The following is a 72,089-nucleotide window of genomic DNA, read 5'->3' as shown; positions in this document are numbered from 1 at the left end:
TCTATCATTCCATGCACTTCATTATTATTTATATCCATTTCTTTCTTTCTTTCTTTGTTTATTTATTTAAGTAATTGGTCATGAAATAGACTTGCATGCTGAATACTGAAATGTGGTGTTTGACACTTGTAAATTATTCCAGATTATATATGAGACTATAATAGATAAAAGTGATTTAGATAATAAAGTGATCTGTAATTGAAGTAAATGAGAGCTGGGTGCTGTGGCTAATGCCTTGTACTCCCAGCACTTTGGAAGGCTGAGGCAGTAGGATCGCTTGGGTCCAGGAGTTTGAGACTAGCGTGGCAACATAGCTAGACCCTGTCTCTACAAAAAGTAAAAAATTAACCAAGTGTGGTGATGCGCACCTGTAGTCTCAGCTACACAGGAGGCTGAGGTGGGAGGATCACTTGAGCTCCAGATGTTGAGGCTGAAGTGAGCCATAATCATCCTACTGCACTCCAGCCTGGGTGACAGAGGAAGACCATGTCTCAAAAAAAAAAAAAAAAAAAAGAGAAGTAAATGAAAACTTAGAGAAATAGTAGTTGCAACTTCCAAACCAAAGCTTGTAATTCTGGTCACTATGACTTGGAAATATTTTCCAGAACAACTGTGACTCTTGCCGTTGCTCTATAAAATACTGGCAAGGTCCAAAAGGGAATTTTCCCCCACTGTGTATAATATTATTAGACAGATGGTATTGTATAGATGTTCATAATGATAATTTTTTAAAATTAGCACAGCAAATATTAACTGAACATGATCTTCATGTCCTGTTCCACACAGGTTGTATTTGTTGATGTGGACTCTGATAAAACTGAAAGTTCTTTACTAATGAATGCAAAACCATCTCATTGCTTACATTCTTTCTAGAATTTGCATATGCAAAGATACAAATTCCAGAAATAGCACTCAAGAGAACAGTCTGTAGAAATCTTGTCTAACAACTCTAAATTTTCAATCAGCATTGAATCAGAATTATAGCCATAGTTCTCTGAATTATTCATGATAAATAGATGACTGGCTACCCATGGGACTCTGATACAGCGCTTTCAATGTGGTAAAATAATTAGAATTGTCATATCCACTCTTTGTAAAATTATGAGAACTGTTATTTATTAATAGCAAATGTCATAACATAATCCAACTGTTATTTTCCTATCTAATTAAAGAATATGTGTTCTGATTCTGAGGCTTAATTGTTTGTTTACCAGCTGGAAGCAAGCAATGTAAGGAATCTTTTTTGTGTGTGTTCTTAATTTCCAGATGATCCCCAATATGCCGTGGTTACAGAGGGCATGGTCACTTGGTAGGATATCTACCCTTGGAGATGAATTTCTCAGGGATTGCTTTTGAACCATCATTTATTTTCCTTAGGAGAAAAGTAGACAATACCATAAGTAAATACGCATTTTTTTTGTTTTCCCGAAACCTAGAAATGTCAGAGCTAATAAAGAGCAATTAGGAATGAAAATACAATCCATTGAATCAGATAAGAAACAAACTTAGCAGGCTGCTTCTTGTTGCTGTTATTCAATTCATAAAAAAATGTCATCCACTCAAAATCATTTGATTTTCTGCAGAAAATTCCTTGATAAAAAAAAGATCCTGGGGTTTATGTAGGGCATTACCCCATTTAGTGAAAAACTCACCCATTTCTTTCCTCCATAAATGTGTCATTTTTAGATCAACTAAGTACCAAGGAAGCTATTCTCTGATATAATGAAGAGAAAAGAATCTTGAACCTGGTAAGAGTGGTTTCAAGCCAAAACAGATAATTTCTACAGAATACAATAAATGCTCTTTGGCTCTGTGTAGTGATATTGCCTCCCAGACATTTTAAGACTTAAAACCTAAAGAATGGGTTTATTTTAAATTAATAAATGAATAGAAAAGAATAAAATCTTGTTTGTTAATGTCAAACTTCCCTAGCCTTTTTCTAATCATCTTATCAATACTTTGTATTTTTTTCCTATCCCTTTTCATTCTTTTGGCATTTACTCAAGGTCTCTCTTTTGGCCTTTTGTTGCTCTGTGTTCTCTCTCTAGGCCATCTCAACCACTCTCATCACTTCAACCATCTTGAATGATTTGGAAACCTGTATTGGGTTCCAACATTTTCTTGTGGTCCAAAGTGATAACAACAACAAGCTGGGCATGGTGGCTCATGCCTGTAATCCCAGCACTTTGGGAGGCCGAGGTGGGCGGATCACCTGAGGTCAGGAGTTTGAGACCAGCCTGGCCAACATGATGAAACCCCGTTTCTACTAAAAATACAAAAATTAGCTGGGTGTGATGGCTTGCACCTGTAGTCCCACCTACTTGGGAGGCTGAAGCAGGAGGATTGCTTGAACCTGGAAGGCAGAGGTCGCAGTGAGCTGAGATCATGCCACTGTGCTCCAGCCTGGGCAACAGAGTAAGACTCCAACTCAAAAAAAAAAAAAAAAACCCACAAAGTGATAACAACAATAATGGCAACATTCATTGTATACTTACTATGTGCTGGGCACTGGGTTAACAAGTGAACACGCATAATCTCATTTAATTCTTACAACCACCTGTGAGGTAGATGCCATCATCATCTTCATTTTGCAGGAGAAAAAACTAAAGTTGAGTGATATCACACAATTCTCCTAGAGTCATGCAGATAATAAACAACTAAGCTGGGTTTTAAACCCTGACAGTTTGACTCTAAAGTGAGTGCTTTTGTTTTCAACCACCTGCTAAGCATCTTCCCTTGAATCTCCTATAGGCCTCTTAAAGCCAATCTACATAAAACACATTTCCAATTATTCCTGCTTCCCTTTTGGCATTAATTCATGTATTCAACCAATAAGAATTAATCAAGCATCATGGAGAGTCACATGAAAGCCTATGCACTAAGGATAAAATTTTGAACAAAATAATAGTGGTTCCTGCGTGTATAGAGTTTACTTTTCAGAGAGCGAGGCTCTCATTAATTACATTATTTTGCAAATAGATAATTATTCCAAGCTGGAATAAGTGCTAAGACGGGAAAATAAAATATGCTGTGGGAGCATCTAATAGAAGACCTGCTTTCTTTGAGGGGAAGATACGGAGTGGGGAATGCAAGAAGGGCTTCCCCTATAAATTGCTAATTAAGTTGGGATCAAAAAGTTCAGTAGCAGTTAACTAGGCAAGGGATGACTTCCAAGTAGTGATTCCAACACCTGCAAAGGCCCTGAGATGAGAAGGAGCTTAGCATATTAGAGAGACTGAAAAAAAATTGGTATATCTGGGACAGTCATCAAAGTTACAAGGGTAGCAAGGACAAGACCATGTAGGCCCTTCTAAGATGTGTTAAGTATTTTCCTCTTATTCTAAGACCAGTGAAAAGCCCTTAGGAGCATTTAATTATTGTAGTAAAGGAATAAAATTTATGTTTTGAAGGTGCCATTCTGGCTGCTGTTGGGAGGCTGATTTGTAGGGGGAAGAGCAGATTCAGGGAAACCAGTGAGGAGGATATTTCAGTGTTCTAAGTGAGAGTTTATGGTCTTATCTCTCATTATTTCTGTTTAAAGAAGGATTGTAGTCTTGGAGATGGAGATGAAAGACATTCAAATATACCTTTCAATTCAAATCAGAAGTCTTGGAGTTATCTCAGCTTCATCCTTTTTCCTAATCATTTTATCTAATTATTCTCCTGATGATTTTACCTCAACGTGTCTTGTGTCTTTTCCCCTTTCTTCATTTTTATGGCTACTACCTGAGTTCTAAATTAGTTTATAAATTGTACTAATGCAATAGTCTGTTTAATTCATTCTCTGCTATTGCCAAACTGTTTATTTTAAAATATAAATACAATAATATTTCTTTTCTGTTTATAACCACACCATGGTTATAGGATAAAGTCTAAACTTTAAAGAACATAAGAATCCTATGTTAGCCATATTGAAATACTAGCATATTTATATGAAATAAATAAATATAAAGCATTTTCATTATACAAATCATTATACAAATCATTATAATATAATTGTTACCCATTAGGTGGAATGGCTGTCTATAATGCGAGAGGTAGAAGTACCAATGATTTTATATGAACAACTTATTTGCTCACTTATGTTTAAACTAAACTTTTAACTATATTAGATTCCTCTTGTGTCCAGCCTCATGACCTCTTCATTCACCTCAATCTCTGCAAGCTCTTGCTGCAGCAAAAGCTTACCCATGTGCACATGTATATATATTTTTTCTGCCATGAGGTGTCTCTGATGGCACAGGTGAAATGCTTTCGGAAACCTCTGCAGTAATTCTGTGCAAACTGGAAGTAGAAATTAATGCTAATGGGAAACCTGTGCCCAGTGAGAATTGGAATTGGTGGCTATATATCTCCTTTCCCATCTTTTGGAAGAACAATTCTGTACAGCTTCCATACATTCTACACAGCTTCTCAAAGGGTCCCAGTGGGATCAAGCTCCAGTTGTCAATTCAATAGATTCTTCAAATGGCCATCTCTCCTTCTCTCCTCTTCCCTGGAGTTTTCAGAATAAACCAATTGCGTATAAGCCCTTGTCATAAGCTCTGCTTTCGGTGGGAACACAGGCTAGGACATCCATGTTGACTCTGGTAGATGTAAGGGTGACTAAAGATTATGATGAAGTAGGTAATGACTTAATAAAAAAGGTGCTGTTGAATTATACTTAAACAACAGCAATAATAAATGGGTTCTGATTAATCATTCAGCAATTAATGATCACAGGAGAATAATTAACAAGCAGTATATATGTTGGCTCACTATTTTCAATGCATAAAAAAAGAGGCACTACCAAAAAAAATTGCAAAAAACTTTTGATAAGAAAAGTAAAAATGTTTTAGCATTGAATGATCACAAACTTGGGACTTGTAGTGCTAGGAAAAAATGATCAACTCTAACATAAACTAGAAAGAAAAAGGCACAAAAGAGCTTTTATAAGAAGCTGCACTCTGAAGAACACATAGCATACTGGCAAAAGGGTACAATATCTCGCCAAAATTCCAGTATGTGTGTGTCTTTTATAGCACTCTTGGTACATTAGCTTCCAAGATCTATTCCTTGAGCTCTAAGGATAGAAAACTGAAAAATGGCAACTCTTCAGTGAAGATCGAGAATCATTTGGAAAACGTACTTGATTTCATGTTAGTAATATTATTGCCAATAAGATGCTTCTCAACTTTATTTGTTAGAGGACAATCATGAGTCAGTACCCACTTTTTTCAGCTTATAAATAACAGATTGAAGTAATAAGGCACCCAAAGATGATGGAATTAATACAGAAACTTGTTTCATTGGTAAGGACCAGGGGTTCCTGGTCAACAATTTCATCTGGAGAATCCAAAGTGATGAACCAGTTCATGTTCCTGATACAGAGCTGTTTTAACTAAGGAGATAAACCCAACTGGGAGTAAACTCCCTTTTTTCCTGGCTACTGTTTCCAATAAGTATTTTAATTTCAGATTTCTGTGCACATTTGGGTTGGTCATCAATACCTTGCAGAATTTCTGAGCCTACAATTTCAGAAAGTCATCTTGTGGGAAATAACCATCACAGGAGACAAAATGAAAAGATCAGCTTCTGCATGCCCCTACTATTGCCTTGAATAGTGAGGGCAACAATAACTTTCTGCTCAAATATGTCTCATCATATGTAAGTGTGTCCATGGGTGTGATGTGTGTGTATGTACATGTGCATCAATGGTTTTTGAAGCTTCTCCAGATATTTAAATCCCCTGCTCTCTCCTTGTCTTGTGCTTGGTTACTCATTAAAAATTCCCTAGGAGAAACACCTCCCAGTAGGGGCTGACAGACACCTTAAACAGGCGGGTGCCCTTCTGGGATGAAGCTTCCAGAGGCAGGATCAGGAAGCAATATTTTCTGTTCTGTAGCCTCTGCTGGAGATACCCAGGCAAACAGGGTCTGGAGTGAACCTCCAGCAAACTCCAATAGACCTGCAGCTGAGGGATCTGACTGTTAGAAGGAAAACTAATAAACAGAAAGAAATAGCATCAACATCAACAAACAGGACATCCACACTAAAACCCCATCTGTAGGTTACCAACATCAAAGACCAAAGCTAGATAAAACCACAAAGATGGGTAGAAAACGAGCAGAAAAGCTGAAAATTCCAAAAACCAAAGCACCTCTTCTTCTCCAAAGGGTTGCAGCTCCTCCCCAGCAAGGGAACAAAACTGGACGGAGAATGAGTTTTACAAGTTGACAGAAGTAGGATTCAGAAGGTCAGTAAAAACAAACTTCTCTGAGCTAAAGGAGCGTGTTCTAACCCACTGCAAGGAAGCTAAAATCCTTGATAAAAGGTTAGATGAATGGATAAAGAGAATAAACAGTGTAGAGAAGACCTTAAATGTCCTGATGGAGCTGAAAACCAAAGCACAAGAACTTCTTGACACATGCACAAGCTTCAGTAGCCAATTCAATCAAGTGGAAGAAAGGGAATCAGTGACTGAAGATCAAATTAATAAAAAAAAGTGAGAAGACAAGATTAGAGAAAAAAGAGTGAAAAGAAATGAACAAAGCCTCCAAGAAATATGGGACTATGTGAAAAGACCAAATCTACGTTTGATTGGTGTACCCGAAAGTGATGGGGAGAATGGAACCAAGTTAGAAAACACTCTTCAGAATATTATCCAGGAGTACTTCTCCAACCTAGCAAGGCAGGCCAACATTCAAATTCAGAAACTAAAGAGACCAACACAAAGATACTCCTTGAGAAGAACAACCCCAAGACATATAATTGTCAGATTTACCAAGGTTCAAATGAAGGAAAAAATATTAAGGGCAGCCAGAGAAAGAGGTCGGGTTACCCACAAAGGGAAGCCCATCAGACCAACAGCGGATCTCTTGGTAGAAACCCTACAAGTCAGAAGAGAGTGGGGGCCTATATTCAACATTCTTAAAGAAAAGAATTTTCAACCCAGAATCTCACATCCAGCCAAACTAAGCTTTATAAGTGAAGGAGAAATAAAATACTTTACAGAGAAGCAAATGCTGAGAGATTTTCTCACCACCAGGCCTGCTGTAAAAGAGCTCCTGAAGGAAGCACTAAACATGGAAAGGAACAACCAGTACCAGCCACTGCAAAAACATGCCAAATGGTAAAGACCATCGATGCTATGAATAAACTGCATCAATTAATGGGCAGAATAACCAGATAACATCATAATGATAGGATCAAATTCACACATAACAATATTAACCTTAAATGTAAATGGGCTAAATGCCCCAATTAAAAGTCACAGACTGGCAAATTGGATAAAGAGTCAAGACCCATCAGTGTGCTGTATTCAGGAGACACATCTCATGTGCAGAGATGCACATAGGCTCAAAATAAAGGCATGGAGTAAGATCTACCAAGCAAATGGAAAGAAAAAAAAAAGCAGGAGTTGCAGTCCTAGTCTCTGATAAAACAGAATTTAAGTCAACAAAGATCAAAAGAGACAAAGAAGGCCATAATGGTAAAGGGATCAATTCAACAAGAAGAGCTAAATATCCTAAATATATATGCACACAATACAGGAGCACCCAGATTCATAAAGCAAGTCCTTAGAGACCTACGAAGTGACTTAGACTCCCACACAATAATAGTGGGAGACTTTACCTGCCCACTGTCAATATCAGACAGATCAATGAGACAGAAAGTTAACAAGGATATCCAGGACTTGAACTCAGCTGTGGACCAAGCAAACCTAATAGACATCTACGGAACTCTCCACCCCAAATCAATAGAATATACTTTCTTTTCAGAACCACATCGCACTTATTATAAAACTGACCACAAAATTGGTAGTAAAACACTCCTCAACAAATGTGAAATAAAAGAAATCACAACAAACTGTCTCTCAGACCACAGTGTAATGAAATTAGAACTCAGGAATAAGAAACTCAATCAAAACCACACATCTACATGGAAACTGAACAACCTGCTCCTGAATAACTACTGGGTAAATGACAAAATGAAGGAAGAAATAAAGGTGTTTTTTGAAAATAATGAGAACAAAGACACAATACACCAGAATCTCTGGGACACATTTAACGCAGTATGCAGAGGGAAATTTATAGCACTAAATGCCCACAAGAGAGAGCAGGAAAGATCTAAAATCGACACCCTAACATCACAATTAAAAGAACTTGAGAAGCAAGAGCAAACACATTCAAAAGCAAGCAGAAGGCAAGAAATAACTAAAATCAGAGCAGAACTGAAGGACATAGACACACACAAAACCCTTCAAAAAAATCGATGAATCCAAGAGCTGGTTTTTTGAAAAGATCAACAAATAGATAGACCACTAGTAAGACTAATAAAGAAGAAAAGACAGAAAAATCAAATAGACACAATAAAAAATGATAAAGGGGGTATCATCACCGATCCCACAGAAATACAAGCTATCAGAGAATACTATAAACAACTCTATGCAAATAAACTAGAAAATCTAGAAGAAATGGATAAATTCCTGGGCACATACACCCTCCCAAGACTAAACCAGGAGAAGTTGAATCTCTGAATAGACCAACAACAGGCTTTGAAATTAAGGAATAATTAATAGCCTACCAACCAAAAAAAGTCCAGGACCAGATGGATTCAAAGCTGAATTCTACCAGAGGTACAAAGGAGAGATGGCATCATTCCTTCTGAAACTATTTCAATCAATAGAAAAAGAGGGAATTCTCCCTAACTCATTTTATGAGGCTAGCATCATCCTGATAACCAAAGCCTGGTAGAGACAAAACAAAAACAGAGAATTTTAGGCCAATATCCCTGATGAACATCGATGCGAAAATCCTCAATAAAACGCGGGCAAACCAAATCCAGCAGCACATGAAAAAGCTTATCCACCACAATCAAGTTGGCTTCATCCCTGGGATGCAAGGCTGGTTCAACATATACAAATCAATAAACGTAATCCATCACATAAACAGAAACAATGACAAAAACCACATGATTGTCTCAAAAGATGCAGAAAAGGCCTTCGACAAAATTCAACAGTCCTTCATGCTAAAAACTCTCAATAAACTAGGTATTGAAGAAATGTATCTCAAAATAATAGGAGCTATTTATGACAAACCCACAACCAATATCATACTGAAAGGGCAAACCTGGAAGCATTCCCTTTGAAAACTGGCACAAGACAAGGATGCCCTCTCTCACCACTCCTATTCAACATAGTGTTGAAAGTTCTGGCTAGCGCAATCAGGGAAGAGAAAGAAATAAAGGGTATTCAGTTAGGAAAGGAGGAATTCAAATTATCTCTGTTTGCAGAGACATGATTGTATATTTAGAAAACTCCATCATCTCAGCCCCAAAACTCCTTAAGTTGATAAGCAACTTCAGCAAAGTCTCAGGATACAAAATCAATGTGCAAAAATCACAAGCATTCCTATACACCAATAACCGACAGAGAGCCAAATCATGAGTGAACTCCCATTCACAATTATTAAAGAGAATAAAATACCTAGGAATCCAGCTACAAGGGATGTGAAGGACATGTTCAAGGAGAACTACAAACCACTGCTCAATGAAATAAAAGAGGACAAAAACAAATGGAAGAACATTCCATGCTCATGGATAGGAAGAATCAATATTGTGAAAATGGCCATACTTCCCAAAGTAATTTACAGATTCAATGCTATCCCTATCAAGCTACCACTGACTTTCTTCACAGAATTGGAAAAAACTACTTTAAAGTTCATATGGAAGCAAAAAAGAGCTGGCATAGCCAAGACAATCTGAAGCAAAAAGAACAAAGCTGGGGACATCATGCTACCTGACTTCAAACTATACTACAAGGCTACAGTAACCAAAACAGCATGGTACTGGTACCAAAACAGATATATAGACCAATGGAACAGAACATAAGCCTCAGAAATTACACCACACATCTACAGCCATCTGATCTTGGAAAAATCTGACAAAAGCAAGCAATGGGGAAATGATTCCCTATTTAATAAATGCTGCTGGGAAAACTGACTAGCCATATGTAGAAATCTGAAACTGGATCCCTTCCTTACACCTTATACAAAAATTAACGAAGATGTATTAAAGACTTAAATGTAAGACCATAAAAACCCTAGAAGGAAACCAAGGCCATACTATCCAGGACATAGGCATGGGCGAAGACTTCATGACTAAAACACTAAAAACAATGGCAACAAAAGCCAAAATAGACACATGGGATCTAATTAAACTAAAGAGCTTATGCACAGCAAGAAAACAAACAAACAAACAAACAAAAAACTATTATCAGAGTGAACAGGCAACCTACAGAATGGGAGAAAATTTTTGCAATCTACCTATCTGACAAAGGGTAATATCAAGAATCTACAAAGAACTTAAACAAATTTACAAGAAGAAAACAAACAATCCCATCAAAAAGTGGACGAAGGATATGAACAGACACTTCTCAAAAGAAGACATTTATGCAGCCAACAGACATGTGCAAAAATGCTCATCATCACTGGTCATCAGAGAAATGCAAATCCAAACCACAATGAGATACCATCTCACACCAGTAAGAATGACGATTATTAAAAAGCCAGGAAACAACAGATGCTGGAGAGGATGTGGAGAAATAGGAATGCTTTTACACTGTTGGTGGGATTGTAAACTAGTTCAACCATTGTGGAAGACGGTGTGGCAATTCCTCAAGGATCTAAAACTAGAAATACCATTTGACCCAGTGATCCCATTACTGGGTATATACCCAAAGAATTATAAATCATGCTACTATAAAGACACATGCACACGTATGTTTATTGCAGCACTATTCACAATAGTAAAGACTTGAAACCAACCCAAATGTGCATCAGTGATAGACTGGATTAAGAAAATATGGCACATATACATCATGGAATACTATGCAGCCATAAAAAGGATGAGTTCATGTCCTTTGCAGGGGCATGGATGAAGCTGGAAACCATCATTCTAAGCAAACTATCACAAGGGCAGAAAACCAAACACCGCATGTTCTCACTCATAGGTGGGAGTTGAACAATGAGAACACATGAACACAGGGTGGGGAACATCACACACCGGGGCCTGTTGTGGTGTCCGGGGCTGGGGGAGGGATAACATTAGGAGAAATGCCCAATGTAAATGATGAGTTAATGGGTGCAGCAAACCAACTTGGCACATGTATACCTATGTAACAAACCTGTATGTAGTGTACATGTACCCTAGAACTTAAAGTATAATAATAATAAAAAAATTCCCTAGAAGATGATGAGGTTTCATGTGCATTTTTTTAATGAACCCATGTCTAAGGTACATGGACCTCTCTGCTAGGTCTCTGAAAGAGTATCACTACTAGAGGGAAGCTATTAACAGTGACTCCACTGAACACAAATAGTTTTTTCATGAAACAGGAGATGGAAGCAACTTGATCAATGTCACCTTGAATTGCATTAGGAAGGCAAAACTGAAGCTCCGTTGACTCTGTTTGTGTCATTTGGTGTAATTATCTCTAAGACCCTTTTCAGGGTATTGCAATATGAGCCTATTAATCCTTCCTGGAAATGTTCAGAAACAGATAACTGGGAAAATGGACAATAACTATTTCTATTTCTCTATTATATTTAGTTCAAAGAAGACCAAGCACAGAGTCAGTTTTATTTTCCCAGGAATAATATACAAAACAACTCTAGTAGTACATGAAAATACATACAGTCAACTACACACAGAACTTTGGTTTTCTTATCAATACATTCTGTGCATGCTTTGCTTCGCATATGTTTTTAATATTCTTTGTAATTGAGACAGTTTACCTACAAAACAAGAGGTTTTCATATGAAAACAAATGGAATTGGTTAGAGCATTTGGTAAGATAGATGAAGAAAAGAAAACCATGCAATATCAATAGTCTTTATTTTCTATTTAAGCAATAAGCCATTAGAACTGGAATGGGAAAAATGGTCTATCCACAATAGCAACAAAATCTCATAAAAGTCTTAGAAACAAATTTCATTGGGATGGCATGGGAAATTATAAAACTTGTTAGCATTCATAAAATGATATATACCAAATGAAAAGAAATATGTCTTCAAATTGAAAGATTTTATTAAGTTGAACTCCATGAATATCCCATATACAGATGACTTAGAGATTTGAGTATAAATAACTTAAAATTATAAAGCTATAAGTAAAAATCTGGGAAGTTTCATTTTAAATTAATTTTAGGTTTCTAGTAACAAGTACTAGAAACTCAGAGTTTGTAGGGAATAAAATAACATAAATATTTGATTTTTTAAAAAAACCTGTATTCAAAGCTACTCTAAGTAAAGTGAATTGACTGAAAAGAAACTGGGCAAAAATATTAGTACCACAGATGAAAAAAATGTTAATATCTATTTTATAAAAGAGTTTTTTTCAAATTGGCAAGATAAAACTAAGCAATCCAATATAAAATTAAGCAAAGAATGTGGATAAAGAGAAAACGAAAGAACAAATTAGAAAGATCCAGAAACATAAGAAGAAATGTTATTATTTTCCAATGATCAGGGAAATTCAAGTTAAATAGTTATAACTTTATATACTAAAATTTATTCAAATAATGGAATCCTTAACACTGTTAGGAACATTAAAAGTGCCTTCTCATACATTGTTGGTAAACGTGTGTATCACTGCAATTGTTTTGTGAAACAATTTGGTAGTATCTGCTAAAATTTAAAACACATACATCTTTTAAACCAGCGATCACAGATTTCAGAATACATTCATTAGAAAAAAAGCACCACTACATAAGGTATTTATTTAAGGCCACAACAGCCTTATTCTTAATGATAAAACAAACTAAAAGCCAATTTTTCAAACTAAAGATAATGTCCACGAATAGAAGAAACAGTAGGAAAAAAATGGCTATTCACAACATGGAATATTATGCAGCTATTACAAAGAATGAATTATTTCTCTTGGTTGACCTGAGATAGTGTTGAATGAGAAGAGTAAGATACAGAAAATCATGTGCTTATACAATTCCACTTTTTATATAATAAATAATATTTAAACATCCTACATGTGTGTGAACCCATATCTGATTTAGGTTACATGAGGCTGAAGTTGAAAAATATTAAAGGACAATACTAGGATGTTAATATGGCTTGTCAGACAGGTACAGGGCAGGGTGCCCTGACATGCATGTGAAAAATAAAGGTAGGAGGAAAAGAAAACAAGTAAAAAAGGGGGGAAAATAATGTTGAAAATATATATGTTAAAAATCACATTTACATATTTAATAAAAATTGTATATCTGTATAAATATAAAAATAATTTCCTTCAAAAAAGAATACTGTAAACTACATTTTTGCTTTGCAGATTTGAATATCTATAATCTTTATTTTGCTAGATTTCTGCATGTTCCTAGAACAGTTCAGCAGTCACGTGCTTCTCTTGACACTTCTCCGGAAAACTGTGTTCAATTAGGAAAATAAGCTCGTACTTCAAGAGAAGTTCTAACTTCTTTTTTTCCCACCCACATGAAGATTTTCATAAGTAGCCCATTTCAATTTTTCAAAAGGTTTCTTGCTAAATCTTGTATTGTGCCTAGATAGACTGAAAATGTCTTGGTCATCAGGTGTTCCAATAAAAATATAACTAATTTATTGACATTAAGCCAAATATATTGTTTGTTGTGGTGAGAAAAACAATTTTTCAAAAATGTTTAATCAGAAATAGACATGTTCTATGAACACAGCAACTAATCTTCATAGCCTGACAATTAAGGATTTATCTTTTTCTTCTTCGTATGTTAGTTTCCTGAACATTTACTATGGATATGACCTTTTGTCTCTTTTTAATCCTGGGTATACTCTAGTATCTTTCATACATGCTGAAACCATATGAAATAATTTGTTTCTAAATGATTTTATAATAAAAACTAACTTAGCAGAAGTTCTAATTAGTAGCTTCTTAGTGCCTTTGTTTTCTCGTCTATTAGAATGAGAAAAATAGGCCGGGCACGGTGGCTCATGCCTATAATCCCAGCACTTTGGGAGGCTGAGGCGGGCGGAACACCTGAGGTCAGGAGTTCAAGACTAGCCTGGCCAACATGGTGAAACCCTGTCTCTACTAAAAATACAAAAATTAGCCAGGCATAGTGGCAGGCGTCTGTAAACCCAGCTACTCGGGAGGCTAAGGCAGGAAAATCGCCTGAAACCGGGAGGCAGAGGTTGCAGTGAGCCGAGATCGCGCCATTGCACTCCAGCCTGGGTGACAAGAGCAAGACTTCATCTCAAAAGAAAAAAAAAAAAAAAAAAGGAATGAGAAAAATAGATTTGTTTTAAAGATTAAGTAAAATAACACAGAGAAAGTGTTCAGTGAAGCCTTCTTTCATTCACTCAACTCCTACTTCTTTTCATTTTTCTTTTTTGATGATTATTGTTTGAGAATGTTTCATAACAACATAAGTACATATGGCATAGATGGAACTATGTAGTATACACTAACATTGTATATGGTTTTTTGAAATGTTAAAAATAAATAATGTTCTCATTATTATTACATTGGGATTTGCAGGTCTCAAGTTGGGAATGATTTGCTTTAACATGAATCAAATCTCCTTTTAATCCTCATATACAAGTCCATGGTCCTTTCTGTCAACTGATTTTGGCTCCTTCTGCTGTCTCCTCTATCACTTGGTTTCCTAGGTGTCCTATAAGCCTAAACTCAAGTGCCACTTTCTTTATTGAATTCCTACATTGTTTTAATAAAAAATCAATGATCCATTCTTTTTCAACAAGTAGTTATCAAGTGCACACGTATACAATGAACAAGACAGTGTCCCAGAATTCATGGCATTGTGGGAAACATAAATAAATAATTAGCAACCAAAACAGAGTGAATGCTTTTCTATTACTTTTTTTAATGCTCTAATCTCACGTATCCAAATTCATCTTGAGGTCTGGAAGGCTTTCTAATCAAAGAACTAATTAGGAATTAGTCAGATGAAACAGGAATGAGGAAGGTGAACTTCAGAAACGAGAATGAGAGAAGACATAACTTTGGAAAACACTCAGAAATAACAAGCAGCAGAGTATGTAAAGAACTCAGCAACAAATTCAGGAAAGCCGAACCGAAAATGTGGAAAAGAGACAGAATGTATGGACCACACAGTAGGTGAGGTATTTGTTGTTCATTTCATCTCCCTATGTAGATTTACATTCCATGTGAGAAATAACCAAGTCTTCTGACTTTTATTTACTATTAATAAATATGGCATAAAACTGGGCTTCTAGTGGATGCTCAAAGAATACTTACTTTTGGCTTTTGACACAGCTTCTGTGTGAGTTTTGGCTAAAATTACTATTACATTTCCCATTTTAGCAAAAATTTCATGAGTATCATAATGATCTTAAGTGCCTCATTTGAATTCATAAATGTCTGTGATTCTGTCCTCTCTGAGTCTCTAGGGATGTATATTCCAAGCATAAATTTTTACTGAGATGTGTCACATGGCCTTGCTTGCTCTGGGATCAGTAAGGGCAAGCCCCTGCCAAAGTAGTAAAGCAGTGATGTTTGTTTTTGAGGCTGACCATCCTTCTTCCTGCACTTCCCTTCTCTTTCTTAATGTCATTATAGCCACTTTTCACCCCCAAGCCCTACCCACACCCCAAAACCCGCACCTGCTACTAGAACATCCATGCAACCCTCTGGTTCTCTGTGACATTAACTTCACAGTTAACGCTAAAGATCTGTAGAGAATTACCCTTACTTTGATTTTTTTTTGTCTACAATACTCAAATATAAACCACGAAGGGAAGAGAGGGTTTTGGCATTGGCCTAAGATGTACTTTAGCTTGTGATGGAAATGATAGTGACTAAGAGAGGGGTAATCAGATTTCTGAGAAACTTGATAAATTCAGCTTTACAATATGTTGCATCTGAAGTGTTTATAAAATACATATGGCAGACAATTGAAAATTTGTGTTTGGAGCTTGTTGAAAAGTCTAGGCAAAAGATAAGAATTAGCCACAGAAGTGGCTGTTGAAGTCATGAGTTTATATGCATTCACCCAAGAGACTGTAGAAATTGAAGAGAGGGCTGAGCATGGAGCCCACTGGAAGACCAACTTTTGAAAGAGGCATGGAATACGAGAGCCCTGGAAGGATATTGAGGAAAAGTTGCCAGAGAGGTAAGAGAAGATCAGGAGAGCATAGCGTCAAAGAAGCCACAGAAGGAAAGACTTTCAAGAAAGATAGACAGGTCACCATGTAGATGGTATTGATTGTGTTGTCTTTTCAGCAAGGCCTTTTCTAATTGGGAACCACCCCTCCATTATCCCTTGTAGCTATAATGGTAGTGCCATTCCCAGAGTTCTGCCTACACTCTGGCACAAGGGTAGATATAGAACTCATACCTGATGAGTCATAGCACAGGATTTCCCTCTTTGTAAAGATTGGTCCAAATAAGTAGGAATGTGATGAAAATAGAGCCCGAATTTTTTCATGTCAGAGTGGTTTCCAAATCATGTTGATACTGTTTCCTTAAAAAAGCCACAAAAGGCCAATGAGCACATACATCAACTGTGATGATTAATTTAACATCAACTTAAGTGGGCTATGAAATGTCCAGAAAGCTGATAAAACATTATTTCTGCGTGTGTGTCTGAGAGTGTTTCTGGAAGAGGTTAGCATTTGAATTGGTAGGCTGAGCGAAGAATTCTGATGGGCATCATCCTATCCATTTAAAGGCCTGAATAGAACAGAAAAGGCATAGGAAGGGAAAATGTGCTCTCTACTTGAGCTTGAACATTCATCACTTCCTGCTCTTGGACATCAGCACTCCTGGTTCTTGGGGCTTTGCACTCAGGTTGGGACTTACACAATCAGTTCTGTAGCTTGCAAATGGCAGACCATGGGACTTCCCAGTCCATGAACCAATTCCTAGGCTGGGTGTGGTGGTTCACATCTGTAATCCCAGCACTTTGGGAGGACAAGGTAGATGGATCAGTTGAGGCCAGGAGTTCAGGACCAGTTTGGCCAACATGGCGAAACCCCATCTCTACTAAAAATACAAATATTAGCTGGGCATGGTGGCACACACCTGTAGTCCCAGCTACTAGGGAGGCTGAGGCACGAGAATTGCTTGAATCTGGGAGGTGAAGGTTGCAGTGAGCCAAGACTGCACCACTGCACACTCCAGCCTGGGTGACAGAGTGAGACTCTGTCTCAAAAAACAAACAAAAAAAAAAACAAAACAAAAAACAAACAAAAAAAAGCCCCAAAATAAATAAATAAATACAGAAATACAGAAATAAATAAATGATCTCTTTTTATGTATATTTCTCTATATATATTCTATTGGTTCTATCTCTTTGGATAACCCTAATATACCAGCTATGAGTGTGTAAGAGTGATAGGTTACAGATCCTAGTGAAATTGTTCCCCAAAGAGTTAATAACTATTAATAAGAGTTAATAACAATAACTAACATAAATTCTTGAATTTACAGGACAGCAGATAAGAAAAGAAAGAACTTGCTGAAATTCTGAAATGTCCTCCACTTGTAAGATAATAAAATTGGCAGAAATTGGTTGGAATCAACACGGCCAACTGGAGTTCGCATAGAACGAACTTGCTGATGCCACAGCCTGAGTTTCCATTGCACGTTTTACACTAATTCCCCCAAATTTGCACACATGATCTAAGAGGTAGCATGATGGAATAACTGTGCATGGCCAAAGACTTCCCACACCTCCCCTTTCCTTCCACCAATCACTTACTAATCCTAGAATCCACACCTTAGACCTTTTCAGATAAAATTGCTGCCTTAAAGCCAGCACAGGGAGACAGATTTGAGCTGGACTCCTGTCTCCTTGTTAGCTGACTTGCAATAAAAAGCATTTCTTTTCTAAAAAACCCAGTGTTGCAGTATTGGCTTCTAGTGCATCAGTCAGTGAGCCCCTTTACTAAAATCTACTGTTTGAAAATCAACCTTATTTTCCTGGCTAGATCTTAGTATGAAACTTAGGAGGTAGTAAAACAAATCCAACATTTTAAAGATGTTCTTAAATATGAAGCTCGTGGATAACATTGATTTGGATGATTCTTTTGTTTGGGAAAACATTTGCAAGAGAGATATATCATAGCAATATTAACACTTTGAAATGAGGTCATTGTCATAGGAAAAAGAAAAAACTGGAAAATTTCAATTTGCAAGAAAAAAATCTCCAATCTAAAGAAAACCTAGGACTGGTCATCATGCAAAATTATGATATTAAGTCACAGGGTGTCTCTCAATTTAGGCTGCTAACTAATCTGAAAGGCAAAGAGGATCATAGACTTTTAGATTGGGAGGACCTTTAGAGATTATCTAATATTCAAACCCCATGCTTTTATAGAGAAGAAAATGAGGCTAATTTTCCACACCATTCAACTGGAGGCATATCAGAAACTTGCACCAATTCTCAGCTCAGTGATATTTCCCCCTTGCCACACTGGGCTGGGATTATCCTTTCTTAAATATTAACGGGAGCACAACCAGCCTCTGACTTAAAACAACTCAAATGTTTTTATTATGAAATGCTTCAAGCTATAAGGTTAAGTAGGGGTTCACATAAATAATGTGATTAATACTTTCTGTGACCATGTGCTTTGTCTTTTCATAATTGGGATGTGAACATAGTTCACAGTAGCTAAGAAGACCCTGTTCTTTATAAACGCTATGCAACAGCTGCGCAGTATCACCCTGGCTCTTGAAAGTTTATGAAGTAAAGCAAACTACTGAAATAGCATTAACTTTATTTGGTTTATGAGAGGTATTTTTGACTAATTACATATTCTGACCAAGATTAGTAACATTATTTCATAGTTTAGATTTCTGACCTGAGTCCACTTTTTTTTTATGACCACACTTAGGAATGGCGGTGCCCTGTCCTATCAGTGGCACATTAATAATAGGATTATGGAGAACTGTCTGATACATCCAGCTCAATTCCATGTACTCCCACAGTCTTCCTCAAGGAGGCACCAGCAGGAACCCTGGAGCATGCATTAAAGTGTGCTTTCAGATGCCTAATAGTTGCTTCCAGCTTGACAGACTTCATGAAAAAGTCCACAAGACTTTTTTTTTAAAGGAGCTTTAGCATGCTTGTTTCTGTAAACAGCATTCTTGTGTCTGTAAATACCACGACCAGAGTTGGCAGTGAACCTACAATATCATTACCTGATGTACTTGCAAGGGGTTATTATGTTCCAAATTTACATGATGTGAACTTAGGTGATGCACAGTCCAGATACCCCTTAATGAAGGACTTGTTGGTAATGCCGTCAGCAGATATCCTTCTGTTGTCAACACTCCAGGGCTTGCCTCTGTTGTGGATAGCCATCTTGCCCAAGGTCAAATCCTTTCCTAGATGACCCATGTCCAATGACAGATGGCAAATAAAAGTCTAACTATCTTGGTTTAACTTAGGACAATGCTAATGTTCAATTTTACCTCCAAGGGTCCTCATGGCATTGGCCAATGTTCTTTCGGGACAATCACTGCAGTTTGGCTTTTATTTTTTCCCATTTCTGCTTCCTTCCACTCCTCCCCCCAAATATTAATTCCAAGAACACTCCTTATGAAACATCTTTTATGTGAAACTTTATGTCAGGGTCTGATATACAGACCAAAGTTTGATTTATTACCTGGGGTCCAATATAATTATTTACCTGACGGTTGGGCAATGCTAGGCATTGAAAAATGCATTAAAAAGTCAACCTGGTTTTCAGCAGAGTGGAAAGCAGTGCGCATCATCAATATGACACCAAATTTTCTTCAATAATGATTAGAATATTCTTTTTTTGTGAAATGTGGGCCAACCTCAGACCTCACCTATGTACTCTTAAGCAGTTTCGACTGAGTCATGTCTAGGCAATCCTGCTGAGACAACTGGTCAGACACAATCATCAGATACGCGGCCCTGGGGAGGAGTCAGGACCCAAGTGAATGTGCTATGGTGTTGGGTGGGCTTGAAAGGAAGGTGGGTAATAGGTTTTTTGACTTATCCTCTTGCTATTGTCTCTGATCAAATGGTGAACACCTTGAAGCAGGGATAATTTTTTATTCATCTCTGTCATTTTAGTGCTTATCTATGTCTGGCACATTGTAGACAGTTTTCTTAACTTGAGATCATCCAGACTCTGAGACAAAGACTTGAGAAAAGTAGTTTGGAAGTTCAGGAAACACTGATGTGGAAGAGGGAAGGTGAAAAGGGAAGGGAGGCAGGACGACAAGGGGTGTGTTATCAAGAAAATGTGGCTATGGATATGCTGGGCTGTTGGAGATTAATCCCACAAAAATACCCTGGGAAACTTGAAGCACAGGTACCTCAAAGCTACCCCATCTGAGGGCCAAGGGAGGTGGGATATTTATGCCTCAATTCCTGTGGCTATCTGGTGCAGGCTGTTCCTGAGGAGTGATAAATTTCAGATTTTATAACTGCTCTGCTTGGGAAGAAAGGCCATTCTGGGTTTTGGAGAAAGTCCTCAGGTAAAGAGGGGCGGGTGTTGGCAGTTAGAAGTTAGGTCAGTGCATACGGAAGAGAGTTATCGACTGCATCTGCTGTGATGGCTAAAAATATATTTCTTAAATTCATTTAATAGCTATAAATGAACCTCAGTACTCATAAAAATATCACCCTCAATTGTGTAGGTATTTCAGGAATATTCAGAAAGACTAATTGGCCCCGTGTTCAAACATAAATTGCCAGGTATGAAAATGAGGACTATTCAAACTATCTCAAGAACAGAGTGAACAGATGTAGACTCAATTTACTGTTTGTTGGTAGATAAAATTCTGGATAAACCCCATATTTGCAATAAAATAGGAATAAAGAAAACTTCAGTATAAAGAAACTACCACAAAACAGAGGCAAAGCTCAGGGGAGAAATAGACTGAGCAACAGAAGAGACCAGAAGCAGGAAGGACAGAGAAAACAGGCGCCATGGTTCTGCATGTTTTTTAATGCCAGGTATCCCCACCACATAAGTTCTGGTTAGGGGAGCATCTTGGCCTGCCTGCAGCTGGTTACAGGCTCCCTGGAGGGTCAACGGACTCTAAATAGGTATGAATGGCAGTGATTTCTGCAATTTGTTCCAGCTTGCTATAGGGAAAGTCAGATGGCTGCAGGGAGTACAAGTATGGAAAGAGTTCTGTGGTCATGGTCTACCTGGTATTGCCACTTGAATGCTTTGATCAGTGGTTCTAAATTAAGGGGTAAAATTTACACTTTCTAAATTTCCAGTTCTCTTGCCCATTTAATGTTCCTAATCAATGGGCATATTTATCCTGGCTACTTTTGTTGGCATAAAGTGCTAGGTGTTTAGGAAAGGCTAAAGGTGTGGAGGAGAGAGAAGTCCCCAAGGGACACAGGATATGGACACTTTGGGAAGTCGTTTCATTTGAAATTAGCCCCCCCCACCCCGCATTAAGTACCTTGCTCACTGTGGGTACAGAATAAATGATGAACTAAAATTATTCTATGAACTATTTTGGATCCCTGAAGGTATTGGAATTTAACCCAAAGCTTCAACTAATCATGATAGTTTTCAGGTGTGACACTTTTCAAACGAAACGGAAAATAGTGGCAAAATTAGCTGTGAAATGTAGTCAGTTAAAAGCACCAATTTCTCACTTTATCTTAGAACCAGTCTATAAGGTGTCGAGTGTGATGACTTTGAAGAATTTGCTTCCACATGGTCAATGCTGTAAAATGAACTGAGTTTACAGTTGTTCCCCAACTTCTAAAATGTAAAAATCTCTATGTAAAATGACAGCCCTGAGTCAGATAAGAGTTTCATACAGTAAAGACTGATTTAACTATGTTTACAAGAGAGATCAGCTTATTAGAAACATGAATAGATGAATCAAAAAAATTCTGATGTATTCTCTTGTTAACTAGATGATTCAATGAACAAACAAAAGCCTGCTCCCTAAAGGGTCTTAAACTTTCATTAACTAGAGAGGTAAAGGGGTCTTTGAAAGAGCTCACTCCTTGGGAGCCACTTCTAAATTTAACAGAAAGTACTAAGCAAATCTCCTTCTTAGGGACAAAATTTTTTCTTCTTTGGATGAATGACTTAAGGAAAAGTTGGATATAAAAGTAGTGAAATATCAACTAGTGGCAGAGAAAAAGAGACAAGTGCTTTAAATATGAAGTAGACTTTTTGAAAATGATTGAGCCGAGTGTGAGGAAAGGCATTCAACTTTGGAACTAAATGGTTTATTATTTAGTGTTGGGAATTACATATGTATATATTGTCTCTCTAACATAGAAATCAGGTATGTTCCATTAATCTTACTTATACAGGACAGATAATATAACTACAATATTTAGCACATATTTTAAATAACTTTTAAAATGTGTATACATATTATTTAATTCTATGACTTCTCACAATTTTAGAATTATTATTTTCATTTTACAGATGACAAAACTAGAGGGCCCAAAAGCTAACATCTACCCAAGATCATATTTTTTAATTGGTGAAGGAGTTGTGGAATGTAGTCTTTGTTCTTCTGACCCCAAAGCTTTTTCCTGCCACCATACTTACAAGTGTGAATTGTTCTGGTAATTTGTAGCAAGCCCGAAGAGCTGAGGGCCAAGGTACCTTGCTATTGCTGTTTTTACCCTTCTGCAGATGTGGAATTGAGGAAGATAAATTCCTGGAATTGCTTCAGCTCACAGAGCAGTTCAGCAAAACAACTGGAATCAGGACAGACTGTCCTTGCATTCTCCCTTTCTCCTTTCTGAAGGGGAATGAATTTCTCACACATGTTCAGAGCTTGATTGGATTGGGCATGACAGAGGGTGGTTAAGCACACTTTTTCCCAGGTATGACGTATATCTGCAGCTACTCAATATTAATGTTCTTTCTGAGAATTTACTTCATGCTCTGTAATTTCAGGTCCAAGTAGTTAACATCTCTTTTTACCTTCTTGAGTTTTTCTTAGCACAGTCATAACAATTAAGCTCTTAAATAACAAGAAACTTTAGGAGATTGAAATACAGATTAAAGGTGTTTCCCGGAATTTCATGTGCCAATGGGCAAGAGGCTCCAAGTTCTTTAGTTACGGTGACTAGCAAAGGAGTATCCTGTGGACATAATTATTCAGCTTTCACAATTATGAGAACCATTTACTGTGGCTTCTTTAGCAGCATCTTTGCTATTGTTCTTATCCCCGATGTGTGACACATCATGGGGCATGGCATGGTCTAGCTGTGCCATGTGCTGGAGCGCTCTGCTAGGCATTCATTTTGGTTGGTAGCAACAGTTTATGAAATAATTGCAAGTAGTTTACCTGAATTTCCATTACTGTTTTTGAAATAATTTTTGCAGATATTTATGTTTATTATATGAATATCTTCAAATGTTGATACCCTGACACCTGACACTTAACTAACCCAAGCCTACACTAATTCCCACCCAAAAATCTGTTCTCATAAAACTGATAATTATGGTATAGCGTGTTTTCTTAGTCAGAGTGGCTAAAACTTAACATCATCTTTGAATTCTCTTCTTTCTCAGGCAATCAAATACTACGTTTTGTTGTTTCTGCCTTCTCAATATTTCTATAATGCTGTGTTTCCCAAATTCAGGTGCATGGAATACTAGTATCCAGTGAGACGTTAACAGGCTTTCCATGTGATCAAATGAATTTGGAAAATGGTGCATTAAAGAATGTTAAATATGCTTTTTATGGCAAGATTTCTCAGGTCTTCAATATGTTTGTATGCATTTCAAATGTTTAACAGGATAATGTAATAGATGACATTTCTAAAGTTTGATCAAACATAATCCCTCCAACTTGCCATAATATAAATATTAATAATAATGTTGACACTAATAAATATTTAAAGATGTTTATTGGTAAATAATAGTGTTCTGTTGAATATAGTTTGGGAAATACTGCTGAATCCACTCTTTATTTTCTTGACAATTTTCTACTTGAACCTAGTCATTTTGCTATAGGTTTCTGGAGTGGACACTTAACAGTTATCCTTATTTCTAACCTCTTGTCTCTAAATCTGGTGTTTTCGCTGGTAATACCTTTTCTCTTTCCAATAAATAGGTCAAATTATGTTTTCCTTTTCCTGAAAGCTATTTAATTTTTTCTAATGTCTCTAGAATAAATTATTTATATAATAAACTCTTTGGTACACATTCAAAGTCATTGCTGATCAAGCCATAGTACATTTTCTGTTTGATCTCTAAACAAATCTATATTCTTTGCTGATGGTACCCATTAATCTGAAGCAAACTTATATTCCTTTTTAAGATTCTTCTCATGCATCTGTAACCCAAGTATTATCTGGACTAAACTGTTCCAATATGACTTGCCTTCTCCACCTCTAAACATAGAAGATGATGGCACTAATTTTGAGCATTCTGCCTCACTAGATACACATTTCAAAGGAAATATAAAAATCAAGTGCAAGAAAATAGGAATCACACACAATCCTGTCACTTAGTAATAACTGTAGTTATAACTTGCCATATAGATTTATAGTAATATATATTTATATATCCATGTCTGTCTGTATATTTATATCTATACCTATGTTTATCTATAACCATCTTCACACACATGCACACACACTGACACACATACACACATGAAGGTCATGCTGTACTGTTTTTTCAATTAATGTACATATTAGATGACAAAATCAAAATCCCAAAGGGAGTTTGGAGCATTGTGTTGAATTTAAAAAAATGCATTTAAAAATTGGTATATATAAATGTGTGCAAGTGAATTAAAAATACACAAAACAGAGGGTGCTTTGTAACAATATGTGTAGAAAAGACTTAAAGGTTTTAGTTCAGAGGAGGTAATGTGTATCCAAACGGGTAAAGTGTTAAGTGACTATCAAAAAGTTGATGGGACTTTAGCATTACTGAAAATTTTGTATCAAATAAGAAAGAAATGTCAGTCTTACTCTAGTTTGCTTTGTCAAAATATACAGACAGCGATGTGTTTTATTCTGGGCCCCAACAGTTAAAGAGATATAAACCAAAAAAGAATTTGTTCATAGGAAAGTGATCAGGGTGGTGCAGAAAAACAGATGAAGGCACTACCAAGGGCAGAGAAGTCTCAAAAGGATGTGAAAACAAACTGTCTTTTAATTTCTGAGGAGCTGCCATGTGAAGGAGACATTAGATTTACTCCGAGTGTTCTAAAAACATAGCGTTTTGGTCAAGTACAGGAAATACTATTAAAATTTAACACACTTAATTTGCATTAATTCAAAGATTCTCATATTTTGCTCTATGTTGAATACCAAAATCAAATAACATATTTCTTCCCCTAACATATTGAATATGTGATATTTCATAGTATTGTTTTGTCTTATTATTGTTTTAATAATACCTTAACATTATATATATTTTTTCAAAATGATTATTACAAATTTACCCTTATAAACACATTCCTCTTGCTCCGTATGATTGCCAAACTTTGATATAGATACTCCTTTTGCTTTTGGCCATTCAGAAGGGTATCAACTGGTGTCTGAAAGTGGTTATAATTTGCATTTCTTTGAATATATTTTAATATGTTTACTGCCTATTTGAATTTCCTCTTTTTTGAAGGGCCCATTCAAATCTTGTCCATTTTTAAAAATAGGCTTTTTCTTATTAATTTGAAGGAGTCCTTTATATGTTCTCAATACAGACAAAAGGCAGATAACAACCTCAGAAAGTACCTAAGATTTGATTTTTCTAAAAGCAAGAGGCTTTCTATGGAAGAGTCTAATGGTTTGCTGGTACCTGGGAACCTCTGTACCACTGGGAGTGGCTTTTGTCTATGTGGCTGTCTGTGGCCCTCCTGGTACTTATGACTCTGTCTATGTAGCCAGTCGGGTGTCCTAGAGGAAGAGCTGGAGAGACTTCTTAGTGCCATTGCTCATTTCACTTGAGGGTCTGGGACCCTTGACCATGCCTCATCTCTCAGATCTAATCTCCCACCTAAGATTTTGGGATGTGAAAGGGAGAAGAGATGGGGCTAGGGTTCAACAAAACCAGTATTTCCCTCTGTTTTTGGCTGATGTGTATCTCTACCAAATTCACATGTTGAAGCCCTAATCCCCATTACCTCAGAATGTGAGTATATTTGGAGACAGGGCCTTTAAAGAGGTGATTACATTAACATGAGGTTATTAGGATGGGCCCTAATCCAGCCTAATCTGTGTCTTTATAAACACGGGAAATTTGGACACACAGAAAGACACTAGGAGTGTGTGAGTACAGAAGAAAGATCATGTGAGAAAAAAAAACAAGAAGGTGATCATCTGCAAGCCAAAGAGAGGGGCTTCAGGAGAAACCAATTCTGCTGACATCTTGATCTTGGACTTCCAGCCTCCAGAACTGTGGGAAAAAAAAATTTCTGTTGTTTAGCCACCCAGTTTGTGGCATTTTCTTATGTCAGCTCTGGCAAACTAATATATCCTCTGATCACTTTCCATGTATATTTTACTACTCTCCATTACCACCTTTTCCTCCATTTCTCCTCTCTCCCTTCCTTCCAGAGATGTTGGGAAAGCACCTTACTCTGTGCATGCCCTATCCTAGGCCCTGGGATCAGAGCAATCCTGCACATTCCTGATGGCTGCACTGTGGGAGGCTACACTGCAGCCATGATCAGCTATGTGCTATGGCCAGAGCCAGTCTAGACATTACTGTGAATGGCCGTTGCTTCCTCCTCATGTGAAACTCTGGTCTTGCCTCTCATCTGCTGGAGATTTACAACTCGGTTCTACCATTTTTTCTCACCTATTGCAGATGACAAAATTCACCCCAAGTGTACCAGCGGATGAGGGGTACTTAGAATGAAGATGCCAACGTCAAAGAATTTTCCTTTCCCACTATTGTGATTTTACTCCCGCTTTCTTCTTCAAAGACATCATGGGAAAATGCTAAGCCCACATCTATTCAGGTCTAAAGAAACCAACAGCAAGCTATCCTATTTTTCAGCTACTGAGAGAACTGGGTGAATTTGGGGGTACGGAGTGGTGGGTGGAGGGTGGGTGATCACTGCTTAGTGAGCAATTTTCAGTACCAGCCTACAACCTTCAAGTCACCAAGTTAGCTGGGAACCTGAAAAAAGTCCCATTTCTTTGACACCAGCAACCCAGGCCACAGTCCCAGTGTCGTAGGAGCCACTAAATCATGTCCTACAGCTCTCAGGCTCCCAACACTGAAAAACAGTCATAAATCACGTGAGTGGTTCTGGGTGGATGGAGATCACTCTTTGCCACGACTGATACAGAATATTATCTAAAGGCTTGTTTGACGTTTGTTTCTCTTTCTCTCAGGAGTTTACCTTAGGATCCAGGGTTCTTAGCATGGATTTTATAAATTGGCTTCACAAGTTCTTAAGCTTCCAGAATTCTGTGCATGTGTAGGTCTATTTTTTTTTCTCTAGAAGAAGATTCTGATTCTTAAAGGGGTTCAGAGACTACCACAATAGTAAGGGTTGTTAATTTTTGATACCCACATAGATTTGACTTAAGCAGAAAATTTTGTACCTGTTTCTCTCCTTTTTCTAGGAGCGTGGGGTAGAGAGTCTGTTTTTACAAAGTTATTCTTGGTAAAACACATGTGGAGTTGCCACATTTGAGTTAAATATTTTGATATTACCACATATGTTTCAAATCATTAACATAACAAATTAAGGACTATAATTTTTTTGGCATTTGTTATTTTAAAATAGTTCCCATAGATCTCCAAATTATCTTTTGATGAATTTTAGTTTCATAATATAAAAAAGATAGTGTTTTCTTAACTTATATTTTTTGATATGATTCCAGGCCCATTACCAAAAAGAAGAGCTTGTCTGAGTCATTCCAGGAGAGGCTGACCAATTTTTTTCATAAGAGTTTTTAGAGTATTTTTAAATTTTCAATTTTATATTTAGCTTTTCTGTTCATTCTCTGCTTATACAACAACTGACTCCAATTAGATTTTATAGAGATTTATAAAGCAGACATGTATTTTTCGTTTTTTGTCTTCTGATATGTATTATCCACTATATACTTCAAATTATTTTTTAACCAAACGAAACACTGACTGCAGAGTCCTGCCAATTATTTCATTTTCTCATAATGCTTCAGAGCACATACAGAATATTTAAATAAAATTAAAAGTAGCAATTTATTTATTTATTTGAGACAGAGTCTTGCTGTGTTGCCCAGGCTGGAGTACAGTGGCACCATCTTGGCTCGCTGCAACCTCTGCCTCCTGGGTTCAAGTGATTTTAGTGCCTTGGCCTCCCAAAATGCTGAGATTACAGGTGTGAGCCATTATACCCTGCCAGAAGTAGCAATTTAGTTGCAATAGGAGACATTGAAAAAATTTCAGATGGTTGTTAGGACTTTGTGTAGCTTTCATAAAACAAAAATTCTTCAAACTGTGTTAAAGGCAGCTTCAAATTAAACACTAGATTATTTAACCAATTTTTGTATTGAAACTACTAGCATCTTTTATGGACCTGCAGTAACCTTTTGACATATTATGCTAACTTTTGTTTTTTTTGGCTTGATTTCAACAGTACATAATTACATTAATGTGGGTAATAAATTATGTGAGAAATATAAAAGAGATTGGAATACATTTTTAACCTAAGTCATCTTTCAAATTTAGTTTTCTTCATTAAATACAACTTTTGCTCTCCTGTTCTTATGTAAAGGAGGAAAAAGTTGGGTTGTGTAAGGCAACTAGAGTGGAGAATTTAGTGTGGTTGGATGTTCATCGGGTTTTCTTAATAACTTCTTCTTTCCCAATTTACGAGTGTCCATTAGTTCAGGAATTGAGCAAACTCTCAGGGGAAGAAAGTCGGGGAAATTATTAAAAGTGATGATCCCTTCTCCTTCCCTTGGCATGACAGTCATTTCCTTTCCACACAGTGTGTTCAAATGACCAACTATGGAAAGTATGTTTAAATAGCCGACTGCTCCCTGTTGAGTCCTGTAAAAAGGGAGAAAGTGTTATCTAAATGGAGCGTTTCTTTATTTAACTGTCAATTATGGATGGGAAGTGGATAAGAGAGAGAGGCAGGGATAACAACTGTGGAGAAAGTGCTCTGCTAGGTTCTTCTAACCCAAACCAGCAGTGCTGCAGGTGTCCAGCATGCCTCCTTCCTCCCTCAGCCTGGATAGGCATAGCTCCTTCCCTGTTAACATCATTAGGCCTCTCCATTGCTCACTGGAATAGCAGAATCTAGGTACGTTTGCACCATCTCTTTGGTTTTCTCTTTTACCTGCCTATGCTTCACCCCTGTTTACTTCCAGAGTTCTCTTTTCCAGTCACTCATTCTAACTCTAAATTCTTGCCAATTTCCCCTCCTCACTGACTTGGGTTTTCCCTTTTTGCAGCATTCATCACTTTCTGGGGAAGTCTTGTAAAAGACTTTGGGGGAACATTTGAGGTTCAGGTAGCAAGAAGCCCAGCAAGGGGAGAGTGTGTCTGTCAACAGAGAGATGACAGATGAAAACCATCTCACTAGCTGTGGGGCATTAACACAGACCAAATAAAACAATGTGCTGTCTGGCTGAGCCTGGTCCATGAGCAGAGCCTGAGCTAAGCCAATTTAAATGACTTGATCTATATTCCTGAATACTTACCAAAGGTGGCAGATTGAAGGTGAGAATCAACAGCTATAGATTTGGCATAATGTAGGATGAATTTGCAAGATTACCTGTTCATTGAAAGTCATTGACTAGGAGACCCAGATTGCATTCTGGCTGGTTCCAGATAAATTTTCCCATTGTGGGCTTTAATTTCCTAACCATAAAACAAAGGCTATAGGGAGAGGTAAAAGCGCTGGTTTCTAAAGTTCTTTTTTTAAAATTTAATTTAATTTTAAATTTTCAAAAATTTTAGGCAAATTTCACTTGGATGGTTTCTAAAGTTCTGAGCTCTAAAATTTCATGATTTTAGGACAATTTTGTCAAAATTTTCTGTTTTGTTAGCTTGCCTCTGTATTTAAAATTCCACATTCAGAGGTGATTTTGTAAAACTTATGTTGGGGAGGGACAATAAATTATGGCAGTATTAGCAGAGGAATAATTTTTATCAGGAAGCTAGCTACAGAATGCAGCAACGTGTAGGTGAAGCTTGGAAAAAAATTGAGCTCATAAAGTACATTGGCAGGGGATGATTTCTCTATAATAACCTGAGCCTCAAGGTGCTGGGTGTTGAGAAATGAGTAGAAGGCTGAGAGATGGAAGTCCCCAAGGCCAAACCTATATTTATGTTTTTTCAAAAAGTAGTGTGATGCTGCAAGGAAATGGAACTTCCAGACAAAGTTGCTGTGGCTTAGATGACTCACTACAAAGGTACAACGATCAGTTTCCCCAGGATTTATGCTACTTCTCGGAAGAGAGAGAATTTGTAGAAAAAAAGCTGATGAAAATTTAGAGATCTGTTCTATAAACCTAAGAGAGGAAGGAAGCAAAAGATGCTTATGATTTCATACTACCTTCTGTAGGTTTCACAGATTTGAAATTTGAATCTACATCAAAGAAGCTGAAAAGAAAAAATTAGTCAAGGCAGATGAGCATATCATACCACACCTCTGCCAGCAACACCAGAAAATGAGGAACATTCAAAGTGATACTTGGGCCCAGGAAGAAATCACTTCAGTGGGGGTCAAAGAGGAGAGGCTGTACAGGCAAGGGGCCTGGGCCTGGTATCAGATAGATTGGAAATGAAACCTCGCTCTCCCCTCTTAACTGTGCATTTAGGCAAGGGGCTTCACTTCTGTAAGTTTCAGTTTTGTTCTCTGTAAGATAGGGGTTGCTATGTACTCCTTAAAGTTGGGAAGTGAAATGAAATAACTTGAGAAGAACGAGATATCACTTGTTTTCAAAGAGTTGTTACTCATATCATTAGCAGGAAGACCCTGTCCTTAGGTGGACACGTTACATTTAAAAAATGAAAAAGTTCTTCCCAATAATACTGGTTAGTGTGAGACTAACACCTCAAGATTGGCTTTGCTAGCTTCAGTTCCCTCTCACTGCCCTCTTGACAGAGGAAGAAGTGAGCCATGAGCAGGATTTGCCAGTGTCTAACGTTCAGGCATGGAGAATTCCACGTAAGGGCCCAGGATCTCTAAGTTTCCAGAAAGTTCTGGGAGATATTTCACAATCTCAACATGATCCCTTGGGCACAGGATTCTCTCTCCCTTTACATGCGTTAGTGAAGTCCAAATTGTGGTCTAATATCACATACATAGGAAATCCCATCATGTGAGTTTTTAAAATGTGAAGGGGCAGAATTCTGAAGAATTATATCTTAGACTATGCACACTTCAGTATGAGTGAGTCGCATGTGACAATGTGCTGACAGTGATGACCTTCCATTTGTGTGCTAAAGTGACTTCCTGTGCATTAGCAAGGTTGGAATTAGATTATTTGAGTTGCACTTTCTAAAGTTCTTTATGTCTTACACATGAATTGATTGTGCTTTCCTATACTTCTGAAGCCATTTACCCTACCCAAAAAATAATTTAAGCCAAGTGTTACTGTCTCTTATTGCAAACAGAACATACGATTTGCACAATGAGATTTTATTGCTTGGCGTGCATGACTTTAGCGTGCTTTAGTGTGAAGTAAGTTTCCCAAGCCTAGAGGATTTGGCATGTATAAGAGATTGAAGTTTTCATTTTAGGTACCCCCTCCCCCAGGTGTCTCCAAAGATGAGGGAGATGATTGATACACTAACAGATGTTTTGTTAACGTCACATTTCCAGAACTCTTCTTACTCAGGCTAATAGCATTGCATCTGGTTAGCTGTACTTACCCTTTTCAGCTTGTAATTTTCCTTTCGCTAAATTATTATTGACATCAACAAGAGGCAGACTTCCTCAGTGTTGTGTAGAACACTGAAGCATGCCTAAAACAACACAGGGCATAGAGATATCTTTTCTATTTATTTAAATTTCAATCTCTTTTGACACGAGGTCTCACCTTCAATCCAAAACACTTCAGCCTTCCTGGCTAAGAGGGCTAAATGTGCCCAAGGCAAAGAAGCTGCTGTTTTCTTCTCTTCCGTGTTTCTCACTTCCTTCCCCTCTTTGATTCTATAGTGGGCTTAATGGTAGCCACAGAAAGCTGTGTCTGTGTTTTATGTCTTAATTCCTGGAACCTGTGAATGTGACCTTATTTGGCAAAATGGTCTTTGCAGATGTCATTAAATTAAGGATCCTGGGAGAGGGAGCTTATCCTGGGCTATTCAATCACATGTATCTTTTAGGGTACAGGTGCATAGGAGACATACATGGAAGAGGAGGAGGCAATGGGACTGCAGAGGCAGAGAGGACAGTGATGAGGCCAGAAATCAAGGATTGTCAAGATCAATCAGAAACTTGAAGAAGCAAGGAGAGGATTCTGCCCTAGAGCTTTTGGAAGAAGCATAGCTTTGCTGACAGCTTGATGGTGGGCTTCTGCCTCCAGAACTGAGAGAGAATGCATTTCTGTTGTTTTAGGCTTCCCAGTTTGTGTAATGGGTTGCAAAGGATAGTAGTATAGCTCCTTTTCACTTTCTTTTCTGCCTCATTTCAGTTTTTCTATCCTTTTCTGCATTTGTCCATTTATCTGTCTCTCTCTCTCTCCCTCTGTCTTGTTGTATCATTGCCAAGACAAAGTACGTAACAATAATTAATGCATGTGGGTATGATTGGACTTTTTTGCAAAGTTGATTTTGACTGTTAAGCCAACTGACCATGTTTTCAATATTAATGAAAATACAAATTACTTGGCAGTTTTGTTAAAAATGCAGAATCCCAATGTCCACCCTAACACATTTCTGATTTTACTGGTCTGATATGTGACCTGTGAACCAGTATTTTTTAACAAGAATCTGGGGGATTCTTTTATAGATGGCCAACAATCCATACTTAGGAAAGATTAAAGTAAGGCATGGTTCCCTTTGTCTGCTCTCAAGAACTGATGTATATTTGTGGTATAGGGTTGTCAGTCTAAAATCCCATTACAATCCAGGAAGTAGTGCCTATAGAATACCAAATCCCAGGCCTCTGTAAAAATATAAGTAACCTGAAAAAGATTTGGTTAGACTCACATTTAACAATTCACAGTGGCTAATTCAAGGAAATGAGGGTGGTTCCTTAACCTTTGAGTAGAAAGCTTGGTTGGGGAGGGGTAGCATAACATTTCCCAGCATGTTCCTTACTGCCACTGCCTGGGAGTGGATTCTAGATAGGCCTGGCAGGCCCACGTTCCCACACACTGGGCCAATTTTTGTTCCTGGCTCAGGGCTGTGCTTACTTAGAGGGGTAATGGCTTTGTCTGTTTTGCTCCTCAGTGGGATACATCTCCCATCTATTTTGTTTAGGAACTCTAAACACAGTCCAAAGGGAAGTTCAGCTGTGGAACTCTGAATAGGATCTGGCTAGAAGCAGCCCCAACACACTTTTTTTTTTTCACTCTTCTCATAGTCGTTTTCAGACCTGGGAGGTTTTTCAGAAGACTTGGTGCTGCAGGCTGTTGCCTGAAACCACTCATCAAGGAGCATGTCCACCTCTTACTTCTTGGCTGGCTGTAAACTCTGGTACATTCAGCACAGAAAGTGGAGGCTGAAGAGGGTCATCAATTTGTGTCTAAAGGAGGCCATTGTTTACCCCTTATGAAAGCAATGGGAAGCAGAGTCTTTTTCTCCTACTTCCCAGAAACAGAGTAAGCATACCCTTATGAATGAGAAATGTTGGTGTGTTAGGCAAGTTTCTTATAAGAACCCCATTTCATCTTGTCTTTACTCTTTCTGGATGCCTTCAGCTTATACTGCCCTTATCTCTTCCCTACCTCCTGATAGCTCTCCTCAGATATTTGACATGGTTTCCTGATGATGGCCTGTCTTGACTCATTGTTTAATTGCTGTGCAGTGCTCAAACTTCTCCTTCAGGCAAACAGAGTAAACACACAGCACATTCTTTACAAATTGATTTAAAGTCTTGGTCTCTATAAACATGCGTGTGCAAGTATCTTTTTTGCATAATGACATATTTTTCTCTGGGTAGATACCCAGTAGTGGGATTGTTGGATCAAATGTTAGTTCTACTTTTAGTTCTTTAAGACGTCTCCACAATGTTTTTCATAGTGGTTGTAATTCACAATTGCAAAAATGTAGAACCAACCTGAATGCCCATCAATCAATGAGTGGATAAAGAAACTTTGGTGTATATATATGATATATATATCATATATATATATTACATAGGCTACCAATAAGTGTCTGCTGTCCCCCTAAATTATACAATTACCCTTTTAATTCCTACAAAATAAAGTTCATATACCTACTAGGATATATATATATATGATATATATATAACACATATATATGATATATATAACACATATATATGATATATATATATATATAACACATATATATGATATATATATCATATATATATGATGGAATATTACTCAGCCATAAAAAGGAATGAATTGTATTCACAGCAACCTGCATGGGATTGGAGACTATTATCCTAAGTGAAATAACTCAGGAATGAAAATGAAACATAGTATGTTCTCACTCATAAGTGGGAGCTAAGCTATGAGGTTGCAAAGGCATAAGAAGGGCACAATGGACTTTGGGGACTCAGTGGGAAAGAGTCGGAAGGGGGTGAGGGATAAAAGACTACAAATTGGGTTCAGTGTATACTTCTTGGGTGATAGGTGCACCAAGTTCTCACAAATCACCACTTACTCATGGAACCAAATACCACCCATTCCCCAAAAACCTATGGAAATAAAAAATTTAAAAATAAATAAAGTCTTTGGTCTCTTAAGAAGCTGAACTTTAAAGTATGGTGTTTCCTACCTATTCATTAAACAGTGTTTCTCAAACTTTATCGTAAAGATTTGTTATAACAGATATCACTGAGTCACACTCCCTGAGTTTCTGATTATGATTCTGCTAGAATTTGCATTTCTAACAAGTTCCCAGCAGCTGCTGCCAACCGTGGAACCACCCTTGGAAAATCACTGCTTTAGGGAATCTATCTTTTTTACTTTGCTTTATACTTTCTGATACAAAAGCTTGTATTTTATATCCTTTGAGAAATAAAGATGTCTTTGTTTGCAACTCAATTACCCAGAGTGCAAAATGGGTGATAAGCCAAGCAAATGTGATAAGTACTTCTCTAAGTGTAATGATGCTTTAAAAATAGCCAACCATGACTGAGTGCTCACTTGCAAATGGTGGTTCCTTTGCAACTCGGTAGGCTGCCTCAGGTGTCATGCTCAGCTTTCCATCTCCTGCTTTTTGGCCTACAACTATTTTCCTATGGGCAGCCCCTCAATCTCAAGTTACATGTTCTGACCACATTCCATTTTCTTTTACTCCAATCCTCAGGGAGCTATCTTCAGCATACCATACCTAAGGACTCTCACGGATTTGAGAAAATTTAAAAATCGTCTCTCTTCCTCCCAGTATCAACTTTAAAACACATGAGTATCATGTGCTTTAAAGTATAATGTATATATACTCATATAGTATAATGAGTGTCTTAATGTGTATTGTGCACTTTTAATTCCAGGCAAGACTCTTCAGGTTAACATTACCTTCTTATGCCTATCCTCATAAGTGTTTGTGAGCTAGATTGCAGAAAACTTGACATTCAAAAGCCCTTGCTCTTTGAAAGAGAAAACGTATTGTGAGAAAATATACATTCATTTTGATGAATGAAGCAGAATTGGATGAGATCAAAAGTTTTGGTTAATCCGTACTATTGTGGGACATAAGTACAACCCTCAAAGTTTCTACTATTTCAAAGTCTTTGTTCCTTGTTAGGCTTCTCAGGGCAAGTTTGATCCCTGGATGAACCTGTTCCCTCAACTTCAATGTTATCTGCTTAATAGATCAGACATTATAAAGTTTCTTCTGTTTCCTGAATTTCTATTGAATCTAATGCCTTTGTCACTCATTGTGCAATGTCTGGCTCTTCATTCTTTGCATGTGGAGACTGACTGGCCTACCTCTCTGCACATAGTAGGCTTCACAGGTATAAATTTGCAAATGTTTAGTTTTTTTTTCCCATCATAAGATTAAAATGATCAAATAATGAGACTAAAAGAAAACAGAGAACTAACAAAGAGAAAGACTAATATTGTAATTAGTAAGCAGGAAAGAAGCAAGAGTCTTTAAAAAAGACATCTTGCTTGGAATAGGTTGTGAAAACAGCTGCTCCAGAAACTACCACTCATATGTCCAGAACTAATAAAACTATTCTTCAGCTGTTTTTCATTGAAAAAAAAATGAGAAGAGGAGATTGCAAAACAAAAACAAAAACAAAAACAAAAAACTGTGCACAAGTAACTACTCCAGACGAAGCTCCGGGCATTCTAAATTCTTTGAAAGAAATACACCCTAAAAATGTCATAAACAAAATCTCAGCTCCTCTTCCTTCTCTCAAATCCTTTACACCTCAGGATAAAGTAATACAAATTTCAGACTTGGAGTGCAGATTTTATTTTTATTTCTAATCATTTGTAATTAGGGAGTTTTTTTTGTTTAGTACAATCTGTCCAGCCAGTAACTTCCATGTGCCAAGCATAGAGTGGCATCCTTGGGCCTGTGAAAGGGAGTAGTAATTAGAACTGGATGAATCCCATTTGGCAGAATGGTCCGATGTCAGGTCCACACCCTTGTTCTTGAAATTCAGAGAAAAATTAAATTGGTACAAAAATAAATTCTCTTGAAACATTTCCTCCCTGGGCTTGACATTTTGGTGCTCGGGTTCTTTTGATGTTTAGCACCAAACATTGAGGAGTAAATAACAATGGGAACCCTTCTGAGAACACCACATAAACATGGTAATTTATAAAGCAGATGCTGCTAAATGCCCAGCAGTCTGACATTTTAGACTGTTGTTGGAGGTTGGAGTGTTCTTTATGCTCTTGGGTTGCAACTGCAATGTTCATCACCTGCTCTGTTAACTGAGGGTCTGGAGTAGTAAAGGCATATCCCGTCAAATGTGAAGGCTATCTTACATTTGGCACTGGTTGCACAGTTCACTAACAGAGAGATTTAAACTGTATATGTTTGTGTGCCGCGTGTATATAGCTTAAAAATAACAATTACAAATATAATGTGCTTGAGGTCTTCAGAAAAAAAATATTTAAAAAGGAAAGAATGCCAGAGCTGGAAGGCTCTTAGAGTTCATGCTTTTTTTTTTTTTTTTCAGCCAGTCATTATAGGTTAAAAAAAACTGATGTCAAGAAAAGGAAATGATTTGTTCAGGGCCTCACAGTTTTCTGCCACTTTCTATTTAGAACCCCAATGAGATATCAGTGACTTTCATTCTCTGCTGTATCATTGCCAACACTTTTTAAAAATGAGGCAGAAAAGAGGGCCATGAATCAGGCTGAAGAGTCCAGATGAAGAGGATTAGTTGTTGCAGAAAGAGCTGCATGTATCAGAAAGAACGCCTGTAGTAGTGGCACAAGGGTGCCTGCCCCATCCTGCTCAGCTGGAGCCACCACCAGCGATTGCTGGTAGAAACAATCTGCACTGTGTCCAGGGAAGCATTTCTCCTTCATCTCAACCTTATGCTTGTTCCCATTTACCAAGATATCTAAAGTTGTTTTTCCCTCCCAAGGGTCAGAAATGCTCACTCCCATTTAAGATGATTTTTTAAAAGTTGACAACTCCATGTCCAAGACTAGATAACAAAACTCTTTCCCAAAGGTCAAAATCCAACAGAGCAAATCTTGCTCATGGCACAAGGTGGGATTCTGATTCCTTTTTCAAAGACAGTGAACCAAGAGTGAAATGGAGGGAGGAGTCGTGCAAACCAAATGCAGACACCCCAAAAAATAACCAGACTGTCAGAACCACAATGTGGACCTAGAGCTTCATTCAGCACTTTTCTCAGTCTCTCAAACCTTTGACATTTTTTTTTTCTGACCAAATGTAGGAAAATAAGTCTCCCAGAACAGAGAGCAGAATATCTTTTCCAAAACATTAGATTAGGCAGGCTGACTGGGGATCAAAGCAGCTCTTAATGGGATATGGGATTAATGATAAGGCTCTCTAGTAAAGAAAAAAAATTAGCTGAAGTTGAATTCAAGGTCAAGATAACCTAACATTATCCTAGAAAAAGTTAACTTCCTCAATCAGTCTTTGTCTGAAAGGTTTTGAATAAAAATAATAGCATGCAATTAGTAAATAGATATTTTAGGAATCCCCAAAGATTTGAAGACATGAAGTTTCTTTTTTTATATCAAAAACATTAGGGGAGAGTGCAAACTCAGGCCCCCACTACCATAAATTATGCACTCCAGCGTCTCACATTTGGGGGAATATCAGGAATCAGCACCTCGGAGGCAATGGTTAAGCCTCACTCTGGGAAAACCACCTTTGTGATCATGGGATCTCTCCTGCCAGGTAAATATTACACATGAGGTTCCTTGAAAAAAGAAAATTTAAGAAATGAATGGAATCAAGTACCTTATCTCGTAAAAAAACTATAATACTATTGAGCGGGAGGAGGACAAGAACTGTGTAGAAAAAACATTCTTAAGTTGGGAATATTTTAGTATGATGGCAAAATATGAATGAAACTTAACCTTGATAAAGAAAATGAAACTATGATAAAAGAAAATATTTTATTTTTCTAGGGTTAGAGTTCACAGAATATAGCAGGCATCTGGGAATATCTTCCAGTAAGAGAGTTCATGGGAAGTATGTATGCAAAGTGATGGAAGTTCCCATTTACTGGCACTTGCTGTGGGTCAGACTCTGGGTTACTAGTTTACAAATGATATCTAATTTAATCCTTAAAACAACCCAGTGAGTCAGGTGTTTTCACTTGTATTTTACAGGTAAAGAAAATAGAGGTTTAGAAAGGTGAAATAACATGTCTAAAATATTACAGCTAGCAAGTATAGGAGCTAGAATTCTAGTTCTTATCTGTCTAGCTCCAAACTTTTTACTTTAACTGCTGGGTTGCTGTGTCTGTATCCCTCGTCTTCTTTAACCATTTCTTCTTTAACCAAGTTCAATCCAAACACCTATCAGAAATATCTGTAAATCTGGAAAGTTAAACCAATTCTTTATTTTATTTTATTTTTGAGACAGAGTCTCACTCTGTTGCCCATGCTGGAGTGCAGTGATGGGCAACACTGCAGCCTTCACCTCCTGGGCTCAAGTGATTCTCCCACCTCTGTTTCCTGAGTCGTTGGGACTACAGGTACACCCCAATATGCCTGGGTATTTTTCAGAACTTTTTTTTTTTTTTTTGGAGAAACAGGATCTCACTATGTTGCCTAGGCTGGCCTTGAACTTTTCAGCCCAACTGATCCTCCAGCCTTGGCCATCCAAAGTACTGGGATTAGAGATGTGAGCCACCATACCCAGCTAAACCAATTCTTTTAAATTTCTCTGGGCTGGATTTGATAGTTACTAATCAAAACACTGAACCCTGAAATAGATTGAGATTTAAAATACATTTAAATTACACAATGTTTTGCATATATATGTAAAAATATGCATAGTTTACCATTTAAAAAATACAATCCATCTAAATTTTAAAATTTTCTAGCATAAGCATATCTATATGAGATTACTGTTTTTAAAACTATGTCATGCTTTTTTCATCCAGCTTTAGTGTTTGCTAGCATAAGCATATTCATATTAGATTAACATTCCATTGGGTTCAAACACTTGCTTCAGCTTCAGTAAATGCCTGTTAGTCACATTAGAAATCTGTTTTTGACATTTGCTATTTAACAAGCCCATTATTTGGCAAGTATTTTCTTAAAAGTGGCCAGTTAAAGAACGTCTGTGATTTGGGTAGCTTGTCTGAATAAATGAGGTTATGATATTGCCCATAATCAGCTCAAAACTAAGCTTATATTTTATTTACAAGTTGGCAGTTAACACCAGTCTGATGAGAAAAATGCTTCCATTGGAAAAATGTGGGCCAAATATTGAAGAGAAGCAGTTTTTTGTACATCTCATTTGGATACAGCTTGAACTAAAGGGCTCTCATTTGGCTCTGGTGATGGGGGTTCATGGTTCACCTTTAAAACTGATATGGTCCTTACCAACCTCATATTCTTTGCAAAATCTTTGATCAGTTTGCAATCCCACTGCATACTCAAACACATTGGTAAGCTGACTATCATGCAAGTACATCATAGTATTAGAAAGATGGGTGATGATTTGGTCCACAGCAGCGGGTAACTGTGTCCCCTGATAGGTACTGGGTAAAGGATTACAGAAAAGGTGCTATGTGCTCTGGGTTTGAAGGCTTTGGAACACGCATCAGGAGAGCAAAGCCATGCATCAGAATTTACTTTTGAGCAATTTTAATTACGGTTTTTGTTTACTTTTCCAGTAGAAATTAACTGTTATTTGTCCTTTCCACACAGAAAACATTTTATCCACTTTCCCCACTTATAGAATGTATGTTGGGCATCCCCGGGCCTTGTCTCTTAGGCTTTTCATTCTTCAGACATCCCAAGCTGCTGGAGACTTGACTGAGGACCAGGCAGGATGAATGATCTGTGCCAGGAGGCAACATCTTCTTTTCGCATGGCCTGATTTCAGGAGAAAAAGCAGATTCTGAAGAACTGGCCCTGGAAGTCAGCATACTGCAAGTGAGAATGATATTGTTAAATCCACTGACAACAACTTAGCTCTCTTTCCATTCCTCAAGTCACTTCTTATCCCTAATGAGCTCACCATAGCCATGAAGCTAGACTGTGGGTACTAGATTATCATGTTTAGCTTGATTAAGCCTCAGAGCCTAATGATGACTGCATACTTCTACCCCACCACTACTGGCAAGGGAGATCCTGTGGGCACATCCATACTCATTGTATTAGTCAGGGTTCTCTAGAGGGCAGGGCTAACAGTATAGATGTATATATAAAAGGTAGTTTATTAAGGTGTATTGACTCACACAATCACAAGTTGAAGTTCCACAATAGGCCATCTGCAAGCCGAGGAGCAGGGAAACCAGTCCGAGTCTCAAAACCTCAAAAGTAGGGAAATCGACAGTGCAACCTTCAGTCTGTGGCCAAAGGCCTGAGAGCCCCTGGCAAACCATTAGCATCGGTCCAAGAGTCCAAAAGCTGAAGGACTTTGAGTCCAATGTTCAATGGCAGGAAGCATCCAGCACGGGAGAAAGATGGAGGCCAGAAGTCTTAGCCAGTCTAGTCCTTCTACGTTCTTCTGCTTTTATTCCAGCTGAGCCGGCAGCTGATTAGATTGTGCCCACCCAGATTGAGGGTGGGTCTGCCTCTCCGAGTCCACTGACTCAAATGTTAATCTCCTTTGGCAACACCCCCACAGACACACCCAGGATCAACACTTTGCATCCTTCCATTCAATCAAGTTGACACTCAATATTAACCATCACACTCATCTTGTAGATTAGAAGGGCACACTAAGTTCTGGATTATGGTTTGAGAGAAAGATCACTGTTATCCTATTAGGTATATGAACTTTATTTTGTAAGAATTAAAAGGGTAATTGTATAATTTAGGGGGACAGCAGACACTTATTGGTAGCCTATGTAATAAGTTTACAATTTGATTTTGTGATGGAGGGAAAAACATTTTCCAGTTGGGCTTGCTTTTCCTGGCAGGACTACACTAAGAGATCTCAAAGCAGTTGAGATTTACCTAACAACTGTGGTTCTTTGCCTTTTTTCTACTGTAATACATATGCTCACATATGAAACCATTTCATAGGTGAATGTGGATTTAGACAGTTAAATTACTGTTGGAATAAAATAGATTTTGGATAATGCATAAATGACATCCCCTAGCTTCTAATTTTTTTTTTCCAAAATTCCTTTGTCACACACCTGTGTATCTCAACTTCCCAGATGAGGAGAGATAAATGTAAAACAGTAATGGTCTTTTTCTTTGCCCACATAGTGTTTCTGGCCTAGTCTGACACAAATTAAAAGATCAAGGACAGATGTCCAGTGACGTAAGTGGAGGAGATAGAGTGGGGAGGACACATTAGTCAGTATGTGTTTTCTTCTTGGGATGAAAGTTTTTGAGAAACTAAAATGTGAGTTGGAGGGTATATTGAATGATGCCTCTTGCTAGGTGTACCCATGGAATTCTTATTGTACATATTTACATATGAGGTGTAGCAGAATAAAAAAGGTGGAAAATTACTATTAAATGGATTTGCTTTACAATGACCATAATCTCAATTAAGAATGTAGTGATGTTACAGTTTTGACTTTCTGGATTTGTGACAATTTGGGCTTGTCTTTAGTAAACTATTGATGGGTCTGACTTGGTCTTGTGACTGGCATCTGGAGAACAACGTAATTTCAGACATTCATGAGAAAAGAAAAGATGTTGGAATTATACATAAAAGTAGCCTGAGAGTTTGACATTCTTTTTTCCTGTTAGTACATGGAAGCATAATTATTTGAAGAACAATATTTCAAATATATGGTCCTTTGAGTAGGAATGCTACTGTGTTACCCATAATTTTTGAGATTTTTTAAAGCTAAAATTAGCAAAGCTTTTTGGTTTTTGTTTTCAGCTACTCTGAAGACAAGCTAATTTTTCTCTTTCAACATATATTGCATGTTTACAAAGGCCTTACCTAGTATTGCATAAATATGATGAGAATTGGAGTTGAGAGTCATGAAACCTGAATTTTATCACTAATTTATTTATCAATTATTTATTAAGCCCCTATTATATGTTCTGTTTTGAGAAACAAGGATGGATTAGACTAGTTTCTGTCATCAAAAGTAGTAAAACCTTGTGGATTATAATTATCTATAATTGTGAGACATCTGCCCACCTCATATAATGAATAAATATGCATAGGTATGGGTTCATAAACGCAGTTTTGTTTTGTTTTAAGCTTATATAAATAGTATTCTGAATTTATCATTTTGAAATTTTGTTTTTGTACTTATTTTAAATTGCTGTTATTGTTTGTTGTTTAATTATTGTGAATTATCCCCTTATAAAAATATATAAAATATATTTATTTCTTTTTGGATTAGTCAGAATTTTGATTGTTCCAGTTTTTGCTGTTATCAACAAAGATGTCGTGAATATTCTTGTCCATGTCCCTTACGCCTATGTGTGTTAAAGTTTCCAGGAAGAAACTTACGTGTTCATAGGAAAAATGCATTTTCAACTTTATCAGCTAATGCCAAATCCAAATTGTTTACCAAAGAGCATGTACCAATTCACGCTAATCAGTAGCGTAAGAGAAGTAAAATAGCCTCTTATTGCCAGACTTCTAATTTTTTTGTCAGTTGAATGAAAATCAACTAGTGTCATATGATTGTTTTAGTGGTAATTGTCCTGAATTCTTTAAGTTTGAGTTGCGTTTAACATATTTATTAATACTTTTAGTTTCCTCCCCATGAATAATACTGACCTTTTGGTCATTTTATTTGCTTTAGATCACTCTTTTATTACTTATTGATTTGATCCTTATTCTTTATATAGTAATCTAAGTATTAATTCTTTGCAATTTGTGGATAAATATCTTTTCCTGGTTTATTATTTGTCTTTTATTTTTGTTTATAGTTCCCTATCCTACTCGATTCAGTAAATTTGAATTTATCAATCATTCTCCTTTGTTTTGTTCTTTTTTCTCATCCAAAAAATATGTTACTACTCCAATTCATAAATTATGTTCTCCTATATATGCTTCTGAAATCTTTAGAATTTTAGTTTATACATTTGTTAATAACTCACCTGTAATATGTTTAATGTTTGGTTTTTATGCTACTTTTTTCATATGTTTTACTTCCACACATATTACAAACTACATAATGGATTATTATTTTTGCTTTAAGTGGGTAATTATTTTTTAAAGAAATTATTAACTAAAGTCTTTCATACTTGCCATTTCTAATGCTCTTCAGTTCTTTCTGCAGACCTGTGTTTCTATCTGGTATCATAACTTAAAGCTGAAGTACTCTCTTCACCAATTTTTATAGTGCCAATCTGCTGGCAATGAAGTCTATCAGCTTTGTTAGTCTGAAAATGTTTTTACTTCACCTTCATATTTGAAGGCTATTCTACTGAATATAGACTTTTAGGTTAGCAGTGACTAAAAAAATTTTTTTTTAGCTCTTTAAAAATACTGTTTCATTGTCTTGTGGGATGCATTACTTCTCATATGAAGTCAGCATTCATTCTTATTTGTATTTTTCCCCTTTGGTGCATTCTCTCTCTCTCTCTCTCTCTCTGTCTCTCTCTCTCTCTGTCTCTCTGTCTCTCTGTCTCTCTCTCTCTCTCTATATATATATATGTTACAGACACACACACACACACACGGAAAAGCCAATGGTGTAGCTCTGGTATGAGTCTGAACATTTGACAATTAGTTGTGCTGATGGTGTAAGTCCCAGTCTAAGGGCAGGAGAAGACTGATGTAGTAGTTCAAGCAGTCAGGTGTAGAAAGAAAATTCTCTCTTCCTCTACCTTTGTGTGCTATCCAGGCTCTCAGTGGATTGGATGATGCCTATCCACCTGGAGAGGGATATCTGCTTTACTCAGCATACTGATTCAAACATGAATCTCTTCTAGAAATACTCTCACAGACACACCTGAAATACTATTTAACCAAATACCTGGGCATCTTGTGATCCAGTGAAGTTGACACATGAAATTAGCCATAACACATACCCATTCTCTTTTTCTTCTCTTTGGTTATATTTGAGGTTTTCCTCTTTCCCATATCCAATCTAAATCCCTTCCTTCCTTCCTTCCTTCCTTCCTTCCTTCCTTCCTTCCTTCCTTCTTCCCTCCCTCCCTTCTTCTCTCTCCTTCCTTCCTTCCCTCCTTCTTTCTCTCTCTCTCTTTCTTTTCTTTCTTTCCTTCCTTCTTTCTTTCTTTTCTTTCTTTTTCTTTCTTTTCCTACCTTCCTTCCTTCCTTCCCTCCTTCTTTCTTTCTTTTCTTTCTTTCTTTCTTTCTTTCTTTCTTTCTTTCTTTCTTTCTTTCTTCCTTTTCTTTCTTTTCTTTCTTTTTTCTTTCTTTCTTTCTTTTCTTTCTTTTCCTACTTTCCTTCCTTCCCTCCTTCTTTCTTTCTTTTACTTTCTTTCTTTCTTTTCTTCTTTTTTCTTTTGTTCTTTCTTTTGTTCTTTCTTTCTTTCCTTCTTTCTTTTCCCTCCTTCCTTCCTTCCTTCCTCTTCTTTCCCTCCCTCCCTCTCTCTCTCTTTCTTTCTTTCTCTATTTCTTTCTTTTTTCATCTTCTGTCTTTCAAAGGAATTTACCCTGTTGGTTATATTGCTTTTGAGAATTAACACTTTATTTATTTTATTTATAATTAATTAACACATAATAATTATATATATTTACTGGATACAATGTGATGTTTCAATGCAAATACACATAGTATAATGACCAAATTGGGGTAATTACCACATCCATCACTTTTAACATTTATTATTTATTTTTTGTGACAATATTCAAAATCTCTTCTAGCTATATGAAATAGGCACTGCATTGTTATAGTAACCCTGTTGTATTTCTTAATGATATTCTTACTGGCAGCAATTAAATATCCTCAGATCTATTCAACTCTTTAAAAAACACATTTTACCCCACCACCTCTTCCCTCTGTTATCTTAGTTTTCTCTCATATCCTAGCATATCTTTCAAGAGAGTTGTATCTACTTGCAGTTGCTATTTCCTCAACCCTCCACTCACTCCTTAACCTATTCCAAACTGACTGGCTAAAGTCACCAACCACCTCCATGCTACCAAATGCAATGGAGATTTAAAATTATTTATAAGTGTCTCAGCACAATATGACATCATCGAATACACCTCATTTATTTAAATGATCTCTTTATTGGTTACTGAAATAATATATCTTTCTGGTTTCCTTTCCTACCTCTTTGGCATTTAGTCTCTTGTCTTCACTGGGGGCACATTCTCTTCATATTGGCCATTAATTACTGGAATTATTTGAATTTCATTTGTAGATCTTTTTTCTTTTCATACTCTTTACTTTTATATTAGAAAATCTCATCTTTTGTTTGTTTGTTTTTTGAGAAGAATCTCGCTCTGTTGCCCAGGCTGGAGTGCAGTGGCACCATCTTGGCTCACTGCAACATCTGCCTCCGGGGTTCAAGCGATTCTTTTGCCTCTGCCACTGGAGTACCTGGGATTAAAGGCAGGCACCACCGGACCCAGCTAATTTTTGTATTTTTAGTAGAGATGGGGTTTCACCATGTTGGCTGGGCTTGTCTTGAACTTCTGACCTCAAGTGATTCGCCTGCCTCAGCCTCCCAATGTGGTGGGATTACAGGCGTGAGCCACTGCACCCAGCTGGGAAATTTTATCTTTAACCATAGCTTCAATTACCATGTACCTATTTTTTTATAGCTCTTGGATTTTTTTTCTCCAGTCCAGAATTCTTTTCTGAACTCCAGACACATATTGGACTATACACTCAATATTGTCCCTCAGATATCTGAAAATATTCTCAAACTTCAAAGGTACAATATCAGTCTCATGATTTTGTTACATCAAATATAATCCTTTTCAATTATTTTTTATATGATGAATGGGACCATTATTCATCCATTTTGTCACGTCCAAAATCTACTTTTATCTGCCCCCTACCCTTCAACATAAATCAAATTTATTACCTAGTTAATTTTAAAATAGATATTCAAACTATAATATCTTTCTGTCCAAGTCTATTTATATCAACAGAAGCTTAGTTCAAGTTGCCATTTTTCCTTGTCTGGACCACTGTAATTATTCCCTGACTGTTATCATCTATATGTTTAACAGTATGTACATTGAGACTTTTAATTGTTTCAGAGTTTTTGCCACAGCTCCAAAGCTGAGAACAGTAGGTAAAAGATATCCCTTAATTGTGATGTGCTGCTAGTCATCTTTGTAATTTATTAGATAAACAAATTTATGATTCCATATGGCTTATAAAAGAGAATTCTGGAGTTTACTGAGAAAATTTAGAGAAGAAGAGAATGTTTCCAAGGCCCTGGTACCTTCAATAAGGGGACATTTCCTATTGATTTTAGGGTTGACGAATTCTCAGTACATTTAATCTGGCAGGGATACTGCAGATTTTTAAATGACATTGTGGTTATTGTAGAGCTAGTTTTATTCGCTTACCTCTTTCCTGAGACTCTTGCCCTTTCCTTTGACGTTAGGCTTTATCTGACACTTAAAGTAGAGATTTTGCTGAGTTTCAGCTTCTGAATTGTCAGACATTTCTGTACAGAGATTAGCATAACTTTACAGGCAAAATTCTGTAGCCCTTTTTCACGCAAAAGTTCCCATATCTTCCAGAAATAATTTCAAGTATTCTCCCTCTAACTATAACAGATATGTACGGTTATGAAAGGAACTAAGGGAAGAAATCCCTTTCAATGTTTCAATTCCCTTGTACATGAGCTGTCTGGCACTTTGCCTATGGGAACTGCCAACGCAGCTTGTTTGCTGACAAAATATAACTTTGCAGAATTATCACACAGTTTCATGGTTTAAAAGTCAGATTGAAATACATCTCTTCTGTACCTAATTGCATTCTTGTTGTGGTTACTGATCGTTTGACAATATTAGCAAATTTTTCTGTCATCCATATTTCCAGCAGGGCCTCCAATGTGAAGCTAGATTCTTAATTCCACAAAACTCTCCCAGATAAAAAGGGTAATGGTCCAAAACCACAATTACTTTTGCACCAATCTAATATAATAGAATACAAAAGACCTACACTTTAGCAACCCCTACACTTTATGTTATAAATGAAATAATTAACATCTGTTTTATGTATATCTGTTAACAAATTTTGTATTTATAGTTATTCTTAATACTTTTGTCTTTTGCTTTTATACTAAAATTAAAAGCAATTTACATACCAACAACAACAACAAAAAGGGCAAAATGAGATACGCCAAGCAAGAACAAAAAGATAGAAAATTAATGCTGATTCTTTCAGATAGCCTGTTCTTTTTTTATCATCTCTACTAAGCCAAGTGATATTTTGTGTCAGAATTTTTCAGAAAGCGCTAGTATCAAAGACATCTACAGATGTGGGAGTCTGTAACATGATTGTATGTGTAACTTTTTCCATCCGTAGAATTGTTCATAAATTGTAATAAAATACCTCATGGAGTGTATTTTGCTGAAACATGTCACTTTTATAAGGGTCTGTTTTATATTTATTTATTTATTTATTATTATTATTTTTTTGAGACAGAGTCTTGCTCTGTAGCCCAGGCTGGAGTGCAATGGTGCGATCTCTGCTCACTGCAAGCTCTGCCTTCCGGGTTCATGCCATTCTCCTGCCACAGCCTCCCAAGTAGCTGGGACTACAGGCACCTGCCACCACACCCGACTAATTTTTTTTTGTATTTTTAGTGGAGACGGGGTTTCACCGTGTTAGCCAGGATGGTCCTGATCTCCTGACCTCATGATCCACCCGCCTCGGCCTCCCAAAGTGCTGGGATTACAGGCGTGAGCCACTGCGCCCTGCCTAAAAGGGTCTGCTTTATAAATTAGACCATGTCAAGTACTTTGTTAGAGACAGTGGAGAATGCATTTCAAGTGTTATTTTGGCTACCCAAAGGTATTGTTGAAAGCATACAAAACCAAAAACTCTTAAGAAATTATTTTTGTCTTCCAAGAAACTTATGTGATGTGTCAGAACAGAGCAAAAAGGCAAACAAAAGAATGTATGGATCCATTTCACTGCCACAAGAGGTGTTGCCTGAAGAAGATGAATCACATTACAAATTATCTAATTTAAAGCAATTCAGAGATACATCAGTGTGAAATTTAGTATATTTATAAATTTGACAAATGATTTATTATGAAGTCTCTCATTAATTAAAATAGTGCCAATTGAAATTAGAATATTGGATGTTTTTTGGGAAAAAGACATAATTTCATCAGCTAGGTTTTGCTTCTAATGAAGAAATAACTATGTAAATAATTTCTATTAATATTTTAAAATAGCCTTTATATTCTTGTTTTTGTAACTGCAAAGGAATCATACTTCATACTCAATTTCTATTAAGTCTTTAGCTCATGCTAGGTGCACAGTAAGCTATTAACTAGAGATTTTAGGCAGCATAATTAGAATAATAATTTGTATCTAGAAGGGGAGGGAAAAACACTTTTCTTATCAATCATCAAGGAAATTTAAATATTTTTTTAACCAAGAGAGTTGGGGAATTTAAAACTGATCATAGGACTTTAGTGAAAATAACAGATTAAAGATTTTTGAAAATTCTCTCTTCCATAAAAGCAAGGAGAAAATTGGCAAAAACTTGTTAAAATCAAAACTTCCAGAACTCTAAAAACTAACAAAAGGCTTGCAGCAACATGAAGTGCATTCCCCGCCCCACTACCCCACCCCAGGAAAAGTGACAGAATCTCAATAAGAACAGAAAGCTTTGCGACATTTTAATTTATCATAGTTCCACTTTCTAGCATCCAGCTCTGTGGTAGCCTTGAAAACTGACAGTCTGCATCAGAGTGAAAACTGGCAGCCTGGCTGCAACTGGAAGTAGAAAGGGTTTGGAGCTTCTTCAAAGACCCTTGCCAGAGCATTGCCATTACTTGTCCTGTTTGATGGTTTACTTAAGACCTCACTTGCAAGGCTGTCTTTATTTGACCTCAGTCAGAGCTACCAGTGCAAAAAGCCTCTTCTCTGAGGGTGTTTGTCAAAAACAATCACAGGAAATTGCTTAACTTCATGTCTGACTGAAGCCATGAATGACTGTTGAGGCAAACAGTAGACAAACCATGAAGCTAAAAGGAAAAATCAGGTAAACAAAAATTCAGTAGGAGTTTTGGAAAAGCCCTAAGATATTTCTGGGATTTTAAAACACTACAGGCATGCATGTGACTGTAAGCATACTCAGAAAAAAAGTGAAAAGTCCTTAAGCTCTTACTTCTCATTGATTTTGCGACTCTGTGCAAACAGAAAATGAAGACTAAGAAGGGGTGATCAACTATATGACCAAGTATTGAAAAATGTTATGGGAACCTAGTGAGAATTAGAGCCATAAAGAAGGTGCCACCTGAGGAGAGCTTTAACCTCCCTTTAGCCAAACCTAGCAGGAAGCCAGCTGGTAAGGGGACCTAGGATTGATGCAAAATCTAAGAAAGGAGAACCCAGAGAAGTGGGTCTAGCTCTTGCCTTGAGAGTAGTTATTTATCAAGAGAAAATAGTGGCAAAACTTCTACTGGAAGATTGTCAGGGCCCAGGGAAAAATAATAAACATTTCCAGAGAAATAAAATGATCAGTGGTTTCCAGGGGCTCGAGGGTAGGAGGGGAGAGGTATGATTAGTTACCAATAGATATAACGAACTTTTGCCATAAGGAAAATATTTCTTATCTGGATGTGATATTAGTTAAACAGGTGTATATTAAAACTAATTCAACTCGGCCGGGCGCGGTGGCTCACGCCTGTAATCCCAGCACTTTGGGAGGCCGAGGCGGGTGGATCATGAGGTCAGGAGATCAAGACCATCCTGGTTAACAAGGTGAAACCCCGTCTCTACTAAAAATACAAAAAATTAGCCGGGCGCGGTGGCGGGCGCCTGTAGTCCCAGCTACTCGGGAGGCTGAGGCAGGAGAATGGCGTGAACTCGGGAAGCGGAGCTTGCAGTGAGCCGAGATTGCGCCACTGCAGTCCGCAGTCCGGCCTGGGCGACAGAGCGAGACTCCGTCTCCAAAAAAAAAAAAAAAAAAAAAAACTAATTCAACTCTACACTTAAAACAGATATACTTTAGTGTATATAAACATAACTCAATAAGTTAGACTTAAGAAACAAATGCTTCCTGAATCATAAGACAAAGATAAACAGCCCAACTAAAAATAGGCAAAGAAAATTGAAAGGCAATTTACAGAAGAAAGAAATTTTGTGATCCTTCCTCGCCCACCAGAAATAAGGTGCTCAAACTCTGGAAAATTTAGTAAACTATAAATTTATGTAACACCAAGATAAATTTATACAACACCGATAAAATATAAATTTATACAACACCAATAATTTATACAACACTATCCTCCTGCAGAGATATAAAATGTTTCTACAGTGTATGTCTAGAAATGAAATTACTGGGCCATACGGAATGGACTTGTGTAACTTTCAAGACCTTCTTATATTGTTTTCTAAAGTTGTTGTTCCAGATTACATTCTTACCCTGAGGTCTCCATTTTTCCACATTTTACACAACAAGTGTTTAAAATTTTTGCCAATAGAAAAAATCTGTTTTATTATTTATTATTTTATTATTTAGAATTTTTTTCTAAATCTATTTTTTTCTATTGGCAAAAACTTTTTCCTCCTAAGGCACCATTATAAACATGCAGTCAAATAGCATGCAAGGCTACTAAGTTTGTTCCTTCCCTTTTGAAGGAATTGCAATCTTCCACCTCCTGTGAAGCCACAACGACACAGGGATAGTGTGGAGAATGCTTCTGTGGGCATCTGATGCTCTATCCTACGACTCAATCCCAGAGCCTAGTATAAATTTAAATAGACACAACTACACTCCCGTTGACTCTCATAAAAGGGGCTCTATAGTGATTATGCAATGATTTCCAACCTGCAGAAAAAACTTTATAAAATAAATTATAATGAAAGTATCAAGTTGTTATAGTTTGATCTGCGATTGTTTTAATGCTCTAAGGAACTGAATGCTCTACAGACATTGATGCTGAAATTAGAGTTGTGAATGAGTTTCGAGTCTTGTGTGTCTGTCATTAGCCAATTAACAGAAACTCTTTCGTATGTGCCTAAGCATACTGGATCATAGTTAAAGGACAATGAGTCTACTAAAAAGATTAGCTGTTCCAAAATAAGTTTTTCAAGAGGCTTTTGAGCCAAGCTAGAAAGACAGGACAATCTCACTTTATTGTGAAATAATATTCCATTAACTAAGGACTGAAGCAAAAATCCAACCATTTCCGAGCTAAACGTATTGAATGAATCAGTAGCCTAGATTATCCAAAATGCAACAATTATTTTTAAAAGATGTTACTTTTAAAACTTGTCAGGAAGTCAAGGCATGAACCCTGAGCAGAATGCAGTGGGCAAACGTCAGAAGGTTGGATTCTCAGTCCTAAGTCTGACCACAAGCTGACTGACTCTTGCAACCTGTTTGTCTCTAACAAGCTCTAGCTTCCAATAGGAGTTTGATTGCACCATATGTCTCTGAAGACCTCATCCAGCTCTCAAGTTCTATTAAGGCGTACCATATAAAATTGCAATATTTGATCAATTTTGTCTTCAGAAATGGTTAGGTCTGTGGTTAAACCTAAAAAATTCTAATCCGAGAGACTTTATGGATGCTTGTAAAAACCTATGAGATTTTTTTGACAAAGAATATTGAATATCCTGATTTCTGACTACAAGTAACTTCAAAATATCTGACTGGAATTTTGGCATATTCAGTCCAATAAGGTTATTTTTATTCGAGAGAAAAGCAATCAATTAAGCATGTTATTTAATTGATTCAACTGAGCAATTGAATCAAAAGCCACTCTACTGCATAGATTATGCAATTCAAACTATGTGGTCCCTCCCTCATTAGGTGCTAAAATACACATATCATATTAAATAGATTATTTATCCACATATTAAATCTCATTGGAAGTTTTATATTTTACTGCTATACCTAACAAAAGCAAAGAACCATTTTTAAGTGAATATGTATTTTTTCTAAATAGACTGAAATATTAATATGTACTAATGGAATTCTTATCAATCTCTTGTAAGTATAGCTATCCTCAGGGGTGCCTCATGAGCAGCAACGTGATTTGAATAGAGTTCATATTTTTTCCCATTTAAAATTGTCCTACTTCATCAGATTAAATATGTAGCTTTTTTCCTAGAAACTTGTTTTTAAAATGTACATTTTGAAGGAGTGGGGAAGATAATCCATTTAGTTCTAAACTCTTGGTTTGGTTTAGTTGTGGGAGCATGGAATTGGGAAGGTGTTACTGTGATCCAGCCTTCACCCTGAAACCAAAATCATCTGCCCTACATTGCTTGGACACTGAGAACCAAAACTACCTAAGTCCTCATCCCCTCCAAAACAAAACAAAACAAAATAAAGCAAAACAACTAAACCTTACTGTCTATCTTACTGGAAAGATCTTTGAATCTTTTGTGCCAACATCTTTACCTTGCTATTTCCAGCAGTCCAGAAAAGTTGTTAATTCTTATACAATCCTAATCAAGTCCTCCCTTTCACTTTTCCCCATCTTACACAAAATTTCCAATTCTTAATAAATTCTGTTCTTGCCCTATTCCCTTCATGACACTGCTGAAACTTTGTGGAGATAGATGGTGTTATATTAAGCAATAAACTAAATGTCTTAACAGGTGGTGTTAGTGATATTTGAAAGCTGGCACTCAACAGCCTACTTTACAAATTTACCTGCATGGTTAGGATTACATGCTGAACATTCCTGACCTCAATTTGAAAAGCCATAAAATTCAACCAGAGGATTGTAATCTTGCAATGCAATTATAAGTTATAATTTCACTAATTTGTCTTTATTTTGTAGGATTATTAAGAAAGTCTACTTAAGGACTTAGGTAGACTTTATGTTTATTCATTAAACATACAGTGTGTAACTAATTTGAGGCAAGCATTTTTCCAGGCTTTGGGGATTTAGTGGTAAACAAGGTGGTTATATTCTTAGTGTTCATGGTGTTTATATGCCAGGGGAAGGAGATAGATAATGATCATGTGAACAAGTGAATAAGCAAGATCACTACGTGCTGTACTACTATAGGAAGGAAATAAATAGTTGAGGACCTAGCAAGGACACCTAGGATCAGACAGACTGAACGAGAAAGACTTTGTTGGGTAGGAGACATTTAAGCTGAGGTCTGAGGGAGGGAGATTAGCCACCCATTGAAGGGCTAGAGGGAAATCTTTTCAAGTAGGGAGAATAATGGGAAAAAGGGGGCTTAGATTATTCAAGAATAAAGAATGGTCTCTTGGTTGAAGTGCCAAGAGAAAGAAGTAGAGAAAGATGTGCATTTATTGAGATATATTTTCAAGTCAACACTAGTAGGGTTAGGTGAGAAGAATGAGGAAGTAATTGGGATTCACGCCTGATGGTCCCTGCCTGTCACCAAGTGGACCTCTGGAGGAAATGGGAACTCATCATTACCTGAATCCGGCACATTTCCACCTGATTCTCTACTCATTCATACTCAAACTCAGCCTCACTTCCTCCAGGTTAGTTGCAATATTTTCTCCCTTGGGTCAGGTAAGATAGGAGTTATTTTATTTTTATTTATGGGCCTTCATTAAGAAATAATTTAGCTAGCAAAAAGTACAAAGCCAGAAGCATCACAGCACCCAACTTCAAACTGCACTACAAGGCAACAGTAAACAAAAAGCATGGTACTGGTACAAAAACAGACACAGACCAATGAAACAGGTTAAAGAACCCAGAAATAAAGCCACACACCCACAACCATCTGATCTTCGACAAGCTCAACAAAAACAAGCAATGGGGGAAAAGATTTCCTATTCAATAAATGGTGCTGGGATTACTAGCTAGCCATATGCAAAAGATGAAAACTGAGCCCCTTCCTTTCACCGTATGCAAAAATCAACTCAGGATGAACCAAAGACTTAAATGTAAAACCTAAAACTATAAAAAACCCTAGAAGAAAACATAGGAAATACCATTCTTGACACAGGTCCTGGCAAAGATTTCATGACGAAGACACCGAAAGCAATTGCAACAAAAACAAAAATTGACAAGTGGTACCTAATTAAACTAAAGAGCTTCTGCACAGCAAAAGAAACTACCAGCAGAGTCAACAGACAATCTACAGAACAGGAGAAAATATTTGCAAACTATGCATCTAACAAAGGTCTAATATCCAGAATCTATAAGAAACTTAAATCAACAAGCAAAAAATAAGCAACTCTATTGTCAGGCCTCTGAGCCCAAGCTAAGCCATCATATCCCCTGTGTCCTGCACGTACACATCCAGATGGCTGGTTCCTGCCTTTACTGATGACATTCCACCACAGAAGAAATGAAAATGGCCTGTTCCTGCCTTAACTGATGACATTATCTTGTGAAATTCCTTCTCCTGGCTCATCCTGGCTCAAAAGCTCCCCTACTGAGCACCTTGTGACCCCCACTCCTGCCTGCCAGAGAACAACCCCCCTTTTCCCTTTATCTACCCAAATCCTATAAAATGGCCCCACCCCTATCTCCCTTCACTGACTCTCTTTTCGGACTCAGTCCACCTGCACCCAGGTGAAATAAAAAGCCTTGTTGCTCACACAAAGCCTGTTTGGTGGTCTCTTCACACGGACGCGCATGAAATCTATTAAATAAATGAGCAAAGGACATGAACAGACACCTCACAAAAGAAGACATACACGTGAGACCAACACGTGAGAAAAAAAATGGTCAACATCACTAATCATTAGAGAAATGTAAATCAAAATTATGATAAGATACTATCTCATGCCAGTCAGAATAAACATGATTAAAAAGTCAAAACATAACAGATACTGGTGAGGTTGCAGAGAAGGGGGAATACTTACACACTGCTGGTGGAAATGTAAATTAGTTCAGCCATTGTGGAAAGCAGTTTGAAGATTTCTCAAAAAAACTCAGAACTGCCATTCGACCCAGCAATCCAATTAATGGGTATGCACCCAAAGGAATATAAACCGTTCTACCATAAAGACACATGCGTGCGTATGTTCATCACAGCACTATTCACAATAGCTAAGACATGGAATCTACCTAAATGATCACCAATGGTGTGCTGGATGTGAAAATGTGGTACATATACACCATGGAATACTATGTAGCCAACAAAAAAATGAAATCATGTCCTTTGTAGTAATGTGGATGGAACTGGGGGCCATTATCGTATTAATGCAGGACCAAAAAACCAAATACCATATATTCTCACTTATAAATGGGAGCTAAATACTAAGTACACATGGGAACAAAGAAGGGAAGAGTAGACACTGGAGCTTGCTTGAGGCTGGAGGGTGGGAGGAGGATGGGGATTGAAAAACTACCTATGGCATTTATGCTCATTACCTGGGTGATGAAATCATCTGTACACCAAAGCCCCATGACACACAATTTACCCATGCAACAAACCAGCACATGTACCCCCGAATCAAAAATAAAAGTTGGAAAGAGGAATCAAAAGAAACAATTTATCTTTTAAAACTGTATATGTGGGTGCCATTTGGAAAGAAGCCTACTTTTCCTGAGATGTTGCCACAAAAATACTTGTCCTCCCTGTACCTGTTGAAAATCCAGGCTGTCATAGCCAAAGGGGTACTTGGCTAACTTTCCCAAAGCATCTTCATTTATATTAATTTACACATTACTTAATATTCCATTTCACTAAGGACTTGCCTCCTTTGGCTTAATACTATTAAACCATCAAATAATGTAAGTAATGTTCTCCAGTTTCATCCTAACCAAGCCACTTTCAGAGTATTATTTGGTTTCCCATTTAGAATGAATACTGAGTATTTAGAAGACAACCAAATAGCCCTTAACATCATCATTTACTTTGTGTGAATTTTCCTACTTAGTAATTCTGTAATTTGCATGAAAGATGTGTAGGTATATATACATGTTTAGTTCTGGCTGCTATGACAGTCTTAGACTGGGCAGCTTATAAACAACAGAAATTTATTTCTCACAGTTCTGGAGACTGGAGTCTGAGATCAGGGTCCCAGCCTGGACTGGGTCTTGTGAGCATTCTCTTACAGGTTGCAGGCTGTGACTTCTCTTTCTTTGTATCCTCACTTACAGAAAGAGAATGTTACCTATCTGGCTTTTTCTGTTTTTAATTTATTTTAATTTTTGTGGGTACATAGTAAGTGTACATATTTAGATCCCATCATTTGCAATACCCTGGATGGAAATGGAGAGTGGACTATCTCATGAGTTATGTGAGATAGTTTGATACAGGCATGAAATGTGTGGTAATCACACCACAGTAAATGGGGTATACATCAACTTAAGCATTTATCCTTTGTGTTTCAAACAATTCAATTATACTTTTAGTTATTTTAAAATACACAATTAAATTATTTCATACTACAGTCACCCTGTTGTGCTAGCACATACTAGGTCTTATTCATTATTTCTGTGTTTTTGTATCCATTCCACATCCCCACTTCCTCCCTGCCCCCACCCCCCACCACTCTTCCCAGCCTCTGGGAACCATCCTTCTACTCTCTACCTCCATGAGTCCAGTTGTTCTAATTTTTAGCTCCTACAGATAAGTGAGAACATGCAGTGTTTGTCTCTCTGCCTGGCTTATTTCACTTAACATAATGACCTGCAGTTCCATCCACAGTGTTGCAAATGACAGGATCTCATTCTTTTTTATGGCTGAATAGTACTCCATCGTGTATATGTATATGTACTACATCTTCTTTATCCATTCATGTATTTCTAGGCCTCTATGTGGCTTCCAAATCTTGGCTATTGAGAATAGTGTTGCTAAAAATATGGGAGTGCAGCTATATCTCTGATATACTGATTTTCTTTCTTTTGAGTATATATGGAGAAATGGGATTGCTGGATCATATGGTAGCTCTATTTTTAGTTTTTTGAGGAATCTCTAAATTTTTCTCCATAGTGGTGGTAATAATTTACATTCTCACCAACAGTGTATGAGGTTTCCCTTTTCTCCACAGTCTAACCAACATTTGTTATTGCCTGTCTTTTTGATAAAAGCCATTTTAACTGGGGTGAAATGATCTCTGGTAGTTTTGATTTGCATTTCTCTGATGAGCAATAATGTTGAGCACCTTTTCATGTACCTGTTTGCCATTTTTATGTCTTCTTTTGATAAATTTCTATTCAAATATTTTGTCCATTTTTGAATCGGATTACTATATTTTTTTCTATAGAGTTGTTTGAGCTCCCTATATATTCTGGTTATTAATACCTTGTCAGATGGATCATTTGAAAATATTTTACCCCATTCTGTGGGTTGTCTCTTCACTTTGTTGATTGTTTCCTTTGCTGCGCAGAAGGTTTTTAACTTGATGTAATCCCATTTGTCCATTTTTGCTTTGGTTTCCTATGCCTGTGGGGTGTTACTCAAGAAGTCTTTGCCCACTCCAATGTCTTGAAGAGCTTCCCCGAAGTTTTCTTTTAGTAGTTTCATTGTTTTAGGTCTTAGATTTAAGTCTTTAATCCATTTTTTATTTGATTTTGTATATGGTGAGAGATAGGGGGCTAGTTTCATTCTTCTGCATAATGGATATCCAGTTTTCCCAGCACCATTTATCAAAGAGACTCTCCTTTCTCCAATGTATGTTCTTGGGACCTTTGTCAAAAATGAGTTCACTGTGGATGTATGAATATAGCTCTGGGTCCTCTATTCTGTTCTACTGGTCTATATGTCTGTTTTTATGCCAGAACCATGCTGTTTTGGTTACTATAGCTTTGTAGTATAATTTGAAGTCAGATAATGTGAGTCTTTCAGTTTTGTTCCTTTTGCTTAGGATACCTTTGGCTATTCTGGGTCTGTTATGGTTCCATAGAAATTTTAGAATTCTTTTTTTCTATTTCTGTGAAGAACATCATTGTCATTTTGATAGGAATTGCATTGAATCTGTGTATTGTTTTGGCTAGTACGAACATTTTAACAGTATTGTTTCTGCTAATCCAGGAACATGGAATATTTTTTCCTTTTGTTTTGAATCCACTTCCATTTCTTTCATCAGTGTTCTATAGTTTTAATTGTAAAAATCTTTTACTACTTTAATTTAGTCCCTAAGTATGTAATTTTATTTGTAGCTACTGTAAATGGGATTACTTTCTTGATTTCTTTTTCAGATTGTTTGCTGTTGACATATAAAAACGCAACTGATTTTTGTATGTTGATTTTGTATCTTGTGACTTTACTGAATTTGTTTATCAGTTCTAATAGTTTTTTTTGGTGGGGTCTTTAGGTTTTACCAAATATAAGATTATATAATCTGGAAACAAGGATAATTTGACTTCTCCCTTTTTTCTTTCTCTTGTCTGATTGCTCTAGCTAAGACTTCTAGTACTTTGTTGAATAACAGTGGTGAAAGTAAGCATTCTTATCTTATTCCAGATCTTAGAGGAAAGACTTTCAGTTTTTCCCCATTCAGTATGATACTAGCTGTGGATCTCTTGTATATGGCTTTTATTGTGTTGAGGTATGTTCCTTCTATACCCAGGTTTTTGAGGGGTTTTATTATGAAAGGATGTTGAATTTTATCAAATGCTTTTTCAACATCAATGAAAATGGTCATATGTTTTTTGTCCTTTATTCTGTTGATGTGATGTATTCATTGATTGATTTATGCGTATTGAATTATTCTTGCATCCCAGGAATAAATCCCACCTGGTCATGAAGGATGATCTTTCTAATGTATTGTTGAATTCATTTTGCTAGTATCTTGTTCAGTATTTTTGCATCAATATTCATCAGAGATATTGGCCTATAGTTTTCTTTTTTAATGTGTCTTTGTCTGGTTTTGTTATCAGGGTAATACTGGCCTCATAGAATGAGTTTGGAAGTATTCCCTTCTCATCTATTTTTAGAGTAGTTTGGGTATGATTGTTATTAGCTCTTCTTTAAATGTTTGATAGGTAGAATTTATCAGTGAAGCCTGGGTCCCAGGCTTCTATTTGCTGGAATACTCTTTATTACAACTTGAATCACATTGCTTGTTATTAGTCAGTTCAGGTTTTGAATTTCTTCATGGTTCAATCTCAGTAAATTGCAAGTGTCTAGAAATTTATCCATATCTTCTAAATTTTCCAATTTATTGGCATATAGTTGCTCATAGTAGCCACTAATGATCCTTTAAATTTCTGTGGTATCAGTTGTAACATCTCCTTTTTCATCTCTGATTTTATTTATTTGAGTCTTCTCTTTTTTTTTTTCTTAGTCTGGCTAAAGGTTTGATAATTTTGTTAAACTTTTCAAGAAACCAACTTTTTGTTTCATTAATTTTTTGTATTGTTTTCTTCAGCTCAAATTCATTTATTTCTGCTCTGATCTTTATTATTTTTTCTCCTACTAATTTTGGGTTAGGTTTGATCTTGCTTTTCTAGTTTTTAAAGATGCATTGCTAGGTTGTTTATTTGAAGCTTTTCTTCTGTTTTGATGTAGGTATTTATAGCTATAAACATTCCTCTTTGTACCACTTTTGCTGTATTCCACAAGTTTTGGTATGTTGTGTTTTCATTATAATTTGTTTCTATAATTTTTTTGATTTTTTTCTAAATTTCTTTATCGACCCACTGGTTATTCTGGAGCACATTGTTTAATTTTCATCTATTTGTATAGTTTGCAAAAATCCTCTTGTCATTTTTGTTTTTTTATTCTATCGTGGTCAGAGAAGATGCTTGACATTATTTTAAAGTTTTGAATGTTTTCAGGCTTGTTTTGTGACCTAACATATGGTCTATCCTTGAGAATGATCCATGTGCTGAGAAAAAGAACATGTATTCTGCAGCCTTTGGATTAAATATTCGGTAAATATCTATTAGGTTCATGCGGTCTATAGTGCAGACTAAGTCTGACGTTTCCTTGTTGATTTTCTGTCTGGAATATCTGTCCAGTGATGAAAGTGGGTTGTTGAAGTGTGCAGCTATTATTGTATTGGGATCTATCTCACTCTTTCACTCTAACAATATTTGCTTTATATAACTGGTTGCTCCAGTGTTGTATGCACATACATTTATAATTGTTATGTCCTCTTGCTGAATTGACTGCTTGATTATTATACAGTGACTTTCTTTGTCTCTTCTTACAGTTTTTGTCCTGGAATCTGTTTTGTCTAAGTATAGCTACTCCCACTTTTTTTTTTTGATTTGTTTGTTTCCATTGGCATGGAACATCTTTTTTCATCACTTTATTTTTAGTGTATGTGTGTCTTTACAGGTGAAGTGTGTTTCTTGTAGCAACAAATCATTGTGTCTTGTTTTTCATCCATTCAGCCATTCTATGTCTTTTGATAGGAGAGTTTAGTCCATTTACATTCAATGTTATAATTGATAAGTAAGGACTTACTCCTCGCATTTTACTATTTGTTTTCTGGTTTGTTGCGGTCTTCTCTTCCTTCTTTCCTTCCTTCCTGTATTCCTTTTAGTGGAGATAATTTTCTCTAGGGGTATGATTTAATTTCTTGATTTTTATTTTTGGTGTATTTGTTGTATTTTTTTTTATTTCAGGTTACCATGAGGCTTTCAAATACTATCTTATAAACCATTATTTTAAGCTGATAACAGTTTAACAGTTTTTGCATAAAAAACAAATAAGCCAAAAAGAAAACTAATACAAACTCTACACCTTAACTTCATTTTCCTGCTTTTTAACTTTTTGTTGTTTCTATCAATATTTTATTGTTCTATGTCTTGAAAAGTTGTTGTAGTTATTAATTTTGATTGGTTCATCTTTTAGCCTTTCTTCTTAAGATAAAAGTAGTTTATACACTATAGTTACAGTGTTATAATATTCTGTATTTTTTCTGTGTACTTACTATTACCAGCGAGTTTTTTTTTTTACCTTCACATGATTATTACTCATTAAAGTCCTTTCTTCCTGATTGAAGTACTCTCTTTAGCATTTCTTGTAGGAAAGGTCTGGAATGGATGAAATCTCTTAGTTTCAGTTCATCTTGGAAAGTCTTTATTTCTCATTCATGTTGGATGGATATTTTCACCAGATATACTATTCTAGGGTAAACATTTTTCAGCACTTTAAATATGTTATGCTACTCTCTCCTGGCCTGTGAGGCAGCAAGTTCTCTTCTGGACCAGGGTGTGTCTAGATATGTTGTCTGGGAACTAGAGCCTGGAATCCTATTCTACTGTGGCTGAACTGGTATCCAAGATGTAAGAGAAAGTCTCTTTGCTCTTTCCTCTCCTCTTCTCAAGCAGAAGGAAGGAGTCTTTTTTGGAGCCATGAGCTATGCAGACTAGGATTGCGGCAGGGGAGTCACAAGCACTCCCTTAGCCATCTTTTCAGGTTTCTCAGTAGGTTGTGTGCCCTCTCAGTCCACTGGCTTTGAGTCTAGCTCAGCAATAGAATTCTCCTAGGAGTTGCAGTCCTTGTGGCCTAGACTGCCTTTCAAATGTATTCAGAGCCCCACAGCACTTTAGCCTGTGGTGGCATGGCTTGCCAGAGCTCAAGGTTCAACCACTGGGATGGGTAATTTCCTTCTGGCTAGACCCAGTCCAAATGCTCCTTCTGTGGATGGGCATCAGCTAACTACAGCTCAGTTCTGCTTTCTGCTGTGACGGCAGAACCAAGTTCAATGCAAAGTCTCACAGTCATTGTGTTCTTCTTCCACAAGTGCACAGGTTCTCCATATCACACAGCCACAGGGGTTAGGGGGAGGGGTGGCTTTAGTAATTCAAGACGGCTTTTTCTCCCCTTCTCAGTGCCTCTTTCAGTAACATGAAGTTAAAACCAGGTACTGTAAGTGCTCACCTGATTTTTGGTTCTTAGGAAGGTGCTTTTCTCGTGTAGATAGTCGTTAAATTTGGTGTTCCTGCATGGTGGGGACAATCAGTGCAGTCTCCTATTCTGCCATCTTGCTCCACTTCTGGTCTCTTCTTTTAAGCTCCAATGTCATGACCCAATTACTTCCCAAAGGCCGCCTTCTAAATACCACCATGTCACAGGTTAGAATTTTAAAATAAGAATTTTGGGGTCACACACACACACACACACACACACACATATATATATATACATATAGATGTATATTTATAGTCAAAATTCATTATTCACAGTTTCTATATTTACAAATTCACCTACTTGCTGAAATTTATTTATTTGTAACCCAAAATAAATGCTTGGGACACTTTTGAGGTTATTCACAGACACAAGTAGAGTGAAAAAAATTTGACTTGTTCAATGCATATATGCCCAGCTGAGGTTAAACAAGGCAGCACTCTGCCTTTTTGTTTCATGTATAATAGTGTAAACAAGGGTCCTTCCATAGTCTATTTATTGCCATTGTTTTTACTCGTGTGCTTCTTGTTAGTGATCTCACCATTTAAAATGGCCCAAAAGTGTAGTCCCAAAGTGCTGACTAGTGTTCCTAAGCACAGGAAGGCTGCAATGAACCTCATGGAGAATATATCTGTGCTTGATAAGCTTAATTCACATATGGCCTATAGTGCTGTAGGTCATAAGTTCGATGTTCATGAATGAACATTTATTTACTTAGCAGTTCTTGAGTCAACCTTTAAGAAAAGGTATCTTTAAACAGAAACATTCATAAAACAAAGTTATATATTGATCTGTTGATAAAAATGTGACCAGAGGCTTATAGGAACCTCTTCCTGTCTTTTCTCTAGGAAGAATGTTTCAGTATTTACTAATTCAGTGCTCACAGCATTTTTGTAAACATAATTCCATGAATATTGAGAATTAACAGCATAGATTACATCCGTAGATATATAGTAATTCTGTGAGTTGAAAGGAAGTTTCTATCTATCTGTCTATCTATCTATCTATCTATCTATCTATCTATCTATCTATCCATCTATACATCCATCTATCTGACATCAGGTGTGGGATATTTCGTATTAACAGAAGCCAAGCACATATTTCCACAAAGTTAAAAACCACTGAGATCTAAGCACTAGCATAGACTTAGCATAAGTCGTAGCCAGTTTTGTGTTTCCATGTGGGTGCTATTTTTATTTTTAAAATACATTACTTGGCTGTATGCTTTACTGCTCTCCTTCTTTTCTCCCCATATCTGGTATCTTAGCCAAATGTGTCTGACTGCATATCGTTGCCTCACACCCATAGGGTATTTTGTTTTGTTTTGTTTTGAGACAGAGTCTCACGCTGTCACCCAGGCTGGAGTGCAGTGGTATGATCTCGGCTCACTGCAACCTCTGCAACCTCTGCCTTCTGAGTTTAAGTGATTCTCGTACCTCAGCCTCCCAAGTAGCTGGGATTACAGGCGTGTGCCACCATGCCCAGCTAATTTTTGTATTTTTAATAAATACAAGGTATCACCATGTTGGCCAGGCTGGTCTCGAACTCCTGACCTCAAGTGATCCTCCCACCTCAACCTCCCAAATTGCTGGGATTACAGGCGTGAGCCACTGCAACTACCATCCATAGTGTTTTTCGAGTTTATGCTTAGCTCCTATTATTCTTTTTACATCAACTACTTTGCTCTCTTTACATGCACAGACCTGAACTATTTTCCTTGAAGTATTCCCCCATTCTCACTTCCCTACCTCCAGACAGCTATAATCTCTCACTTCTATAAATACTATGGTCTCTTCATCTCTGTGGCAGTAGCATATTGTACATTTGATTTTGATGATTTGGGTACTTGTCTCACTCATTTTGTGTTTCCCACTTTGCCTAACCCAAGGCCTTGTTCAATATATGTTTACAGAATAAAAATATTTAGTTCTCAACAATTTTAGGTCACAAACCTCTGTAAAAATGATTAAAGCTTATTCTCAGAAAAAAAATGTAGTACAACTTAAAAGTTGTACTGCATTTCTGAGTATTTGAAGCTCTCTTCTCCATCAACACCACCTCTCCAAGTCCACAAAGTCTTTGTTAAAAACTTCTTATTTACTTCAGTCTCCTCAGAATGACAATGGAAAGTTGATGTCCACGGAAGTCAAGTAACTTGTCTCAGGCTAGTGGGAAAGCTAAGACTGGTGTTGGCATTTTACAATTTTCCGAATAGAGGTTTTTCTATGTGGGTGACTTAATCTTGACCATAATAATGTTCTCCTGTTTGCTCCAAATGAGGAGACAGACAACTAAAGGAAATTTTGTTCACTCTTAACCACAGACTACTGTGCTGATGGATGCTGTTGAAGTCAACAAGGAAGTATTATGTAGAGTCAACAGAAAGCAGTGGACAGAGAAACAGGAAATTGATTACAACCCTCCAAACCTGCCATTTACCATTTCTGGGTCTCTACCTCAGCCAAAAAGTTTTGGGGAAATAGAGTCTAATTACCCCAGGGAATCGACATGTGTTCTTCAGAGGAGGTCAATAGTCAAACACTAGTCTAGTTGGTTTCATCCTATAGCGGAAAGTCAGGTAAAGTAATTAGTCTCAACATCTCAGGGGTGCTGACTCATTTCCACTTCCTTTAGAGGAGCCACTCAAACTCTGTCCACGTTTTTTCTCCATAGAAATATGATAAAGATCACTTCTCAGGAAGCATTCATATTTCAAGAAGCTCTGTATGATATACATTAAGGTAAATATTCCTAATCCTTGTCTCTAGGGTTAGAGAAGGTTGGGCTGTACTTTGCCGTTTTTAAGCCAGCAGCCATACTGAATTCACTGTTTTTCCTCAACTCAGCATACCAGATGACCCTTGGTTGCAGCCGTAACCAATCCTTTCTCAAGGACCAAATCACACCTGCCTCTCTTGTCCTTTCCAGGCTCTGAGCTAAAGTCTTGGCATCTTTCTTGTATGCCCTCCAAGTATTAGTCCAAAAAGATACCAAAACTCATATTTTATGGAAAAAGATGTTTCCTGTAATATCTTTTGTCTTGGCTTTAGCAGTATGCATTTTAATAAAAATATTGACTTAAATATTGACTTAAATTTATGTGTTTGTTTATGTTGCTACTCACTGAGGACTTGCTTGATTGGATTAGGCAAATTTTTTTTCCAATTGGATTGAGGTACTAGAATTTCAGGAAGTCTTCAGTTTCTTTCTTTTTTTTTTTTTTCTGCAGCAGAAATTTTGGGTCAAAATGTCTAGGCTCTCTAGTGCTCAGTGCTGTAGAAATTAAAACATTTAGATGTTCTGGATGACCCAACTTTAATTGTGATAAAATATATGTTGGATATATTTTGACATTTTTTCTTATCTACTGAATTTTATTTTAACTGTTTAACACAAAATCTCCCCTATTGATTGAGAATATACAAAATTATAGTTTTTATTGGATTGAGTTGAAATATATTCTGATAAAAAGCAGAATTTAAATGTTATAAGTTGCCAAGAAGGGTAGAATCACAACTTGATAATAAACCTAAATGTAAATTTAGAAATTAAAACATTAAAAAGTTAAGAATAAATAGAAGTTTTTTTTGTCTTTTGTTTTCTTCCTTTCAAGTATAAAACACTTCACAAATGCAATGCTATAGTAAATGTTTAAACCGTATAAAAGTATATAGATAAAAAATAGCAACATTTTCTTTTTCCTTCAAGTATCACTCTGTTCTCTAATTTTAACCAGTAGGTGATATTAACATTTTTAAAGGCTAAAAATAAATAATACTTAGAGTAAAGGGGAGAATAAATTTTCTAATAGAAAAAAAGTGATTTTAAATAAAAACTGATGTTGAAATCAATGAAAAAATATTGAGAGCATGAAGATAAGGGATAAACATTAAAGTAACTAATGGCAGGCACCTGTAGTCCCAGCTACTAGGGAGGCTGAGGCAGGAGAATGGTGTGAACCCAGGAGGCGGAGCTTGCAGTAAGCCGAGATCACACCACTGCATTCCATCCTGGGCGACAGAGCGAGACTCTGTCTAAAAAAAAAAAAAAAAAATGAAAATACTAAAACTTAGAAGTCATTAGAATTTATGCAAAAACAATAATATACACTAAAAGATATATAAATTGATAGATAATATTCTGATTATATATTTTTGTGAAATACATAATTATACATAATAATAATACATATATCTGTATACTATAAAACCTGATGACTTAAGCAAAACCCATATATTACATCTCACAAATTCTAGGTTATGAATTTGGGAAGTGTTTAGTTGGCAATTCCTTTGTTCCACATGGCATTAATAGGAGTTACTTGGTATTCATCTAAGGCCAAGCTGGTCAGGAAGGTCAATGTGAGACTCAATGATATCCAACATTTTGGTAGGGATTACTGGAAGGCTGGGTTCAACTGGATCTCCCCTTTTCCATATAGTTTCAATTCCTCTCTATATAGTCTCTCTAGAAGGGTAATTGGGCCTCTTGTATGACTGCTTAGGGCTCAAGAGAATATGTGGGCCTGCCTAGAACTGGCATAGTGTCAGTTCCACATTCTGTTGATCAAAGCAGTCATAATCAGACCCAGATTCAAGAGGAGGGTGAATAGATACCACAGCTAGATGGGAGAAGTTTCAAAGAATTTGTGGCCATCTATAATCTGCCACAGATGGTAAAGTAAATGTGTAAAGTGTGGCAAGAATGTAGAAAAAAAATAAAAGGAGATGAGCAAATGGAATCAAAATCTTCCATCAAAGCAGAACCAACAGCAGTTTAAAAAATAGAATATCCATATCTTCAATAACAACAAGGAGCTCAAATTCATCAAACAAACAAAACTGTAACTTAAACTAGCCAAGTGGCATGGATCCTCAGTAGAACTAACTGAAGAGAAACAACATGGCAAGGCCAACAACCCAGGACCTTTTATTTGTTTTTTATATGAGGGTATATTATTGTATTAGTTATCTATTGTTACCTAATAAACTAACAACCCCCTGCCCCACCAGAAAAAAAAAAAAAAACTTACCATGTTGCAGTTTTTGTGAGTCAAGAATCTGGCAGCAGTTCAGCTACGTGGTACTGGCTCAAGATTTCTCAAGAAGTTTCAGTAAAGACTGCCAGCAGGGTTGCAGTGTCATCTGAAGTCATGACTGGGGAGGGTCACTTCCAAGATGACTCATGCAGTTCTTGGCAGGAGGTTTTTGTTTCTGGCTACATGGGCCTGATCATAGAACTACTCATGACACAGCTTCCCCCAGAGTGGGTGATCCAAGGGCAAGAAGGTGCTCATCTAAATAGGAAGATGCAATATTTCTATAATCTGATTTTGGAAATGACATATCATCACTTCTCCTGAATGCTATTGGTTACAGTGACTGACCCTCGTACAGAATAAGAAGGGGGTAAACCAGGGTGCAAATACCAGGAGGCATGAATTATTGGGGCCTCTTGAAGGCATGTAGAGGAGTATCCAAAGAGTAAGGGAAACCTTTGCCTTCACTCTCATGTCACATCTGAAAGCTCACATCTTTTGCAAGAAATAGTTTTTTTCTACAGTTTTATCTTAAATTAAAAGATGCAATCCCTCCTGGAAAGGAAAGACACAGGGGCTCTTAAGACAGACTGTGCATACACAAATTTTTATTCTATGCCAGCTTCATGGTATGGTTAACTGCATTCTACAAGTGCCCACTGCAAATACTATCCTAAGAGAACAATGGACCGGTAAATATCCAATGGCTTGCTCTTTATGAAGATAAAAGTATAATAAAGCTTGCAGTGCATTGCAAGTGGGTTTTGGAAGACATTTCATTATGGCCATATAAAAAGTATACAAAATAGATTTAGATAATGCTTTTCACTCATAGCAAAAATACCAGCTTACAAAAGATATAAAAGAAAATGAGGTATGTATCACATCAATATTTAGGTCTGGAAGTAAGATTTAAAGGTCCGCTAGCCTAATACTTTTCAATCTGTTGACTTTGTTGAGTTATTTTTAATTGCTAATTTGTATACTATGAAATTTTCTTTGTGGAATACAGTTCTATGGCTTTTGACAAATGCATAGAGCCATGTATCTACCACCATACTTGTGATATGGAACAGTTCCATCACTCCCAAATTTTTTTTGTGTGTGGTCTCTTTGTTGTTAGCCCTTTCCATCCCCCAAACCCTGGCAACCATTAATCTTCTATCTGTCCTTGGAGTTTTGCTTTTTCCAGAATATTCTATAAATGAAATAATAAAATATGTAGTGTATTGTGGCTGGCTTCTTCTACTTTACAAAAAAATTGAGATTCTTCCATTTGTTGAATAGATCAATAGTTAGTGTTTGTTTTTATTTTATGCCAATAAAATCAGTTCTGGCCTTCTGATCTCTTTTGCACTTCATTGTCACTAAAGTAGTTTTTGATTTGGCTTTTCTCCCCAGTTTTGGTCTTGGTCTGTTTCTGGGTTAAAACACCTTGGTTCTGTTCAGGAATTTGGGAAACCTATGTTCTTAACAGTTGTACTAAAAGGAGAGATGGATAACTATTGTCCTGTAAATGATCCAGTATATATTTTTGTGTCAGATCCACATTTTGTTGATCAGGTATTGCCACAATAATGCTACATAAAAAACCACTCTAAAAACAAGTGGCTTACAGAAACAGTGTTCTTTCTTATGCCCCAGGATCTGTGCATCAACTGGGGTTTGGCTGATCTAAAGTCAATTAAGCCAGGTGGCTCTGCTTCAGGCTGAAGATTGGATGTTTTTTTCCAGGCTGTGGGTTGGATATAGTTCTGTCCCCTTATGTTTTCTTCTGTTTTCCTTTCTAGTCTGAAATAAGTTGCTGTCTGGGACATGTTCTACTCATGTCGGATCACTAGAGTCTAAAAGTCAAGCCAAGTCATTCAAGCATGTGAGGGCTGTACTTACATAGTGTCTCCTAACATTCTGCTGGCTAATGCAGATCTCGTGGCCAAGTCTAATATCAGTGGTGCAGGCAGATATGCTCTAAGCAGAGTGGGAAGGAGAGGTAGAATGAACTTTTATTGAACAATAATCCTAACTACTATATGTGGTCAGCAGTGTACCTAATTGAATTGACACAAGATAAATCAGAATTCCGTATTTTCCCGGACTTAATATTTATTTGGTACAAGATCACAAAGCAAGTTACTGATTCAAGACTAAAACATTACACAATTATTCCAAGTTTTTGTTTGACTCATTGGCTACCTCACTTCAACACATTGACTCTAAGCAGACACAACGGGGCAGTGAAACTAAGAGTTCAATCCTGAAACCACTGTCTTTGAGAACCATCATTACATATGCACTGGACTTTCATAGGCTGCCTGATGCCAGTTTAGGTGCTGTGATGTTGTATAATTTAAATTGGGAATTATTACTTCTTTTGGGAAGTTTACACTCAGAACAGACTGAGATGTCTGTTCTAAGATGGTATTTAGTCACACAAATCAAATACAAGTAGAGAATAATAAAATGTACAGCTGGAAGGAATTTAAACCACTACTCTAATTTCAAAGATCAGAAATTAGAGACCCAGAAAGATTAAATAATTTTCTGAAGGACAGTTGATGTAAGATTTAAGTCTAGAGTGTGGAATTTTTTTGTACTGGTGATTAGAAGGTGAAAACAGCATTCACAGCTATCAGAATTTATTGAAGGCTGGGGAGTTCCATGCCCTTAGTTATTTTTCTAAGTGGGGTAAACTATTTAGCAGTTAAGGCACACTTGCTACACTGACAGAAGATTTCAGACAATGCAAAAATGGAAACAATATGTCTGAATGTTCAGGTACATTACAAGAACTCATAGGCCCATTCACTGAATTAGTCTGTAGCCATGCTTTTGATCAGGGGGCTAAACTGGGTCCGTGGGATACAGTTTATTACAAGTAACAATGGCAGAGAGAAACTGAGATTTGTGGTATTTTATCATAGGAAGCAGATATATTCTCATGGTCATGAGGGCATTCTTAGCTTTTGGAGTGTTTGTGAGCGAGCTGGGGTGCTCTTACTCTCATTCTGATACTGCCAGCTTCTAGATTGTTCTTCCCTCTCTGCTGCCACTAATTATGAGCCCAGGAGAGGGAACTCAGAAACTATTCCTGAGTAACTTTGCTCTAAGAAAGACCAGTTGTGCAGACTCCTGACTACCTTCTTCAACCAAGTTTAATGGCTTTCTTGATCAATCCAATCAGAAGATTATAAGTAAAATAAGCACTCATGTTCATAAATGAAAAAAATCAAAAGAAATAAATATGCCTCACACAATTTTGGGGGCTCTCTGTTATTTGCCATGTATCATAGTAATTGATTCAAATGTGCAGTTGACCATTTACAATCAGCTTTTCAAAAAGCACCAGTTATTCAGATTGTATTTTCATTGCTCCATTGTTAAAAAAGACAACTGTGTAAGAATTCATGAATATGTATGCAAATTCATTCTTTTCTCTTTTTTCTTAGCATTGTCCCTGATAATCTTTATAAATTATAACTTACAAATTTAGTTCTTTCCTTCGTCGATTTGAGATAAGAGTTCTTAAACTTATATTGAAATCAGAAAGAGATTGTACATGATATTAAAATGACCTTAAGAGCACTTTTCCCATACATGTCTTGTTGCTTTTGTGGTTTATGTCCTGTATGAGGGACTTGCTTATGTCCCTCATTGTTAGGTCTTTTTATATCTTTAAATATTTTGTGATTATTATTCCATTGTGCCCTGTAAGTCTTGTGGTAGCTGTGCTTGTATGGAAAACAGAAACAGATGTATGTACCAAACTCAATAAATGTCCTTTCACTTGTTCACAAAGATTAGCTTAGTAAAATTAATTGGGATTTGATGGAAGTGCAACTTGGTAAATCAAAGAAGACTTCCAAAAGGATATGGATTTTAAACTACTTCCAAGAAAACCAGAGGAACATGGAATTGCAAGAATGGAGAGAGTCAAGATGAGGGTGAGAGCCACAATTAAAACACACACACACACACACACACACACACACACACACACATGCACACATGCAATAGTAAACATAAAAAGGAAGGAAATAGAGTGATTATAATTTTTAACAAAGTATTATTTGACTGATAACAATGGTAAAATTTCCATTCTCCAATTACATGCTGTCTTTATCTTAATAATAGCATCTAAATGTAGTGTTGGTTAAAGTGAAATAAACACAAAGTTGTTTGGGAACACATGAATACAAACCACAGGATGATTCATTTATATTTACATACGGGGCTTCACTTACCATAGCAGGACTCCAGAATTTACCAGAAATCTTCTGGAATTTTATAGTTGTGGACTACTCTAATTAAAAAAATGTTTTCAGCAAGGGATAGGCCCTATCTACATGCCTCTTGGAAATAGTATGAACTGGATCTTCATTGCTAAATTACTCTACTAAAGGGAACATGTCTTGGCCTCTAGTGTATAAGCTCCATGTCGTTTTGCAGATTTTGAACACAGAGGGCAAGTGATGCCCTTTTGCCTGGTGGTTCCTATCTTGAAACACTCAATGTAAGACTCTAAATGTTGAACTAGAGGTCACTTGGTGTTTAAATATTAGGT

The 72,089-nt window shown here is 36.9% G+C and overlaps 2 long non-coding RNA genes and 1 pseudogene across 5 annotated transcripts in view, besides 2 other annotated features; 1 reads left to right on the top strand and 2 right to left on the bottom strand.

The window, feature by feature from the left end:
- Positions 1 to 1,186, top strand: part of LOC105374736 (uncharacterized) — a 20,865-nt gene extending 19,679 nt beyond the window's left edge. For all 3 annotated transcript variants that reach the window (XR_001742649.2, XR_007058741.1, XR_007058742.1), the window contains exon 4: positions 1 to 1,186. This exon is cut by the window's left edge and continues 667 nt beyond it. This is a non-coding gene — a long non-coding RNA (uncharacterized LOC105374736).
- Positions 16,278 to 16,572: a silencer, noted in NCBI's record as "tiled region #7038; HepG2 Repressive non-DNase unmatched - State 24:Quies". NCBI's record gives its function as "represses a minimal TATA promoter and a strong SV40 promoter by Sharpr-MPRA in HepG2 cells {active_cell/tissue: HepG2}" and the evidence as "EXISTENCE:reporter gene assay evidence [ECO:0000049][PMID:27701403]".
- On the bottom strand, positions 38,240 to 38,401 carry RNU1-150P (RNA, U1 small nuclear 150, pseudogene; annotated as a pseudogene).
- On the bottom strand, positions 40,302 to 67,612 carry LINC00604 (long intergenic non-protein coding RNA 604). 2 transcript variants are annotated; one of them, NR_170327.1, is made up of 4 exons: positions 67,523 to 67,612; positions 66,403 to 66,524; positions 40,915 to 40,989; positions 40,302 to 40,588 (listed from the first exon to the last, which is right to left on the bottom strand). It is a non-coding gene; the product is annotated as a long intergenic non-protein coding RNA 604 (long non-coding RNA). The 2 variants fall into 2 exon arrangements; NR_170328.1 differs by lacking the exons at positions 40,915 to 40,989; positions 66,403 to 66,524; positions 67,523 to 67,612 and adding an exon at positions 47,106 to 47,306 and having other exon boundaries at positions 40,302 to 40,603.
- Positions 49,478 to 49,772: a silencer, noted in NCBI's record as "tiled region #7127; HepG2 Repressive non-DNase unmatched - State 24:Quies". NCBI's record gives its function as "represses a minimal TATA promoter and a strong SV40 promoter by Sharpr-MPRA in HepG2 cells {active_cell/tissue: HepG2}" and the evidence as "EXISTENCE:reporter gene assay evidence [ECO:0000049][PMID:27701403]".
- Positions 67,613 to 72,089: the final 4,477 nt, after the last annotated feature.

This window comes from Homo sapiens, chromosome 5 (genome assembly GCF_000001405.40).
Source record: "Homo sapiens chromosome 5, GRCh38.p14 Primary Assembly".
Taxonomy (NCBI): Eukaryota; Metazoa; Chordata; class Mammalia; order Primates; family Hominidae; genus Homo; species Homo sapiens.
Note: the sequence above shows the minus strand (reverse complement) of the source record. Positions and strands in the feature narration are given on the sequence as shown.